The sequence below is a fragment of the Berghia stephanieae genome, chromosome 1 (assembly GCF_034508935.2).
Source record: "Berghia stephanieae isolate SIO BIC M18660-M18661 chromosome 1, UCSD_Bste_1.3, whole genome shotgun sequence".
Classification (NCBI taxonomy): domain Eukaryota; kingdom Metazoa; phylum Mollusca; class Gastropoda; order Nudibranchia; family Aeolidiidae; genus Berghia; species Berghia stephanieae.
Genome location: NC_088360.1, coordinates 127,337,323 through 127,392,322, shown reverse-complemented (window position 1 = coordinate 127,392,322; position 55,000 = coordinate 127,337,323). Strand labels below are relative to the sequence as shown.

General features: G+C 35.0%; 2 protein-coding genes across 4 annotated transcripts in view; both read left to right on the top strand.

Annotated features, from left to right (window-relative positions):
• Positions 1 to 14,522, top strand: part of LOC144963084 (uncharacterized) — a 68,372-nt gene extending 53,850 nt beyond the window's left edge. Inside the window, exons 37-46 of the mRNA XM_078896718.1 lie at positions 363 to 580; positions 1,262 to 1,636; positions 2,725 to 2,866; positions 3,745 to 3,906; positions 5,143 to 5,263; positions 6,582 to 6,669; positions 7,329 to 7,479; positions 11,029 to 11,204; positions 12,101 to 12,214; positions 13,214 to 14,522. Coding sequence (XP_078752844.1) covers positions 363 to 580; positions 1,262 to 1,636; positions 2,725 to 2,866; positions 3,745 to 3,906; positions 5,143 to 5,263; positions 6,582 to 6,669; positions 7,329 to 7,479; positions 11,029 to 11,204; positions 12,101 to 12,214; positions 13,214 to 13,318 — 1,652 coding nt within the window. The 3' untranslated portion in view covers positions 13,319 to 14,522. The remainder of the gene's footprint in view (positions 1 to 362; positions 581 to 1,261; positions 1,637 to 2,724; positions 2,867 to 3,744; positions 3,907 to 5,142; positions 5,264 to 6,581; positions 6,670 to 7,328; positions 7,480 to 11,028; positions 11,205 to 12,100; positions 12,215 to 13,213) is intronic.
• A 1,708-nt stretch (positions 14,523 to 16,230) lies between these two features.
• LOC144963087 (ras-related C3 botulinum toxin substrate 1-like) lies at positions 16,231 to 38,979 on the top strand. 3 transcript variants are annotated; one of them, XM_078896723.1, is made up of 5 exons: positions 16,231 to 16,433; positions 26,047 to 26,405; positions 32,913 to 32,998; positions 34,417 to 34,531; positions 37,173 to 38,979. In XM_078896723.1, the coding sequence occupies exons 2-5, from the start codon at positions 26,207 to 26,209 to the stop codon at positions 37,493 to 37,495; spliced, it is 723 nt and encodes a 240-aa protein (XP_078752849.1). In that variant the 5' UTR covers positions 16,231 to 16,433; positions 26,047 to 26,206; the 3' UTR covers positions 37,496 to 38,979. The 3 variants fall into 3 exon arrangements, with proteins under 3 accessions (XP_078752849.1, XP_078752850.1, XP_078752848.1); XM_078896724.1 differs by having other exon boundaries at positions 16,371 to 16,506; XM_078896722.1 differs by lacking the exon at positions 16,231 to 16,433 and adding an exon at positions 20,994 to 21,429.
• Positions 38,980 to 55,000: the final 16,021 nt, after the last annotated feature.

Below are 55,000 nucleotides of genomic sequence, written 5' to 3'. Positions count from 1 at the left end.
TCAGTATGTCAACATAAAAATGTGTCAAATTAATTGATGTAGTGGAATTCTTTTATTACGGTGATAAAGATAATATAAGCATTTTGGAACTCATCAATATTTAGATCTTATGTCAAAATGTCATTTAGGTAAAACGATAGAGGTTAACAGGAATAACTGATTACCGGCAAAATTTTACCCAACTTAGTTACAAGACAACATGATTTACTCTTATTCCTGGGACTCTTAATGGATTTTTTTTCTTCAGAAATCGTTTAGCATTACCGAAACGCGTCGAACGTGTTGTAAAAGGATTATGATATGCATTATGATATGCATGATCATTTGCTATATCTCATGTTACTTATTTCTCCCATCCCCAGCCACTGGTTATGTCATCGGTTCACAGACCATAATAACATTCGACAACACAAGATTGGACTTCTTAAGCAGTTGTAGCCATGTTTTGGTGAGAGATATGCTCAATGATGATTTCTCTGTTGTCCTCAACTATGACAGAAATCCTGTCCGTAATGGAATTAAATCACTTTGCTTCAGCTTTGGTAAATCTCTTGCCTTGGAAGTCAGCAAAGATTATCAGGTTAGTTGCCATTTCATTATTATTATTATTATCATCATATAAACATAATATTACCATTTCATACCAAGGTATTTAATAAAAATACTACAAATAAAATCGTTTGTAAAATCCCAGTATATTCCTAATCATCATCTTCCCTAGAAATAAATATATACGAGGTTTTTAAAAAAGTTTTCTTTTAAAGAGATAATTATGCAATATGGCTAACCCTTTTGCATTTCTTGTTAACGACAAATCAAATTCAATTTTGTGTGGGTTCTAGCTATATAGTCTGAATCTATTTTTTAAAATCGTAAAATACTTGACACCACTTTCTGAGCCTATTAGTTTCGTGAAAGTTTTAAAAAAAGATGACGGGCCTCAATAATGCATTAGAAATTAAAGCTTAATATTAAATGTTTTCAAAAGATTAATAAAGCATTAGCTACATATCCTTTTCCAATATAACGAGGTACGTATGAAACTATGTCAGACAAAGAATGATAAATACAAGAAAAGGACATCCTTCCAAAAAGTCCGTCTGCCAGTCCAATCGGGGCAGGCTTATTTTTGGGATGTTTATTTTTTGTATTTCTCTTTCTGTTTTGTCTGGCACTGTTTCATACACGCCTTTTTCATATTTCTACCATACATCCATGCTTAATCCCTAATTTGTCACTTTGGTTATCTTTTCCAATGAAGCTAACGGTGAACGGCATGGAGGCAGAGATGCCATTTGTAAATGATCTCGTCAGGGTTGTGAGAGACAGGGACACCATCAGCGTAGAGTACGTCAATGGTCTTCAAGTTGTCACCAACCCACGCATCGACCTTCACAAGGTAGTCTTGAGTGGCTGGTTCCATGGCCGCACAGCAGGTCTGCTCGGAATTTACGACAACGAGCGACACAACGAGGTAGCCATGATGGATCGTTTGGATGAGTTCGAAGTGAACCGTAGGTCTTGCAACAGCAAAAATGTGGCTGCTCGCCCACAGCCTAGCGATGACATCGATGGACTTTGCGCCGAACATTTCCAAGATACGACAAGCTCAGAGTATAAATCCTGCTTTAGACAGGTAAGTGAAAAATGCTTTTCTAGTTCTTAAAACTATGTCGAAGAGTTTATCTCTTTCAGTTTATTTGTCAAAAAAAACAACAACTCAATTTAAAATATGTAGGTATATTTGGTTTTCAATTTCAACAATGTGTTTCAAATTTAAAGTGTTTATAATCTCAAGCGTTGTTTAATGACATTTTTTTTCCTGAAGATTAAATCTTTATCCCTGATCATCAGGTTGATCCCCCATTATATCCATATGTTATCCATTTAGCGATCCATCATTATATTCATATTAATATATGTATATTAGATTGATTCATCACTACATCCTAATCCACAAGTCATAATTATATTCATATCTGTTCTCTTGATCCATCACTACATTATCGATATCCATTAGACTGATCCATCATTAATTCATATGAATTTGGTCAATCTATTACTGTATCCATATCCATAACCAATAGGTTGATCCATCACTATACCCATATCCATAAAGCTATCCATCACTATATCCATTAGGTTGATCCATCACTATTTCCATATCTATATCCATTAGGTTAATCCATCACTATTTCCATATCTATATTCATTAGGTCAATCATCACTATATCCATATCTATATCCAATAGGTCAATCCTTCCCTATATCCATATCTATATCCATTAGGTTGATCCATCACTATTTCCATATCTATATTCATTAGGTCAATCATCACTATTTCCATATCTATATCCATTAGGTCAATCATCACTATTTCCATATCTATATCCATTAGGTCAATCATCACTATTTCCATATCTATATCCATTAGGTCAATCATCACTATTTCCATATCTATATTCATTAGGTCAATCATCACTATATCCATATCTATATCCAATAGGTCAATCCTTCCCTATATCCATATCTATATCCATTAGGTTGATCCATCACTATTTCCATATCTATATTCATTAGGTCAATCATCACTATTTCCATATCTATATCCATTAGGTCAATCATCACTATTTCCATATCTATATCCATTAGGTCAACCATCACTATATCCATATCTATATCCAATAGGTCAATCATCACTATTTCCATATCTTTATCCATTAGGTTGATCCTTCACAGTTCATGAGAATGTGCCAGGTTTACATGGCAACAATGGATGAGGTCCAAGCCCTAAGGAAAGTAACAGAACAGTATCGCTTAGTCTGTGTCGATAAGGGGATTTTCCTGCCCTCCTTGGATCGATATGGTCAGTATAGAAATCAAGTGGTCACACACACACAAAAAAACCAAACAAACATATATATATAATATATCCGTAAATTCATCTTTGGTAGACACTCTTTACCTTAAATCTTTGGTTTTGCTTGTTCAAAAATAGATTATTGATATTGAGATTATTTAAACAGGGAGAATATTATACCATTCTTAAACCCATTGGGGTAAAATGATTTAATTGTTATCCACGGCTTTGGATATAAATGCAGTAAACAGTGTAGGCATCGTAAGATTCCTACGATTTTAAACACTTTTATGATCAAATATAAAAGAAATCTTTCAGAACCATGAGACCCATAGAGCCGGAGCTTATCCCGGTTTCTATAGCTTGAAACGGACAATTGCAATTGCTTGCTGTCCTTTGGATAGGACGCTTGTCTATCGCAAACTACTTTCCACCAGATCTAACAGAACCAGCTACCCAATCACTGATGGGTGGACAGGAGGGTCAGAAAAAATCTCAACTGCATCGGGATCTATATTGGTCCCTTTGCATGTAAAGCGAGAGCTCTAGAAACTTATGACAGATCAACTTGATTTGATGTCATGTCGAGATGAATCGAAAGCTTGGAATGTGATTTGATTTATTGATTAATTTTGATATTTTTCAATGAATGAATGTAGTTTGCAAAGCTTCAGAACATCTAGATTTTCTATGCCTAATCATTTTTTATTATTATCATGTCTTGTTTACATAAAACAAGAGTAGAAGTCTGAGGGTCAAATCACCATTATTTCTTATAGGTAATATCAAAATATTAACCTACTTATATTTTTAAAAGATAATCCCATGACATATTCACAAACATGAGAAAATGCACCTCATATTAAGTCATGATATATTTACAGAAAATCCGCTGAACTGTGACTCTCTTGAAATGCTGGATGAAGGCAAACTCAAGAAGTCTGCTGATGTTGTGTTTGTTGTACAAGATTCAAAATGTAATCAATGGGCTTCCTCCTCTCTGAGCAAAATGGTCACGGAAATGGACAAAACCCTAACCAAGGCTGGTAAGTTAGATGTATCTCTTCGTAGCCATCGTTATGTTATAGCCTGATACTGAAATCCAAAAGGACTGGCTATTTGACGTCATTATTTATTGGTTTTTGCACCGCCTAGTGAGTTGTCGTTAGTAGAGCTCATGGAAACAAGTTATTTAATTGGTTGAACTATTGAATACAACTCACGATTTGTTTTCTTTTGCGGCAAAAGGCTGGCATTTTGACGTCATTTTTTGGTCAGTATCAAGCCATAACTTTACGAAGGCCACGATCTCTTCCATTTCGCCCATCTTTCAGTTTTCGTTGAATTCAATTATTGCTATGAAAAGAAAAAAAAATTTCAAAACTTTTGTCCGGAAAAATTGTCCTTCAAATATTGATCGATTGTCAAAATCTCTCAAATATGGGATTTCTTTGAAGTCATTGGCTCAGTGTACGTTGTTGACTCAGTGGCACGTTATCTCGTGTTGTAAAGATATTAATCGATGCTAGGCAAGATCAGTGACTAGGTGGGTGACAATGACGCAAAAACTCCAAGCACGGTTTTGTGTCGTTGGTTAATGCATTTTATGCTCTCAACTCAGGTGAATGTGTAGCTGGCTATAGGCAGTACGAATATTTTTTAAATGCTAGTGCAAAAATACTGCTGACAGGTGACTATTACTATATGAAATGAAAATTTTATTTTTAATGGCTACTGGGAGGAGGGGGGGAGGGGGGTAGATGAAGCAATTTGAAGCCCATTGGGCATGGTGAATACGTGCGAATTTGCTATGTAAATCTTCATATTTAATTTTGATCTAGAGTGTTTCAAATGACCTTAACTTGTCAAAAAGTTTAAAAGCACGCTTTCTTGAAGTGAAAGAACCATTAACTTCAAATAGAAGAATGTCAGCTTAAATCAAATATGGACATCTTAGTAATAGATAAAGATTTAAAAAACAATCACGAGAGAAATTGAATCTTAGAGCTTTTGTTCTCGATACATTTACACCTGAGTGGTGAGAGTGTGTGAGTTAAATGCTTTCTCCAATGCCGACTCAGGGAGGAACTCGAACCTTGAACCTTCCCATCCGATGACTAGTGTCATGTATACCACAAGGCCACATAGCCGCTGGTACGGAGTTATCCCGGTCTTTTCTTGAGTTAAGTGATGTCTTTTCTTGAGTTAAGTGATGGAGAGAAATGTTTTCATTCAGGATAAATAAAAGGAAATAATCGATTTATCTTTATTTACTTTTCCAGGAATAACCAACAACCGATTTGGAATGGTTGGTTACAATGGTGATGACGTCACAGTCAGAACAATTCATGGAAAACACCTTGGACAAGCCAACTCATTCTTGAAAGCTGTTGAAACTTTGAAGTAAGGTGGTGTCGCTGTTGATAACTTTGAAGAAAGCTGGTGTTGATGTTGTAAATTTGAAGAAAGCTGGTATCGGTGTTGAAACTGAAGTAAGGTGGTGTCGGTGTTGAAACTTTGAAGAAAGCTAGTGTCTGTGTTGAAACTTTGAAGAAAGCTAGTGTCTGTGTTGAAACTTTGAAGACGTTTGGTGGTGTCGGTAGATAATACTTTTGCTTTCCAATATTGGCAAAATCTTGAGCTTTAAAAAATAAATTTGAGCTTTTAAATATCCCAATTTTCACTAAACGTGCCCAAAGCGCTTTACAAGGGGTCCCTAGCCAACACAGCAACACTTAACATCTGGGACGAGACATGATGCCTGTAAGGATATATTACATTTTATTCGGAGAGAGTCAACGCTATCAACGGTCAAGTGCTCATTTTTACAAATGAGTACGGTAATATAATGTGAGTAAAGAGCCTTTTCCAAGGTCTCAACTATGCGCCGCTGGGGACTGAAATCTAGGATGTTCCGATCCGAAGGCGAGTGTCATACCACTAGACACATAGTCGTCACATTTGTGACAATACAACTGAAATAATGTTCTTTTTCAGATATTATATTTGGGTTATCAATAAAATTAGAAAACATATATTTGTGTTTGATCTATTAGAACTGTAATAATAATTATATATTATATTTGTTGAGCGCTCTTCATATCACGAGGATGTGCTCAGAGCGCTTAACATTCAGGGGCTTAACAATTCAATTTCGAAAACAACAAAGTCTTAAGAGGCTTTTTAAAAACATCTTCCGATGAAGAATGTCGTATTTCTTTTGGAAGTTTGTTCCAGAGGGTTGCGATGTTTCTAGAAAAGGATCGTCCTCCACTGTACCCAATATTGTGGGCATTGCCTTTATGAACAAAATCAAACATGACATAATGTGCTTATTGCTTTAAATTTTAAGTTTTGAATTTTTTTGGGTCTTAGATGGATGTGAAATGTTGGAAAAAATCGTAAAATATGTTGATAAGGAGAGAGTTAAACACTATATATATATCTTATCTTGTCACAAATTTCAAGTATGTTAAGCGTGGCCAATTGTGAAAGGATTGCAGCTCTTTCAGACCTAACAGAAAGTACTTTTGAATAGGAACTGCCTCCTATCCGAAAGATAGCAGGTATTACCTATAGTTTGAGAATTGTTGATAAGTCTGGGGGGTCATCTTGATGATCGGTATTTAAAGTAATAGCTTTCTGTCTTCAGTGAGAAAATCTATATAAGGCAATGTATTGCAATAATTAATAATAATGTCTAAAATATTCTGTTTCCTAGATTGGAGAGTTCAGATGGATCAGGTGATTTGGTGACAGCAGTAAGAATGGCTCAGGATTATCCATTCCGTGGTGGAGTCCCAGTTAAGGTAAGATAATTTGTTATGAAATATTATGGTCTACACAAGTGGCTTGATCTCACTGCAGCGGCTTCTAATGATCTCATACTGTAATATTATGATGCTCAGGCTAGAACTCGTTACCGCATTCATGTACAGTTTCGAACCCGCCCAGTAGCCTGGTCATAAAACAAAGCTCAACCAGAGGCTTTGTGGTGTCCAGCTAATCATGAGGCTACAGCCTTTGGGGCATAGATGATAATGGGCATATCCCAAATGACACCCGCGTCTCATAGGTAGATTTTCTAAATAATGTAGAGCAAAAAAAAAGATAATAGTCGGTTTGAGTTATAAGTAGGTTGTTAGATAGAGAAGTAATAAGAGAATGAACATAAATTTTTAAAATTAGGGAGCTTTACAATTTGAATAAAATTTTGAAGAAGACACCCTTTTGTATTTACACTTTTATACTTTTCGCCACTCCAGCCGAGTATTCAAATGACATCTTTCGAGTAAAGTAACATAAAAAATTCTTTCCCAAGAGAATAATGATGAGACTCAAACATGATAGCTTTCTGACCAATCTGATCACTAACAACACTCAACATTGATTGACTTTGTTAGACGACGAGATACAGTATCTACTCAGTCATTTATGGTATTTTAATGTATAACTATACATCTTTCAGATCCTCGTTATCGCCCCTTGCAGATCGTGCCAGGTTAGCATTCTTGAGAGTAACCTTGACAACGAACTGAAGGACGCCGGGTTCAAGGTTCACATCCTGCAAGACCAAGGATTCTCTCTACTAGGACACGATAAGTCACCCAGAATTTATGGTGAGACTCTTCATTGGCGTTCAAATTATTTGAAAGCAATACATAAAGGAAAGAGATTTGAGGTGTTTTAGATATGAAATGACTCTTTGCCGGACAATGATGAATGCTAGTCAATGTAAAAAGAATTTTTTTTCACCTTTCATAGTTTAGAATGTATAATGAAAATATTTATTTCATTTTTTTTTTCACGAAAATTACTCATTGTGTTCTGCTTTTTTTCAACGACCATCTTTTCTAATTTATATTAGATTTTGCCTGGATAAATCATGATTATAGAGACAGTTTTAAAAATACTTTGTAATGAATTTGTTCTTTGTGAATAGTTGAAATTTGCCAAAGGAAACTTTGATTGTCTGGAAAAATATGTTCGCACCTTTCTGTATTTCATTTAGTTGATCCTTTTCTATCATGAGACCCCGTGTATGGAATTATATTCCCAGAACCATCGAGGAACAGCCAACTATTAATTATTTTAAATCGAAACTAAAGCATTTCCTTTTCACGTCTGCCTATTTTTAATCCGAGACCAAGGATTACTATACTGAAAGGATTAGCATGTGAAATCTTCAGCCCCCGCTAGTGGGGGCCATTGGTTGGATAACGATTTCAAGCAAAACTACTACTTTTCTGCCTTGGTACAATTTCCTTGAATGCGCAATAATTGATAAGTTTTAAATAATATTTCTTATATCTTGAATGATATGAAAATATATAAAAAGTAGTGAACTATCAACAATTTTACTGGAAAGTATGAACTATTTTTTATGACGCCCTCTTACAAATTGAGTGATTGGGTTTGTTTTCATTTTTTTAAATCGAAAGTACGAATCTGCTTTCAATTGCTTTTAATAACTAGATAGATCTATGGCTAATTTATCGAACCAGAATCTTTGAAAAGTGGTAAGTACCAATAATAATTGCGTAATAATTATTATTTAAGAAATGTTTAGAATTAGCATCTGGCTGTAGTTCCTGCAGACGATAGATAGACCCGTTGTCGTGCTTGCTCTGTCGAGTCGCACAGATTCAGATATGATATGGTGATCAGACTGACATCCTGATTCGGATTTGTTTCTTATTTTATTATGGCTTGTGGCTTTATATTCATATCTTTTTTTTCTATATGGTTAACTGATAAATATTGACTTAATTGTATTAGTCTAGTGTATAAGTCTAGAGGGCCCTTTGCTCGTCACGTCAACTTCACAACTTGAACTTGAACAGTCCTCACTAACAATACTAACAACAGTTGCTAGATAGATAGTAGTCATTGCTATTGCTAGATAGCTAGACTAGAATAGTTAGTGGGTCTGATATTACCATATATGATGGAACTTGGACTCTGAATATATAGTTATGCCCATTACATGGATCTGGTGTTGCTGATATGACTGTCAATCGTATGGGACTAGTACTCTGAATATATAGTTTTGCCTCATTGATCAAACTGATCTGAGTCTGAGATGTTACTGTTACAACAGTTACACTCACCCAACTCAATCACTCTAATTATCTCTGTGACTATGGGAGGGAATTATGGATCCATTGACTGAAAGGATTGTACTAGTAGTCTGAATATATAGTTTTGTCTCAATGATCTGAGAAGTAACTCTATTAATTAACTCTTGACTACATGGAAGGGAACTATGGATCTGATTCTGATGCTACTCATTGACTGTAAGGAATGAACTATATCTAGTATAGTAGTCAGATTTTTTATGAATGGCGCATGTTTTTCTAGTTTTTCTCAGATGTCCTTCTATCAAAAGTTGTAAAACTTTGCGTCAACCTCCGAATCAATTTCTATTAACTGAATAAAAATTTTGGCCCGTATTGTGATGCCATATCACAAAAAAGATTTCTTCTTCACGACCTATAAAAATCTACTTTAAAACCCCTGTCATAAAATTAGAGATTTTACTCTGCTAAAAATGTAAACATTTTCGCACCACAAAGTAAGATGAATTCATCGTTTTTCAAAATAATCTTGTGACACGGTAGTTCCGGCTAGTGGTTATAAGTTCATATCATACTATTTTCCGAATAAAAGCAACACACATTAACTGTTATAAAGTAACAACTAATGTAGTTTGCATCCCATTTTGACTTTGTAATTTATTGCTTTTTATTTACATCACGTCACAATTACCGAAGACTGATATGAATCTCTAGCTTTAACTCATTTGAACTAGTGATTAAATACTCAAAATTGTCAAATTAACAATGAACGTTTATATTTAACTTTGAAAAATTGTATCTATGCATGAACGTTTCACACAGCATTTTAAGTTTTCTTTTAAACCTATAAGCTCTTAAACAATACGATATGATACGGAATCTCTATCGGTTCCTCTCTCGTAAGGCTGCGAAAAGAAGTCCACTTTTATCTATCGATAAGTCATTAATTAAAGAGGACAGCTATGGAATTGGAATTTCACATTCAACCGTCAGTTTTGCATGTTATTGTTGTTGAACACAAGCACATATTTGTGGAAACATTGTATCATAAATTGATGAATTTCTACTTTTGACTGGTCTACATTACATTTATGTAATACTCTTTGGCATAAAGAACAAGCTATTTCTCAAAAATTTGAAATCAAAATAATGTTGGAAGCGCGTAATGTTCACTTCCATTTGTATTCATCAATAACGTATATTGCTTGTTATAAAATGTAAACATGTCTGTCGTTCCTTCATATTCGGATTCTGTACGAACATCATATAAGTTTCAATTAACCGAACATTCCATTTTAACAAATTCTTTCAAAATGGATAAGCGGAAAATCATATTTTTGACACTATAATCATATTTAGATTCCAATACTTACTAGTTATCGATTTTAATATAGCTGTAATAAGTGAAATTCTTTCCTATTGTTTTAAAATTCGTGAAAAAATATATTTTACTAGGACAAAATGATCCAGAGGTTCATACAAATTTTTGCAGCTGTACATTGTGAACAGCTGAGAAAAAGAAGACAAAGGTGCGCCCCTTATTAAAAAATCCGACTATTGTATCCCTTAGTAGATATTTTGGTATTCATCTTTTTCTTGGGATCATCCTCCGCAGATTACCTCCCTTTGTTGATATTTTACATCTCCTTTCCCCTTCATATAATTATTCACCTTCATCTTCATCATCATTTTACATGTACATTCATTAATCAAGCTTCTAAAGAAATCATCCTGAATCAATCACTATAAGGTCAGTTTTTAGAATATCTAACTACTCATCCTTTCCGTTTCTTGGCTACTCTTATTCACTGCTGATAATAATAATCATTAAATATTTTTTTGGACCCAGAATTCACAATCACTCTCTAAAAAGGTAGATCTTGCCATATAATAATGCCCCTGCTGTTATTTTGGTGTAAATTTTCTCTATTTTTTGTTGGCCCCCACAAGCGTTGCCTGAAGATTCCATATGATTGTCCTTTCAGTATAGTTGTCCTTGTCCGAGACATACTATATGGTCTTAACCCTATATGTGAATATTCGATTGTGTGAATTATCTTTAAAATATTTTTACTCTTTTTTCCAATCAAGGCATGAACAACAAGCGAGTGATCAGTAACCGCGCAACTAACAGTCTTGCTCCCTCTAGCTTGACCTTGACTTACGATGACTATTGCAGCACCATGGCCAGCACGACCGATGGTTCTGTATTTGACACAATTCACTTGAAACAAAAGAAGGGCAAAATACAGAGAGAATTCATTAACGTATGTAACCCTCACTCATAATATGTTTGTTTTTTTGTTGGTTTTTTGTGTGATAATGATTTTAACTAGATAACTGTCGTACTCTGGAAAGACACTTATTTTAAAATTTGATCAGATCACTCAAATATTGGTCGATTTAAATTACCTTCATCTTAGCAAACACTCTCAAACCCGGGACCTCACGAGGACAATATTTGATTGGTTAGTCTAAACGTATGCATGGAAACTCGTCATAGCCAATTATCTATTTAAAACTATTTATCTGTCTATGAAGACAATAAAGGTATAGTGTGGAAAATAAACAAACAAACAAGATGAATAGAAAAAATTGATGTTAGTTGTGGAGAAATAAAATATTCCTAAAGGGTGCTGTTACTGAATAATTCCAAGATAAATTATGTTGACCAAATCTCGATATTTGTGTCTATAATTACCACATTTCGATTTTCGTATCTGTGATTGTGTCTTTTTCCCAAATCTCGACTTTTTGCTCATTTGAGATTATACCTATTTACAAAATTTTGACTTTTATAGTTTCTGTAATTGTGTTTCATTAGCAAGCCCCGGCTTTTGTGAGTGCCAAAGCAAACGTTGGGTGGATCTGAGTATAAATATTTTCAGTTTATTTTTTGCCTGGTTGTAAAAGGGCACTTTACATTAATCATTTCATTTTTGTCAATGGTCATACTGTGACCTACGTTCACACATTTAAAGTTCTGAAAATCAGACTCAATTTTGGGATAATTTAACATTGTAATAATGGACCACGTTTTGCGTTGGTTTTAGATAATTCCTGTTACAAAAAAAAAGTCCATAACAGTTGGATCATCAGATTCAGGTGGTGGCAAATGTAGTAATACTGATCTGATTATAAAACCTCACTTTGATTATTTCAGGCATTCGCAATTTCGGTGAAGGACACGATTTCCATCCCTGACTGTCAATTATGCAATTGTAATCCTGACACTGAGAATCTGGAATGCAGAAGTTGTTCTCGCAATTTCTCATCGGTAAGATCGAAATGATAATATTATGTCTATTTATCCTAGGTAAAATAATACAACATCCACCAGCTGGATATAGCGTACCAATACACAAAACTATATGTAATGTTAAGCGTTGGGAGTCTGTTTGATAAAGTTTAGTGAGAGCTAATAAATTAAATAACTGTCTAAAAATGATAACAAGGAGCTTAATGGCATCAACTTTGTTCCATCATTTTTCAATTACCAAATTCCTCTACTTCTCTTACTGCCAGTGTGACTAAACTATTTTGGAAGTGACGTTAACACTTTAAAAATAATAACATCTTTCTCTCACCAACAACAGCGTTTCTCACCAATTCTTCTTCTTCTTCTTCTTCTTCTTCTTCTTCTTCTTCTTCTTCTTGTTCTTGTTCTTCTTCTTCTTCTTCTTCTTCTTCTTCTTCTTCTTCTTCTTCTTCTTCTTTTTCTTCTTCTTCTTCTTCTTCTTCTTCTTCTTCTTCTTCTTCTTCTTCTTCTTCTTCTTCTTCTTCTTCTTTCTTCTTCTTCTTCTTCTTCTTCTTCTTCTTCTTCTTCTTCTTTTCTTCTTCTTCTTCTTCTTCTTCTTCTTCTTCTTCTTCTTCTTCTTCTTCTTCTTCTTCTTCTTCTTCTTCTTCTTCTTCTTCTCTTCAACTCATTAGTATCTTATATTATCCGCTTTATTACATTTGTTATCAGCACGGTTACCATCACCATCATCACCATCATCATCATCATCATCATCATCATCATCATCATCATCATCATCATCATCATCATCATCATCATCATTTACCATTAATATCATTATTATTATTATTATTATTATTATTATTATTATTATTATTATTATTATTATTATTATTATTATTATTATTATTATTATTATTATTATTTTTAGTATTAGTATTATCGTCATCAGTATTATTATTAATATTACTATTAACATCAAAAACTTTCTACACTATTATTTAAACTAATAAAATATTAATCCATTTTCATCCACAGATGAGCAAGCAACCTGTACTAGGAACAAATTATTACAAAGCTCGCTACCTACAATCCCATCACCATCCCATAATATCATCAAACCTTTTAATGTTTTGGCCTTAAATTGGCTCAACACTTTCATTTGGACCATAACATTTTTAGTTCAAATATCGATCGATTAGGGCGCCTCCCAACTTAACAACAAATATGAAACATGAGACTTCAAATAATACTGAGTTGTCTTTATTTTATTACTTTTTTGTTTACAACGTTTTGGGTCATCTCAAAATTGATCGATGGTTGAAGTATGATTTCTCTGGCCATAATCATAAATACATAAAAGTATTTTGTCGGTATGCGGCAGAATTGAAAATTTAAGGGATGAAAATGTCATACATCTTTCAATAAGCGCATTCTAACATTCATCACATTTTATTTTTCACCACGCATTGAATAAGAGAAATAAACTTTTTTTAAAAAGAAGTCAATAATATTATTTTCGTTACAATGGCAATTTACTTGTAAATATATAGTCCATTTATGTTTGTAATCTGTAGTTTTTAAATGTAAAGTTAATTCATATTAGCTATGTCTATTTATGATGTAATTCAACGATTTGACTATTGTTAACAACTTCCATTATAAAGATCCATGATAGTTGGATTAATGATTGTTAACTGAGTAAACTTACCTTCCTTATCTTTATATATTTTATTTTTCATAGAAAATAGTTTTTTCCCCGTACAAAATGGCATTATAATTATGGTTTTATCTTGTTACACTGTTTTGTCAGCGTGTTATTTAAATTCTTTCTAAAGATTTGAAATGGAAAAAAAAAACACAAACCAACAGGTTACAAATAGTCTATATACTATTGTTTGTCAATCCCTTTATAAGACTACAATTGTAAACAAGTAAACTGAAGGGAACTGTTAAGACTAAAATATTTTACTCAAAGTTCTCTTCAACTTGAAAAAAATTGAGAGCATTGGAATTTGGCTGTGGCTATAATCTAATATTTTGTTTAAAGAATATGACCATCAGGTACTTAATACTTTTACATTCATTTTATTTTTGGTTGTTGTTGTACATTATTCAAATCATTATTTCTTTAAAGCTTATACATCTTCATAAGCTTTTTTTTTGCTTCGTCTATTTATGTAATTAGATGTGTAAAACGTTTCGTTGTGTGCGAACCTTTAAATCTATATTTACTTAAAATGATTGAATATGTATCTATATAAGTATGACAAATTAAGATAGAAATTAAGATGAAAATTATGAATATGTCACTTTAAATGAATAATAAAATTTCGTGTACTAAAAACTGAGTAAGATTCTCTCTCTCTCTCTCTCTTTCTCTCTCTCTCTCTCTCTCTCTCTCTCTCTCTCTCTCTCTCTGTGTATGTGTGTGTGTGTCTCACACTTTCTCCCTCTCTCCATCTATCTCCCCCCCCCCTCCTCTATATTAATCTATCTATATATCTATCGCCCCTCTAATTATTATTGTTATTATTGTTATTATTATTATTATTATTATTATTATTATTATTATTATTATTATTATTATTATTATTATTTGACCAGTGTTGTGGTCCAGTGCTATAACACTAGCCTTCGGACGTGTAGATCCCTGGTTCATTATATGGAGGACAGTTCTTTCAACATTGCATGTCCTTTCAAAGGCCAAGGGTTAGCAAACAATTGTTACTCTACGTTTAAAACTACAAAATCCAGGATAAACTAAAGCTCCACTGGCTTTATGGTTTTGATTGAAATTTATGAAATTAGAAATCGAAAAATGCGTCCCAAATGATAAGTAACAATAAGTAGCAAAATAACTACCATTACACATTCTAGGGGGGTTTAAAACCAGTACCATATGAATGATTATGGAATAATGGAGGAAACCAATACCCCAAAACACTACACGCGTTTGTAGCAAACTTTAACCAAAAAAAATAAATGGTGTCAACCGTGTAAAAACTGCTCTAAGTTCCTGACAAAAACCCCCCTTAATAACAATAAGAAAACATCAAGAACTGCATAAAATAAAAAGGTTTAAAACGATTCATGAAACGAATGATTTACCTATGAATTTCAAAGACACCACGATTCATGACGAGACAATTTTTTTCTACACTACGCTTGAAGGCATTGCAAGCTGTCTCCATGGAAACGGCGCCATCTTGAGGTGATATTGATATAGGGCTATAAAAACGATTGGAATAAATAAATGAATGCATTTGAAATGAAATTCTATAGGAAATTCTCCACATTCCCTGGACAGCAAAGAAAACTAATATAAATGTGGAAGAGTCCCTGGGCATTGGGGAGTCATATCTCATCAAGATGATACAGAAACTAAAACTTGCCTTTTTTGGACATATCAAGAGACATGACACGTTTGAAAACTTTTTTCTAGAAGGTATTGTGGAGGGTAAAAGAGAGAGAGAGAGAGAGAGAGAGAGAGAGAGAGAGAGAGAGAGAGAGAGAGAGAGAGAGAGAGAGAGAGAGAGAGAGAGACCAAGAAGAAGATAGTCACGACAAGACATCAGCGAATGAATGAATAATCCAGTGACTGAATATGGAAGTGTAGCGCAAGACTGAAGCGTGATTCGGTTGGCAGTTACGGAGGTCACGTCCATCAGGGATAAGCCATGATGATGATAGGGCTATAATCTAGGTGTTCAGTATATGTCGGCTATAATCATTCCCAAATCTGTTGCGTCAACAAATCAAAAACAAAATTATGAAAAATAACCAAAAATAATTTGAGAAAAAAAAATGCCAGTAGCGATTCTCATTTTTTGGGGGGCGCGAACAGTAACATTATTACGATGGAATAATGAAAACCCTTACTTACGCTTTGAAAGTCAATTTGAGCTCCCTCCTAATTCATGCTATACGACCTTTCTTGTCGTATCGCTATGATTGTTTGTGTTGACTTAAAACCCATATAACAACATAGCGTATGTAGAAGGAACTACTCACATTTTGCGAGGTTTTTTCCTAGCCATGCAACGATTCAAGGTACTTAGGATTTGCCTGAACGCAATGCAGTAACAGTGGGATTAGGCTACTTAGTGTTTTGCTGTGTATGTTTTCATTTTGACACACCGAGAGCTTGTTTCTCACCATTCTCACTAACGCTTTCAAACTGCAAGATCAGCTTGAAATCTTAATATTAAACAACAAGAACAAGGATATTACAGATGACGGATGTAGAGAGGATTTAGTTAGTATTTAAATATATTATGATATTTTGTGAAATTCTTTACGATTTGTATTACTGTGGTTAGGAAGTTATGGTAAGCCTCATTTAATTTGAAAAATATTAATAAATTATACATAAAAGGACTTACCATTACAGTGGTGGTGGTGGTAGTAGTAGTAGTAGTAGTAGTAGTAGTAGTAGTAGTAGTAGTAGTAGTAGTAGTAGTAGATAGTAGAGAAGTAGTAGTATGAGAAGAAGAAGAAGAAGAGAGAGAGAGAGAAGTAGTGGTGGTGGTGTTAGAAGCAGCAGTAGTAGTAGTTGTAGTAGTAGTAGTAGTAGTGGTAGTAGTAGTAGTAGTAGTAGTAGTAGTAGTAGTAGTAGCAGTAGTAGTAGTAGTAACAGCAATAGTAGTAGTAGTAGTAGTAGTAGTAGTAGTAGTAGTAGTAGTAGTAGTAGTAGTAGTAGTAGTAGTAGTAGTAGTAGTAGTAGTAGTAGTAGTAGTAGTGGTGGTGGTGGACCCAGGACCTACCGATCCGAAAGCGAGAGCGATATCACAAGACCACATAGCCGCACAGTAGTGGTGGTAGTAGTAGTAGTAGTAGTAGTAGTAGTAGTAGTAGTAGTAATAGTAGTAGAAGAAGAAGAAGAAGTAGTAGTAGTAGTAGAAGTAATAGTAGTAGTAGTAGTAGTAGTAGTAGTAGTAGTAGTAGTAGTAGTAGTAGTAGTAGTAGTAGTAGTAGTAAGTATATAATAATATAATAATAATAATAATAATAATAGTAGTAGTAGTAGTAGTAGTTAGTAGTAGTAGTAGTAGTATAGTAGTAGTAGTAGTAGTAATAGTAGTAGTAGTAGTAGTAGTAGTAGTAGTAGTAGTAGTAGTAGTAGTAGCAGTGTTGTTGTTGTCGTTGTTTTTGTTGTTGTTGCAGTAGTCGTAGTCCCCTCCCTATACATTACCATTAATTTCAACACACGTACCATTTAAAGCATACGTTTACCCATCACTATTATTTATAACTAGTTGAGTTATCTTATAATAAACCTCTTCAGTGGGAGATATCAGATCCGTGACACAACTCGCCACTCTTGTGCATGAGTGCTCTTCTCAACTCACTTCTAAACTGTTGCGCAGACCAAACTCAGAGACTTAGTATATTATATATGGATTATGTCGTGTCCAAACTTCATTGTCTCTTATTGCCACTCCTTTTGCACAGCTTTAGTGTGTTGAGTGGAAAATTACTTGTTTAACATAATTACACATTAGATTAGGTTGGCTCCACCAATTGAAGTATTAAGCTGAGTAGATGATGTATAATTTTTTCTGTAAAAATGCCTCATATCATATTTGCGGTAACTCATTCACATAATGATGCTATGCGTTTAGGTAAACTGCTCACAACATCCGCCAACCAGATTAAATATACCATCACACAAAACTGCGTAACCTTAAACGTTTGTAGTCTGATTGGTAGATTTTAGTGAGAACTAATCATTAAAACGGCTGTCTAAAATCAATACGAAAGAGCTGAAGGACGTCATTATCATTCCATCAATACAATTTGTTGTAATTTACTAAGAAAGGGGGAGGCATAGAGAGTTTGGAATATGAGGACCTAGGCCTTTAAAACTGGATAGAAATCTACAGGTCGAGAGTTTAAATCACGGTGATAATTTAGGATTTCAGCCAACGTGCTCCCGAATCTTTTAAAGTTGATTTTGCGAGGGGGTTCTGATAGCTCAATTGATAGACCACTTGTCTTTTGAGGAAAGGGACTAGTTTTGGCCAGAAAACTCACAATATCACACAATTCGATCTGGTTATTTTAGTGATGTATATTTAGGTTTTCATTGTATTTTGTTGCTGGCTGAAGAAGGGCTTTGAGCCCGAAATGTTCCGTGTTTGGTATTTTGTTTGAAGCTGTTATATTCATTTTTGCTATTACTTTTCATTAAAACAACAAGCCACAACACTGAAATACCTGTCTCGCGTGGAAAGGCCTTTATAATGATTCTGTGTCCACCAATCAAGGGAGTGAATTTGGTAGATAATGCATTCTAATAATAATAATTCTAGATATATATATATATATATATATATCGATCAATTGGCAAAATGAAAAAAGAGTGTTTTGTCATATCACATACAGAATGGGCATGTTGGAAAATAGGCTATCACATCCAATTATGTATTTGGTAAACGATGAGGCATGCACTTGACTCATAGTCAACTCATTAATATTGTTGATTTGTCTGAGACGAAGTATATGTATTTGCAGGTCTCATAAACAAATGTGTTAAGGGCTCATTGTTGTTTTGGAAATACCCTCAAACCAACACAAATAATAATCCATTATAACAATGTTAAATCAAGCCCACAATTGCATTCGGTTATCAGACCTGCGAGTATGTACACGTCGGTCTGAGTCAACAAACGTCATTTTTTTTAACGCATGAATAGATAATTAAGACTCCAGATGCTTTGCTTATTTGTTTGATCGATTTTAGATTATTTTCTTAAACAAATTTAATGAATAAATTATATTATATAAACATAGGTAAAACATGAAAATAAAATCCTGATAATCAACCTTTATACAGGTCTTATTTTAAAGGATGGGGATATTATGATTTGGTGTTAAAAGTTAATTTGCTCAAGCATAAAGATAAGATAGTGAAATCATCTTTATGCAGATCTTATTTTAACAAGGAGGGAGATACCATGATTGGCTGTTAGTCGTTGATTTGCTCAAGCATAAAAATAAGATCGTGATAATCAACCTTAATGCAGATCTTATTTTAACAAGAGGGAGATACCATGATTGGCTGTTAATCAAATAAAGACCTTTTCAATGTTAGTTTTAGTTTTAGGCTTGTGTTTGCAAAGTTTTGGTGGGTAATAGGTGATGAGTTAGGTCGAATGGTTGTTCAGTCATAAGGCCCTTGAAGCCTCAGTTTTTATCCCTATTTCTTTAGTGTTAAATTGACAATGATTACTTGATACTATATTGATAGGACGCTTGCCAATCACAAAGTACTTTCCACCAGATCTAAAAGACCCAGTTATTAGTGGTAAGGGAGGTCAGAAAACAATCTTATCTTCACAGGGATCAATAACTGTTCTTTTGCTTGTGAGGTCGCTTTTCTTTAACCAAGCTATCGGAGCTCCTGAATGAGCAAGTCTAGAATTCAACTGTTTAACCAGTCTACTACCGTGCCGTGGAAAATCTCGTATTTATAAATTTGGCCAGAAAACTCTTCCTTCAAATCGAATTAAATGACCATCATCTTGGCAAAAACTCTCACACTTGGGATTTCGCGAAGCCCCATGTTTGAGTGTTTTTGCCAAGATGAGGGTTATTTAAATTGATCGATATTTGAAGGAAGAGTTTTCTGGCCAACTTTAATTTTTTTTTTTTTTTATTGTAAGCCGGTTACCTGGTTAAATAGGAAATTGTTTTCATGGGATGGGGAGCAGTATATAGCATAGCGGTTACTTCATACCCAAAAAGTACGGAGTACGCTCGGTCGACCATTGCGCCGTTTGGCCTTGAGAGAGTCACCTCACCATAACCCATTTTGCAGGGCTCACTGCGGCTGTCGCCTAGCTTATTATAGTCACCCCTTAGGACAGATCCTATTAAAAATTCGTTTGGGGATGAATGCAGAGAATATTATTCAGGTAATTATAATTATTTTAGCTGTTATTGTTTTTATATGATCGTTATTTCAAAGCATAAATCTATTATTAAAAGGAAAAGGTGGCTATGATTCTAAGTTAGTTCTTGTTTGTTTTAATAGATTGAAAGCTAATTTTCACAGCTTCCTTGCTCATAATCTCAAATTCAAATTTCCTGTGTCAGCGCCAGGGTGATTTTAAGGATTTCTTTTTTTTTTTTTGGTTTTTTTTTTTTTTTTTTTTTTTTTTGGGGGGGGGGGGGGTATTATTCTTTCTTGCTTGTCTGGTACTGTGTCATACCGACTTTTTTAGATCTTTATCCTACTCCAGTGCCTGCTAGCTAATTTGTCACTGTGTCAGTGCATACAATGGTATCATATTATATACAACTCGATGGCGCATGTTAATACTCTCAAAATAGTAGGAAATAATGTAAGAGGTGGCTCTATTTTTAGACTTTCTCGTTGCAACAACGACCTTTAAATTTTACATATTATCGGAGTCTACACTGTAGTCTAGCGTTAATTTGTCACATATTTTAACCAGTTAATGGCCGTACTCGGGAAAAACGTGTATTTAAAAATTTGGCCAGAGCACGCGTCCTTCAAATATCAATCGATTTAGATGATCTTCATCATGGCAAAAGCTCTCAAACCTGGGACCTCGTATTTTCAAGTCAAATTTTTAAATACATGTCTTTCTAGAATACAGCAGTTAACTGGTTAACCGGGTTGCTTTCGTTACGAATTACTAAAAGTGTGATTGTTCTATTCTCATTTTTCGCTTTTATTTGATCTTTACGCGGAGAGGCTGCATTTTCCTCCCTTGATTACAAAGCTCACACGTAATGTAGGCCAAGTACTTCATAATAATATGGTGACATGAAAATCTCGTAACTCTCCATAAGTACACACAAATGTAGGTCACTCATCTCAATCTAGCTAATTAGCATTCTATGCTTTTCAAACGTGACATCAACATCACAACAAGCTATATTAATTTTGACAATCCAATTGGGAGTTGAGGTTTGGACATACGACTTTCTAAACGTAAAACAAGTGGTTGGGCGTAACTTACTTTCTTCTGTATAACACTTAAAACGTATAGATAGAATCACACAACACAAAAAATTAAGTATAAATACATCACACGTCAGACACTCGCAGTGTGTTAATCATCTGCTGCTTCTTTTTCCCACACATTAAAACCTGACACGGGCGGATTTACTTACATCACAATAATTCATTCCAAGAGATTTGTGGTGGGAAAATTTATAATTAATGTTTGTGTTTTCAGAGTTGATTTTGGAGTATAATATTATCATCGTGGATTGTAAAAGTGAGTACAAAGATTGTGATAAGCGACAAATAATTTCATTAATTAAAAAGGCATGATTGTTCTATATCTCAAACTTTCTTCTCCTTTTTTATGAATTTGATTTTCTTTGCTTTGATGGGTCTTTTTTCTTTCTATTGTGTTAATTTCTTTAACTTGATTGAATTTGAAGGGACCTTGTTTGAATGTACACATTTTATTGTCCTCATTTAAACAGAAAACTGAATTTAGAGCGTTTAAATCATCCGACATAACACTTTCTATTGGCAAAGGATTCCTGTAACATACTACATATTATCGTTGATCACAAGGCAGTTTCTATGTAGGCCTATGCATAAGGCTGAGGATTAATATTTGTGACTCTCCCAATTAGAAGACATTAGTTATATTTATTTTAACTAGTTGTGCGGATATGAGGTCTTGCGGTATAGCTTTCGCCTTTCGGACCGAAAGGCTCAAGGCTCGGGTTCCGCTCTGAGCGGCGCATAGCTGAGTCTTTCATAAGAGGACATAAATTATCTCATTCTACTCAAGTGTAAAATGATTACTTGGCCGTTAACAGCGTCGTCTCCCTTTGTTTGTAGATTGAGACCACATAAATGTCTCATCCAGACAAAATCACAGGATCCCACTCAAATTTTTACAAATCATAATCGATTCAAACCAACAAATATAACAGCACATGGCAGAAAGATGATTTACAATGAAAAACATATAATCTAAACAGATATAGGGGGATAAAAGACACAGCAAGTGACTTCCTACTCACCATGACAGGTTAAAAAAAAAAACACCTCTTGACCGTGGAATATGGAATCTGTGATCGTGTCCTCCGATTTTTCCTCTTACTGTTGCATGTTCAAGGTTGTTGGGAGCTTCAATCAACTAATGTATTAAACGGCATAGCGTAGTTGAAGATTGGTAATCATAGTTTCAATGCTGTTCCAGCGTGGCTCAGCGGTACCTTGTTTGCACCGTACCCATAGGTACTGAGTTCGATCACCCGACGCTGCGCTGTGTGGCCTTGATCACATCACCTCGCCCTAGTTCCATTTGCCAGTCTTCCCGTGGAATAGACCCTGGAGACAAATTTCCCATATTATGGGATGAATGAAGGGATTTTTAAAAAACCACCAACAACGAAACGGGCAGCTCTTCTTTGCACCATCTCAACGCTTTTCTTGTTTTTATTAGTTAAAGGGTCCAACATAGTGCTGGCACGTCAGGTCTTACCAGAGTTGTGTAGCATTTGGTCTTCATTTTCTTGGACAACTTTTTATATTTCTTTGAGGAAGCGCGGTGATATCATTTTGCCTTCTTTGTAATTTTGTCGTTATGATCGTGCCAGGATAAAGTATTGCTTTTGTTCAGGCCGAGATGTTTGGCGGACTTGACAGTTGAAAGAGTTGATCTATGAATAACAATGTTTGCCAAACATGGGTTAGATTTGTTGGTAAATCTCAACACTTCGCATTTCTCGGCATTGAAACTCATTAGCCATATGTTTTCCCACTCTTGTAGACTGTCAAGGTCCCGCTGCAATTTTAGGCAATCTTCTTGTTAGCAAAGTTTGCCTTATAGCAAGCAGTCATCGGCAAACAGTCTAACTCTTGATGGTACTACTTCTGGTAAGTCATGGATATGTAGTAGGAAGAGCAATGATCCCATAACTGTACTCCAAATGTGACTTCCTATGTGCTTGATGTTTTGCTGCCAATCAACACTTCCTGTGTGCAATTCACTTCGTAAGTTTGCCTGCAGCATCTCGAAACACACTCTTGTGGTACTACCTAATCAATATGCTTAGAGCAATGATCCATAACGTCTCAAGTGACTTCTATTGTGTGTTTGCCATCACCTCGTGTGCGTCCGCTAAAACTTCAATTTCGAGATTGTTACCTCTGTGTAAAATTAATTCCTAGAACTTTCGTGGGTACCTTATCAAATGCCTTTGAAAAATCGTGCTCTACACAGTCAATCTGTTCTCCAGTATTCAGCCCGCTGGCAAGTTCTTGAATTGTGTTTATTAAATGACTTTCACACGTTGTTGCATTCCTGCATTTATGATAAAATATTATAATTTGAGTGAGATATCTTTCAGCTCTCGTGTAAAAAAAAAATTAATTAAAAATTTAAAAATCACTTAACTCCATCGCTTAAACTTGACAGTTTTGTCAACTTTTAAATCTTGGAAGCGATGAGTTGTCACAGAGAGAATAAATAGTGGGGCACAGAAACACAAACATTCAATGATGGAAAAGTGTTTTAAAGAGCAAAGGAAATACTTGCACACTTATCAAAACAACCATGGTTACCTTGGGGCAACATGCATTTTAGCACTGGCAATGCAGCAAAGGAATGCCATGTATGGTTCAAAGTATGAAAGGCATTAAGTGGATAATTTGTTAATCTGAGATATGTCAGTGTTTAGTTTACTATGGTCTCTAATCACATCCTTTCAAATAATCGATGTGAATTCATAGTGGAAAAGTGTGTCCTTAAAATACGACGAAGTACGCGACAAAGAGATTAATATTGTCCGTAGGTAGTAACTGCATTTTATCAAATGAAAAGCGTACACAAACACACACACACACACATGGGCATATGACACGCACTTGAGATTCTAACAATAACAACTACATCAACCAACAACAGCACATGTAGTTGTAGAAATATTGTTGGTATTATTATTATTATTATTATTATTATTATTATCATTAATATTATTATTATTATTATTAATTAGTTGTAGTAGTAGTAGTAGTAGTAGTAGTAGTAGTAGTAGTATTAGTAGTAGTAGTAGTTGTTGTAGTAGTAGTAGTAGTAGTAGTAGTATAGTAGTAGTAGTAGTAGTAGTAGTAGTAGTAGTAGAGTAGTAGTAGTAGTAGTAGTAGTAGTAGTAGTAGTAGTAGTAGTAGTAGTAGTAGTAGTAGTAGTAAGTAGCAGTAGTAGCAGCAGCAGTAGTAGTAGTAGTAGTAGTAGTAGTAGTAGTAGTAGTAGTAGTAGTAGTAGTAGTAGTAGTACAGTAGTAGTAGTAGTAGTTGTTGTGGTGGTGGTAGTAGTAGTAGTAGTAGCAGTAGTAGTAGTAGTAGTAGTAGTAGTAGTAGTAGTAGTAGTAGTAGTAGTAGTAGTCGAAACTAACATGAACAAAACAAACATTCGTGAGGACATCCTAACTGTAATGTGTAATCAAATTACAAGTGGACGTGTGTTTCAACCTCCGCATTCTTTGCGATAAGTGCTTTATGTCTACATTATATTTATTCATACACCAACATATTGGTGAAGTGGTGCTGTTGTACAGTAAATAACTTTTACAAATAACATCGAATTGACTGTATAAAGGAATTTCGACAGAACGCACATCGGTTACGGAGAAGAAATTGGCAATTTGATCAAGAAAGTTCGAAATAAATTATGTGATCTTTTGATTAAGTTCCATCATGGCTAATAAAAACCAGCCTTAAATGAGTCCCTACAACCAATAGTATTCTTTTTTTGCATGTGATTGGGCGGTATTGTGAACTACAGTGGAATTCGCATAAAGTCAACACTCTTAAAAGTCAACTTAAAGTCTACACCTCTTGTTGGTCCCAAATTTTCTGTTCTTTTCTGCTCTTTTTTTTGTATGGTCCAACGTTAATGGATAAAGTCAAGCCCTGTATAAAATCAAATCTTTAACCAATCTTTCTTTGTCCAGCTGTGTTGGCTTTATCGGTTTCTTTTTTCGGTGAAATTTTGATTATAGATCATTATACATGACTAATTGTCTCAAAACGTAATTAAGTCGGGCGATTCTGATATTGACAATGAATTTTATTCTAAAGTTATGAAATAATAGTTAATATAAATGCCTGCATTGAGGAGAGATCTGTTTCCTAAACTTTAAAAAAACAACTTTTAATTGTTATTATTTCGATTTTGAATACAATTTTCTACATATCGTTCACAGAGACACCTCATGCAATGATAGATAGTATACTGGACTTCTGTATTTCTGTGTTTTGCAGCTTTCCCATGTCATCTTTTAAACAACTTTAGAACATTCAGAATACGTCAGCCAGATTTGTTTAAAAAACAAAGCCTAGAAACAGGATCACCCTAATTTTAAAATAGTTATTGTTCCTGCCGAACCCAGAAAGGAAAATCATAGGCTCCAGCAGTGTGGAATTTTCTATATGAAGGAATGAGAAAAATCTCTTTGGTCATTTCAAAACAATATTGAAAATTGAGCTATTTAGTATGCAAAACCTTTGACAAATAGCTAGATCTTTCCAATGTCCCTGTATTATTGTGTAAACTCGGTGTGCAATTTGATACATGCAACAACTAGACGGTCTATTTATTTATGTTACATAATTTTTCTTTTATTTTATAAAGCTTGAGCACTGTCATAAATGGATAACGACCTTATAGAAAAGACTAATTTACTCATGAACTTGCTATTTTGTTTATATATCATGACACTTTTATTAACAACATAAAAAAAAAACTCTACTCATTATCATTATCACCACCATCACCACCATCATCTTCATCGTGTCATGGTTATAATCATCACCATCATCATCATCGCCATTGTATTAAAACCATTGTTATTAACACAATCTTTTACAGGGGTCTTCTGTGTAGGATTCTCTACACCTAATCACCTATTTTTTGGGTTGCAAACATACTGAGTTCAACCCCATCAAAGAACCATCTCAGAGAACACAGATCACACATATTATACTGATCACTTCAAGGTAGCCTAAATAATACAAAACAAATATCCAAGATGTCCGTCGAGCGAAGACACAGCTCATCCCGCGTGTCCATGAGACGTGGATCGAAACCCCAAGCCCTGCCGTCCTCCGTCAACATCAATTGTGTTGCGCTGGGGGACGGTGATGTGGGTAAATCTACTATGCTTTTGACATTCTTGTGTGGACATTGCCCATCGGATGTGTCGCCGGGGCCAATGGACGGACACTCGGGTAAGTGGCTTTGTTTTTGTCTATAAAAATAGAATATATTGCAGTGCCACCCCCAATACTCGTGTACGTTACCGTAGTATGTTTTATGAGTCCGACCAATTAAATACAGAAAAAAATATGATAGAAATGAGCAAGAATTCGAATTGGCTCGATGATATGATTATTGCTTGAGCTGGAGGAAAGAAATTATGGCAATGCGATATGAAGAGTTGTATATATTCCAGTCACGAAAAAGTGTTCTGGTTGGAAAATAGACAATTTTTCAACTTGTGATGTTTTTCGAAACGTGATCTTGACCGCAGTACGACCCCTGAGAGTGCTGCGCTTCAGGACCAAGCACACGAAGAATAACACATGTTTAAAAATTATTTTATTACACCTCCCGATTAAAAAAGATTTGTTTGGAAAAAAAATATCATATAAATTATTTATTAACCTCATCAAATCTTCAAACAAGAAAATAAATGGGGCACATATAAACACAAGCCAAAACATTAGGATGTAATAATATACTAGAATTCAATGGAGTCGGTCATGTCCATGTCAACATGTCATGTCACATTCCAAACACGTTGAAGGGGTCATACTTCCCTTGCTTTGTCGTCTGATTCAAAAGTAGTTCTGGCTTGGAGCTGGACGCCTTTATGAAAGCTATAAATAAAAGTCTGAGTCGTTCTCTAAAAAAGTCTCGTTCTATATATGTTCAGTGTTGCTGCACTCTAAGTTTGGAATTTTTGAAAAGCGGTTTTTGCATTGTATTTGGTTGATAGTTTGCTCACTTTTAAACCGATTTATTGTGCCAGGATTAGTCATTTATGTCTTCATTACTGCTAAGAAAATGTGACACAAGATTTAAGATACACTCGTGCACGGTCCCCTCGAACATACATTATCCTCGAACTCATTCAAATGTCTCGAAATTTTTCCTTTGCTGTTCTTTGAATTTGAACACGGTTTCCTCGAACTTTTTAACATGTCCCGAGTAGTTCGAGGAAGCCGTGCTCCAGTGTACATGTTTTGACAAGTATGTGTTTCATTTTTATCTACTGTCGCTTTATGACATAAAAGCATTGAACTCTTCTTTTCCCCTAGATACTCTTTAGTAAGGACAGAGCTTTAATTATTTTTTTTAAAAAACCCAACACAATCATTATGCCGCCACCCAACTGTTATTAGCTGCTCGAGTGTGTGTGTGTGTGTGTGTGTGAGTGTGTGTGAGTTGTGTGCGTGTGTGTGTGTGTGTGTGTTTGTGGGAGGGGGAGGGAATGAGAGGGGCGAGAAAGTTTTTAAAATTTTTAATCTGTTTTGTTTTTTTCTTTTTGAAAATTATTTTTTACTTTTGCACTTTTACAAATTTACATATCGTGGCTAATCTAGCCACTCCCACGCCTCGTTCTGAAAAAAGTCCGCGAAATTAAAGGGGAGGCAAGAGAAAATCAGCTGATCGTTAAAATAGTAACAGAAAAGTGGAGGTGCTCGGCAATGAATGCAAGAAAGACATTTAAAACGCCGTAAAAATGTTTAAAAATCACTTAATGTTATAATTACCATCCATAACAACCTGTCAAATTCACATATGTAAGATGTCAAGCCAAAATTAATAATAAAATAATAAAGAACACGATTGACCGGTGGTCCGTTGACTACACATGCATACGAGTACCAGAAATATTTTGTAAACAATGTAACACAATATAATGTGTAAGTTTCAAAGCAAATGCAACCACAAATAACATCAAAGAACAATGTGGGACTACTGTTTTAATTTCATAAAACCAAACGTATATTTTCTGCCCCCGATATTGAACGTGTAGTTAGTATGTATCGTACAAACAACATTCGTTTAGACAGGTAGTCGGGATTCTAGCGCCAGTTTTATTTGGGCAACCATGATTGGGATTTCACTCAATGCACTTATTATTAATTATTATCATTATATAACAATAATAACAATAATAATAATAATAATAATAATAATAATAATAATAATAATAATAATAATAATAATAATAATAATAATATAATAATAATAATAATAATAATAAGCAGTTGAAAGGATATAGTCTTTGGTGTATAAGTGCATATGTACAATATTTCTTATAATAAATGCTTCAAAACAAAACAAAACTAAAAAAAAATAAATAAAGAATAAATGAATAAAAATATCTATTTGGGCATTTACTTACATTAATAGTCTTGAAAATCACAATAACAATCCATGAAAATTAAATATCCCAAAATCCGAAGAAGACATGAATTTAATCCAAAATCCAACACAGGAATGTATTTTAATAGGAGACAGATATCCTATTAAAACCATAGCATTACTTGCAAAAAACAATACCCCACTCTGCGTTTAACGGGCTTGTGGCCGTCACATTGTAAATTGTGGCCGCATTAGGGTAATCGGTGTCCTAAAGACTGACACACTGACATACAATCAATGAGAACTATAAAGAATCCATTCTAGAATTCAACTACAAACTGAAAAGTATGATAAATATCACTCTCTCAAATAATTTCCTTTGCTCAGGTTCACTCACACTCTCCTTTATTGCAAAACATTGATAAGTGAGATAAAGTTTGTATTTCAATTATAAACTTAATCACATAACCTAAATGATGGAGAATAAAAACAGCTAATTATAAAAAAAATTCACAGATCAAGTTATCTAATTGAACTCCGCATATTTAGCTTAATTAGTCATTGACCATATATTTTTTTTAATGGCATTGTTTCATTTAAACAAGACCATGACGCTTATGCCTGGACCGGGTATTCACAAATTCTGCTTTTGTGTTCCACTTTTCGAATCGAATTAATCTCTATCTTATCCGTATATTTGCAAATTTCTGCACTTTAGAAATAAGACCATAACGCTTATGTCTGGACCGGTTGTTCGCAAATTCTGCCTTTGTGTTCCACTGTTCGATTAGAATTAATCTCTATTTTTTCCGTTTAGTTTGCAAAGTTTCTGCACTTTATAAATAAGACCATAGCGCTTATGGCTGGACCAGGCATTCGCAAATTCTGCTTTTGTGTTCCACTTTTCGAATCGAATTAATATCTAGTCTATCCGTTTATTTGCAAAGTTTCTGCATTTTATTAATAAGACCATAACGCTTATGTCTGGACCGGGCATTCGCAAATTCTGCTTTTGTGTTCCACTTTTCGAATCGAAATAACATCTAGTCTATCCGTTTATTTGCAAAGTTTCTGCACTTTATAAATAAGACCATAACGCTTATGTCTGGACCGGGCATTCGCAGATTCTGCTTTTGTGTTCCACTTTTCGAATCGAATGAATCTCTATCTTATCCGTTTATTTGCAAAGTTTCTGCACTTTATAAATAAGACCATAACGCTTATGTCTGGACCGGGCATTCGCAGATTCTGCTTTTGTGTTCCAGTTTTCGAATCGAATGAATCTCTATCTTATCCGTTTATTTGCAAAGTTTCTGCACTTTATAAATAAGACCATAACGCTTATGTCTGGACCGGGCATTCGCAAATTCTGCTTTTGTGTTCCACTTTTCGAATCGAATGAATCTCTATCTTATCCGTTTATTTGCAAAGTTTCTGCACTTTATAAATAAGACCATAACGCTTATGTCTGGACCGGGCATTCGCAAATTCTGCTTTTGTGTTCCACTTTTCGAATCGAATGAATCTCTATCTTATCCGTTTATTTGCAAAGTTTCTGCACTTTATAAATAAGACCATAACGCTTATGTCTGGACCGGGCATTCGCAAATTCTGCTTTTGTGTTCCACTTTTCGAATCGAATGAATCTCTATCTTATCCGTTTATTTGCAAAGTTTCTGCACTTTATAAATAAGACCATAACGCTTATGTCTGGACCGGGCATTCGCAAATTCTGCTTTTGTGTTCCACTTTTCGAATCGAATGAATCTCTATTTTATCCGTTTATTTGCAAAGATTCTGCACTTTATAAATAAGACCATGACGCTTATGTCTGGACCGGGTATTCGCAAATTCTCCTTTTGTGTTCCACTTTTCGAATCGAATTAATATCTAGTCTATCGGTTTATTTGCAAAGTTTCTGCATTTTATAAATAATAATAATTGTTCAAAATTTTACCTTACACCCGATATTACAAGTACAAGTGAGCCAGGTGAAGAAGATTGTCAAACAGTGTGACAGATGAAATAGGAAGAGAGAGAGAGAGAGGGAGAGAGAGAGAGAGAGAGAGAGAGAGAGAGAGAGAGAGAGAGAGAGAGAGGGTAAGAGAGAGAGAGATATTCGTTTTTTGTTCAAAATCTCCTCTCTCTCTCTATCTCTCATTGCACAAGGTTGTGCTATTTACTACTATTTATCAAGAACAGCCAAGCTGGCAACCCAGTCTCTGTATAAACTAAGCAAGATGGCAACAGGGACCTCGCTCCTTATCCAATGCCGAAGCTTTAGTTTGAGTCAAACAGTTTTGTTTAAAAAAAAACACCCAAAATAAGTTCGTGTGTAAGTGATGGAAGTTGAAGTCGGCTTATTATAAAATCGTTTTTATGGTCTGTTTGGATTACCCTTTTTAAATAGAAAAAGTGAATATATCATAAACTTGAAGAATAGGCAAGCTAATGAAATTTAAATTGACTGATTAAATGAGTACGCGAGGCTGAGTTGCGAACGACTACTGGGTTCCGACATTCCGATCCCAGTGTCATTCATGTTCACCGTACCGTGTTACTGTCTACACACTACACTGCATTGTTAGTGACTGGTCATGTCTTTTTTGTTTGTATGTTTTACGCAAGCTTAATAAAAATTAAATGAATACGTGAGGCAGAGTTGCGAACGACTCATGGGTTCCGACATTCCGATCCCAGTGTCAGTCATGTTCACCGTACTGTGTTACTGTCTACACACTACACGGCATTGTTAGTGACTGGTCATGCCTGTTTTGTTTGTATGTTTCTTTTAATATGGGTCAATTTACAAAGAATAATAATAGAAATGTTCAAAACAAAAACTAGATTCACTATTACGTGCCTGTAATGAAGTGCTTTCCACAAACCGTGAGCGAGAATGATGGTGGAGGTAATGGCAACCATGTGGGTTTGTTATTGTTTCCTACCTCCGTCAACCCGCGCATCCGGTTGCGCACCCACGCTGATTCTGACCAATAGCCGCGACATTAACTTAGACAATTGACTTCAAACGTGTCCAGTGACTTGATGGGTGACAATACTGGCACATTCAAATCCTTGTTGTGTACTTGGGTAAGGCAATTTACATTATTATAATTATACCACTCGACTCATGAGCACCTGGCATTAGTTTAGACGGTGACGAAAATAACGTACTGATTTGGAAAAAAAGTGGAGTCTAACAAGCAGCTTGAGATGAAATGAAAATAATAATAGGTCTGTCAAGGGAGAAAATGAAACGAAGTGTTTCTCGCGTGTTTATAAACTCACTCAAGACTAACCAACTATATTGGGCATTTGCCTGTGGTTACCTTTATCCCATCATTATTTACATTTTTCGAGGGAAAGTTACATAGATATTATTATAGTTACTACAGCGGTACCTCTGTACAACAGTGATGGTGGGACCAACCAAAAATCTATGTTATAACAGAGTCCTGTTATAGCTGAATTTCAAGGGAAACAACTCATATAGACTAAATCACCATTTATTTTTATCATTTATTATCGTGTCTCTCTGTCTCTCTCACTTTCAAACTGATCGTTGTGTGTGCCTGTGTGTGTGTATGTGTGTTGTGTGTGTGTGTGTGTGTGTGTGTGTGTGTGTGTTTGCGTGCGACTCACTGCCTCCAGCAAGGTCCGTGTCATTCTATTAATTATGTAACATAGTCACACACATAAAACAATGTACAAACACAGTTTCTTTTAGATTGTTTCTTTTTGTTTGTTTTTAAAGGGTTTTACGGCGCTTGCGTCACATTTAGGTCATTTCAGCGCCAGTAAAAAGGAAGAAAATTGGAGTAAACAATGTATAGATTTACAATTTAAAACACACAAGTAAAAGTAAGACAAATAGGAATGGTTCAAAAAGAGAAAAGATGTAGAATCCAAGAGGACACTTTCAGTGCACTTATTTTGAGATCAACTAAAAGTCTCATCCAGACATAAGAACTGGATCCCACTTAGAGGAACACACTCAAATATTTACAAACCATTAATATATTCAATCAAAAAGCATAACCATACATAATTGAGAGATGATTTACAAAGGAAAAAGTATCATTTCCCAATATAATATTACCCATTTGACTATGTCCCTCCAAACCAAGGACTCCGGCAAATGGTCAGCACAAAACCACGCGATCCTATTCATTAAAAAAGACAGAAAGCAACTCAGAAAACAGATAAAGGGGGATAGAAGACACAGCAAGTGACCTCCTGCCCACCATGGGAGGTCAAAAGACCCAACCTAGGTGTATTTCTATTTTTTGTTTCATGTTTGAAAGCACAGAGGTAGGGGTTGAGTGAGTTTATCTTATTTTACAAAATTGCATCTCCAGAGTTCGATCACCTGACTAGGGTACCGTACACAATGATGGTCGACACAACTCAAGTCAACATGAATCTCATTGATACATATGGACAGGTAATTAATCAATAATTTAATTGACACACGCACACACACACACACACACACACACACACACATGCAAATAATGAGCACAACATTCTGACGCCCTCTGACATTACACATGTTTTATGGGCACAAACTTTCAGAGCAAATAAAATACACATCACTCAATAACGATGACGACCAACTAGTCACAAAGTCTCCAATTCAAAGAAGTTTAACCAGTTTACCTCCCTACTCTTGGAAAACAGGTATTCAAAAATTGGCCAGAAAACTCGTCTTTCAAATATCGATCGATTTAAATAACCCTCATCTTGACAAAAACTCTCAAACCTGGGACTTTCAGAGGTCCCAGGTGTGAGAACTTTTGCCAAGATGGGATCATTTAAATCGATCGATTTTTGAAGGACGAGTTTTCTGGACAAATTTTTATAATACAAGTTTTTCCCGAGTACGGCAGTTAACTGGTTAAGAGACTTGTGAGGTTTGAGACTTCTGAACAAATTGTGGTCGAGCCTCTTTTGCTTTACACGAATCTGGACTTAAATTTAGGATAATTGGGTCCTTTGTTGTCAATTAAAGCGTATTCGCTTTATCATGATCATCACCATCATCATCATACCACCACCACCACAATCATCATCACCATCATCCTCTCAGGCAGTCACTAATTTTTTTGAGGAGGTTGTCATAAGTTTGGATGTCACAATTTACAAGATCAGGCAGTCACGTGATTTCTTTTACACTCCAGGTTTATCATTAGTTAGAAGGCCATAATTTACTATACTTTTGTTTTTAAGGGTTTTACGGCACTTGCAACACATTAGGGTCATTTCAGCACCAGTAAAAAGGAAGAAAACGGGATAGTCAAAAAAGAATTAGATATGCAATTGAAAGCACACGAGAAAATGTAAAGTAAATGGGAAGAGTTCAAATAGGGAACTGATGTAGATTCCAAGATCACACTATCAATGTATTTAGTTTGAGATCACCTACAAGTCTAATCCAGACATAAACACAGGTCCCCACTAAGAGGAATACACTCAAATGTTTACAAACCAATATATATTTATAACAAAATAAAAAGTACATAACAGAGAGATGATATACAAGGAATAAAATATCATATCTCCCAAAACATTTGACTGTTGCCCTTCCGGTCACGGACTTCGGCCAGGGCTAGGATAAAACTAAACAATCCCATTCCAAGACAAAGACAGAAAATAACTCGAAAAACAGATATAAGGGGAGAGAGGTTACAGCGTGACCTCCTGTCCACCACATGAGGTCAAAGACAATTAATTTACGAGATAAGACAGTCAAGCATTTCCTTGTACAGTTGAGGGTTATCATAAGTTGAGAGGTCACAATATACACTTCAAAAGATAGAGGGGACTTCTCATTAAATCAAATTCTTTTTTTGTTTTAAACAGGATGAGTATGAGAAACTTAGAGAACGCATGTGTGCTTCAGCAGATGTCTACATTCTATGTTTCGACATCAGCAAACCAGCTTCGTTTGAAAGACTTCAACACCAATGGCTCCCAGGTATGAATTATCAGAGTCTAAATTATTACTTTATGTATATATAAAACGCCGAGTGATGCAGTGTCTTGAGTTAGAACAAAATTAATCATTGTTGAAACTGGTAAGCGTCAAGTTGGGTGACATTATATTATTATGGTTGCAAAACTATCTCCCAGGTGCTGTGTCTTTGAGTAAAGAACTGTACTCACATTACCTCACTTGACTCGGGTGTTTGATTAATCATGATTTACGAGTCTTATGGTATCTGTAGTGATGCTTATACATAAGATCAGTTCAGAGGACATAAAGTCAACATGGTCGTCATGAAATTTTAGATATCTGCGCTTTCATGAGCCCAAGAATGAAGTTGAAAAAGGGAACGAAAGGACAGTAAAACCTGGTGATACTGACTTGTTTGAGATATTGGCATAATAAACGGTGTAACTCGTCGAGATATAACAAATTGGACTTGTGTTATGAGCGAAGGCAATTGTTGGACTAAAAGAGCAATGAAGTAGCTGCTCAAGGTTTGGAAAATCGAAAAATGAAATTGTTAAATTTAAAATTGAGGAAACATTGAAAGTCCAAAACTAATATGCTTTAACACATGGGGGGGGGGGGGGGGGGGGGGGGGACATTTCTGATATTAACCCTTCATTAGCACAATGGATAAATAGATTTAAAAAAATCTAAATTCAATGTTCTGACAATTTTGGTGGCACAAAAAAAATGATGAGACCAATTGGAATGTAAACTTGTTGTTTTTCCATGTGCTCAACATTAGCCATACCTCAAAATATTCTTAATGTAACCGATATACAGTGAAATCTGAATAAAGTCAACACTCTTAAAGTCAACTTCTGCTTAAAATCAACACCTTTTGTTGATCCCACATTTTCAGTTCTTTATCTAATTGTGTTCCATTGATAATGAATAAAATCAACCTTGCTTAAGATTAGTAAATAGAAGTGCCTAAATGAGTCGATAAAATGGAGATAAAGATAAAGGGAGTAAATCTGACTCATAAATGAACAACACAAAACAAACGACGTTTTGGCCTGTGGCCTTTTTCAAATAAACACAAAATACATATAAATTTATATTAGATTGTCATAATAATATAGGTGAAAATTTGTAAATGTGTGTGTGTGTGCGTGCGTGTGTGTATGTGTGTGTGTGTGAAGTGGAAGAGAAAAATGCTTACGGCCGAAACGTCGTTTGTTTTGTGTTGTTCACTCTTGCTTAAGATGCCCAGTCAACCAATCTCTCTGGTAGGGCGATGTTGCCTTTATCAGGATTCCACTGTAATCAAACGTGTTGACAAAATATTCAAAATTTCTATAAATAGAATGAATGAAGTTGACGACACTAAACCATTTGCTATTGATTTTAGAATACCAGAGCGGTAATTAATTCACACTAAAGGTTTCTATCAAAGACTATCTACCCCCTTTTTAAAGGTCACACATAATTCTGTGGCCGGGCAGCACTGGCGAGCATTCTACTTAAACGCATATCAATAAAATTGACCAGTTTGATTAATTTAACCCGTAACATTGTTTACAACTTTTATAAACATTATAGCTTATTTACATTTTAAAAGAACGATTTGAACATCAACAAAAATCCAATGAATGAACGTGATGTCACTCAGCTCTCACTGCCAGTTGGGTGAATAGTCCTCAATAAAATCTCTCTCACAGATTATAAACGTTTACTGTTACACACAGTTCTGTGTGATGGCTGTTGATCTGGCGGGCATAATTAGGCATAAAATCGTGTAGGAGAATTGAACATAATCTATTTTTAAAGGACTGACGTATAATCATTTGGGTGTTCTGAAGAGAGTTTGAAATTTAGGCATCACATTCAACTTTGGACAGTCTGATGTGCGTCCTTGGTGTTTCCTGAATGGGCGTGATGACACAGTCATATTAATAAACTCAATTTTTCATTTGTTTTGCATTCACTGGTATTTATCTATTTAATTTGGTCATGTATTTATCAGAATGATTATATAATTGATTCAAATATTTTTTCAATAATTACGTTATTCATTAACTTCAAATTAACCAAAACAAACATTTGACCATTCTTTTTTCTGCATTCATATGGTCTTAGCTCATCGGCTATGTGTCATAGTTATAAACATGAATAATCTGAGATATGTTTAATGTCCTTTCAACAAAATGATTAAATAACGAAATGAAGGAAAACATACAAACACGTAAATATCATCGCGTGTATTATAATTTAACTAAGTATATCTGTAGAAATATGTTCATTATTATTATTATTATTATTGTTATTATTATTATTATTATTATTATTATTATTATTATTATTATTATTATTATTATTATTATTATTATTATATTATTATTTATTTATTTATTTTTTATAATAATAATAATAATAATAATAATAATAATAATAATAATAATAATAATAATAATAATATGATGATGATGATGATGATGATGATGATGATCATGATGATGATGATGATAATAATAATAATAATAATAATAATATATAATAATAATATAATAATAATAATTATTATTATTATTATTATTATTATTATTATTATTATAATATATTATTATTATTATTATTATTATTATTATTATCATTATCCATATCTTCTCCCATTGTTTAGAAATTCGTCGTTACAGTGCTCCAGACACCCCATTCATTGTGGCAGGACTCAAATCTGATATAAGGACAGCAGCAGCAGTCGCAGCCGCAAATACAAATCAAGACAACACCTCGGCTTCCAGCGATTCGGATACACCCATATGCGTGTCCTACAGTCAAGCCATAAAACAAGCCCAAGCCATGGGGGCTGCTCATTACATCGAGTGTTCATCAAAGACAAACCCTTCAACTGTAAAGAGAGTGCTGGAAAAAGCAGCACAAGCAGCTGCAATGGCCGCCATCAACAACTCGGATTTGAAAAGAAGCAGTTGTTCCATTTCTTAATTATAGCCATTTCTTTTCTTAGTTTATTTTGAAAATAACTAATGCTGTAAGCTGTAGGACTCCTATTCAATAAATCAAATGAGGCCTATTCAATAAATCAAATGAGGCCTATTCAATAAATCAAATGAGGCCTATTCAATAAATCAAATGAGGCCTCTGATTCAAATAGAAACAAAGCAGCCAACTGTCCTGATGAAATCGGGACTGTCCCGATTTGGCAATCTGCGAAAAATATTTAGAAAAACATATGTCTTTTTATGTATGAAAATGACCCTTGCATGTCCCGGGATTATTCTTTTTGACAAGCAAGTTAAAACAAGGAACTGGAAAAGTACTAAATCAAGATTATATAATATGTATAATAGTCTACTGTTTTGGGTTATGATGGTATTGTGTGTTACGGTGTCCCATTTTAGCTCTTTGAAAAGTAGGCCACTATGTGGAAAATAAAAATCCTCATTTTTGTTGTTGTTATCAATGACATTCTTAATGTACTTTTCACTCAACGGGAAGTCTAATTTAGAGTTCTAAGGCCCGTGGAGTTTATCCCAGTTTTTGTAGCATCATTAAATATTCAGTCACGAAATTGCTTGTTAATGTTAGCTTTGGATATGATAGTCAATTGCAAAGCACTTTCTGATAGGTCTCAGAGAACTAGTCTCCCAATAATTGCTGGGTGTCCACCCATAAAAAAAAAAATCTGGATCAATCTGGGATCTAAACCTTAAGCGTGTGGGTATCTACTCTACCAATTCAACTACGAAGTATCCTTGAAATAAAAAAGACGCAAGTGTTGTTTCAAAGGTCAACTTTACTATGCTGTAAAAATCAGTACAGAAAAAAAAAGTCTAAATCGCAAAGGCAAATTATAAATCATAGCATGTATTTCACAAAAGGATTATACTTTTTGATTTTTTTCCCAAGGTTATTTTCAAAGCATTCTTAACATAGTCCATAGTAAGTAGTGCACAGTGGAACACGGTCTCTGTGCTACCGATCCCCCTTGTTATTTGACTAAAATAATGACCTTATGGTAGGAGGAACTATTTTTATGTTGTTTTTATAACTGTGGTCTAATGTACAATTTTCATGTTTCCAATATACAATCTATTAACTGACTATATCACTCTGACCATTATCAACATCATTATTAATCTCACAATAATAAACATTAACTTTATTAAAACCTGCTTGGGAATGTAAGCATAGTGCGTACTCAAGATTTCTTACTGCTCAGTTTCCACGGCAAAATAAGAGAAACTTGGCAAGAGGGAACTAGTAGCTTTCTGGATGAATATTATTTCCTTCTGAAATTTATATAGATCCTTATCGATGACAAACCTACTAGTCATTTTGATATAAGAGTAATTGAATGTGTACAATTTGCCAAAGTAAAGTAATTTTATAGAGGATTGCTTTATAATACTCATATAATATTTTGTGTATATGTAAAACCAGCATTAAATTTGGGTTTTTATAAAAAACTATCCTTGCTATTGAATTCTATAGATTTGAGTTCAGTTTTTAAAGTTGTTTTTTGGTGATGGAGAATTTTTCTTTTTAAAAAAGGATTGCATTTATATAACTCTTATCGATGGTTAACACAATGCCCTATTTTTTAAAAAACCTCCTAATTATGGAATTGCAAGTATTTAACAATTCGGATTAGGGAATGAGATTAGCGGAAGAGTAGCGTCCCTTGATTGGACATCACCGGCGGAGAAGTTATTTGTAAACAAACCAACTACAAGCCAAGCGCTCCAAATACAAAATTTATTATTCATATTTCTGTACAAAAATGCATATCATAATCAACGTAGATCTTTTCTTTAGTTTTCTCCATTATGAAATGTTAACAAAATATGATGTAGACTACAAATTAAAAATAAAAGATGTTGATAAATAATACAATACGATGAGACAACCCTTCCTAAACTTACTGAACTTCCCGCTAATGATTGGTACTAATAATGGCGATAGCTGCTATCGGTTGTCAAGGCACGACTTCCAACAAAGGGGCGCTACTCTTAAATCTGTTTTGAAATCTCATTCCCTATTGGCAACGCGCTTGGTGATAGTGCCATGCCCAGGCAAAGGCTATGCTCCTTAACATTATTAAAACATACATATCCAATATCAATCACTGAGAGGATGAGGAAAATGTGTACTAAATACCTCCATAAGGGAATATCAGTGAACTCTACCAAATTGAATCACTGGACCTTAGTCTTTGTTGTGAGTTCAAATTCGTAACCAAAACAATATTATAAAATTGAATTATATCAGTGGCTGATATAAAAGAAAAAGGATGACTTATTTGAGTTACATATAGTCTTAATAGTGTAATAATCATCACCCACACCCTTGACCTTATCCAGGCACCAGCAACTCAGTCTGATTTCCACATTTAAAACTTGTCATATTTATTGGGAGTTCCAACCGGTTAAGATTCAATTTGATCGTTTGTTTTTGTTTGCTTTGAATGGTATTGCAGTGCTTGCAACACATTAAGCATATCCGCGCCAGTAAAAAGGAAGAACATGGTATTCAAAAAATTATAGAAGTACAATTAGAGCACCCAAGAGAAATTAAGACAAAGGGGAATTGGTTCAAAAAGGGACAAATGCTTAGTTGAGTCCTTGGAAAAAAAACAACTCTTTACTCACATTATTTCATCATACTCAGGTGTAAAATGATTACCTGGCCGTGAACAGCTTTGTCTCTGTCGGGACAAAATACAATATTACCTAACAGGCATCATGTCTCGTATCTCACGTCAAGTGTTGCTGTTGGCTTGGATCCCTTGTAAAGCGTTTTGAGTACGTTCAGTGGATATTGCGCTATATGTTTTAGTTCTTTTTACTACTGCCGCACTTGATAAACTTTTTCGTTTCGCAGTTTGGCATTCAGATCCAGATTCGGATGAGCAGTACGTTACACTCATTGATTTCCATCAGTTCCTGCACTGATCAATTACTTATGGGGTACCGTTCATTAATCACGAACACCAAATACCAGCAAGTTATTAACACCATCTTTGGCAGACCGAGGACAAAATGTATGTAGGTCACTGAAGTCTCCCTTAACACTTTATGGTGAGGTAATTTCAAGACAGAGCATCTTCTCTTAATCTGATCTTCGCAAGAGATTGACTTCAAAGATTCTGGTAATCGTTGTTTTTGAGATAAAACAGTCTATTAGAACCTTTTCTCGGGTCGATCTTGTTTCGGACTCCTCTGCCCATTGTAGAATCTAAAAGAGATGTTCGGTCGATGACGATGCGCAACACAATTGTATTGCAGGAGTCGGTGTGGAATCCAGAGTCGATTATTAATTTTCTGAACTCTTTGGTTACACAACTGTGATTGGGTAGTTTGGCATTATATGGAGGACAGTTCTTTCAACATTGCATGTCCTTTCAAAGGCCAAGGGTTAGCAAACAATTGCTACTCTACGTTTAAAACTCCAAAATCCAGGATAAACTGAAGCTCCGCTGGCTTTATGGTTTTGATTGAAATTTATGAAATTAGAAATCGAAAAATGCGTCCCAAATGATAAGTAACAATAGGCCAAAATAACTACCATTGCACATTCTAAGGGGGGGGGGGGGGGGGTAAAACCAGTACCATATGAATGATTATGGAATAATGGAGTTATTTCAGTAAACCAATACCCTAAAACACTGCGTGTATTTGTAGCAAACTTTAACCCAAAAAAAGGAGTCAGCTGTGTAAAAACTGCTCTAAGTACCTGACTAAAACCCCCTAAATAACAATAAGAAAACCCCAAGAACTACATAAAATAAAACGGTTTAAAACAATTCATGAAACGAAGGATTTACCTGTGAATTTCACAGACACCACGATTCATGACGGGACAATTTTTTTCTACACTACGCTTGAAGGCATTGCAAGCTGTCTGCATGGAAACGGCGCCATCTTGAGATTTAAAGATACTATAGGGCTATAAAAAATATGGGAATAAATAAATGAATGCATTTGAAATGAAATGAAATGCTACAGGAAAATTATCCGCATTCCCTGGACAGCAAAGGAAACTAACAAAATGTGAAAGAGTTCCTGGGAATCGGGGAATCATATCTCATCAAGATAATACAGAAACTAAAACTTGCCTTTTTTGGGCATATCAAGAGACATGACAGAAGGTATCGTGGAGTGTAAAAGAGGGAGAGGGAGAGTTAGGCGACGACCACCAGAAATGAGATTATGTATTGCTTCCTGGCTTGAGCAGTACTATTGATGTCTCTCTTTTCGTGGCTGGCGCCCGAAATTGTGATTCATTTTTTTTTTTGGAAGTCGATCAAAGGGTAAGCCTTCATTAACTTATTGATGGAACGAAATAGACGCCACTCAGCTCTTTGTTATTGTTTTTAGCCAGCCACTTTTATGATTACTACTCACTAAATTCTATCAATCAGACTATAAAGTTTAAGGTTACACATGGTTTTTTTATGGTTTTGTGTGTTGGTACGCACAGCATCAATATAGTCTGACACTAGGACTGCGATTACGTTTAGCGATGAATGATAAAGTGGCAAAGATGAAATATATGAAGACGTGGAAACGTCATCGCATTAATTCAATCAATCCTAATATGAATATGAAGTGCCCACACTCTTATAGTCCGTGTTATGATTTAAGAAGCCGTACTTTAAAACTGTGTTCACAAACGAAAAGAACCAATGTCTTAGTATAATTCAAAATCTCTATCTTTCACGGGTTCGTAAGCCTGGCATGGCAGTCTTTTGCAACGCCTGCAGCTGCATTGCGGCCGCAAAATATCACTGATTTGCATTTTGCAATTTTTTGTAAATTTTTGCAACTTTTTACAAATTTTCGAGATTTTGCAAAGACAATAAAAAGATTTGATCGCTCGTGTACGTGAAAGATAATTAATCAAGAGTAGTTTCTTTTTTACTATCCCATTTTCTTCCTTTTTACTGGCGCTAATATGATGACCTTACATTTGTTGCAAGCGCCGTGAAATCCTTAAAAACAAATACCTTTCTCTTTCATGAACTGATTATGGATTTTTAGGAAAATTAATCGCAAATTATTGCAATTTTGTTTTGCAAATTTTGCTATTTTTAGCTTGCAAAATTTGGGATTAAAAAATATTTTTTTTGCAAAAAGTCGTCATGTCAGGTAAGCATACCAGCTCAGAAAAAAAGTAAATCATAATTGAAATAAAGTAAATTGATAAAGTATAAAATAGTTGATTAATTAATTGCACTTTATTTTCATAAATATAACGAAAACCTTGATGCCTACATTGAAAAGAGAGACAAGATGTGTTAAAGCATCCGTTCTACTCACGCAACTTCATATTAAAAAGTGCCAATGATATTGGAATGTATTTGTCAATAAAAAAATAGACCCGTTAACAGGCTGTCATCTTATACTTATAAACTGTAAACACTATAATATGTCAAATTCGTTTGTCAACATTCATTAATGTATAATGTCACGAGACATTTCCTGTTATTTGATGCTCTTATGAATAAACGTTACTTAGATTCAACAGAAACTATTTTGTCAGTTTTTGTCTATTTCTACATCTGTTTATTCGCTGTAATCTAAATATAGAGGTCGCCCCCCCCCCCCGCCCCTCCTTCCCCTAGGTCTTGGATTGGAACAATCGCTGAGAGTGGGTTTTTAGGAATGTATATGAAGTATTTATACGAATGCGCTTATTCTAGGTGTGTTCTGATGCGTTCATGCGTCTTCTTAGTGAGACTGTGGAGGGTGGTAAGCTGCTGGGTTCTTCTTTTTCCTTGTAATTTGGCCTGAGAGGCTCAGTGATTCTTTATATTGTCTTGTAATAAAGTCAAGAGATACTTAGGGTGGTAGTGACTGCATGGAAGACAATGATTATAATATTATCGTTCTGATAATATCGTCTCCTTGGGCAAGCCACTAACTGCACCCCACTCCACTTGGCTAACGTGTGAAATAAGTGTACCTGACTTCTATAGTGGTTGTTATTGTTAGAGTGCTAATGCAAAAAGAATGATCAACAGGCAACTTGAAATACATGAAATTGAGATTTTTTCCATGTGGCATGTTAGGGAATAAATGAAATACGAAGCGCATTGAGCAAGTGAATTCTTGAAATTACACTATGCAAATGTTCATATATTTACTTATATATCAGGTGGTCACAAAAATTGCGCCTTTATTTATTTATTTCCCATGTAAAAAGTTATGAAGATTTCTTTTTCAAATTATTTTTACTATTAGAAACATTCTTTATTAATATAATTACAAAATATCAAAAGAATTAGATTAACGGTTTTTGAATAATTTAAAATATTGCAACAGTAACACCGCCTAAAAATTTCGATTTCGAAAAGATGGCGCAGCTTATTGTGGCATTTGGCGTGTTGTAATTTTAAAAAGAAGACACTTGTGGAAACGGATAACTGGTGATAATTAAATAAACCTATTGGAATAAAATCTTTTGTCAGACTGTGAACACCTTTATCCAGAAAGAAATTTCATTCTTCAACAAGATGGTGCTACATCCCATACGAGCAAAAGAAGACAAGCTTTTCTTCGAAGTAAGAATATTTATTTCATAGAGAAAGACAACTGGCCGCCTCCATCATCTGTCCTGAATCAAAAGATTGCGCAATTTGGAATTCTTTGACTGAGAAGGTTTATAGTGGACAAAGATCTGCATTCACAGAAAAAAACATCGAGAGAAAGAATTATTTTATGCTGTTAGGAGATAAACATTCAGAAAATTCGGAAGTGCATTTCAAGTTGGAAAAAGAGACTACGTTAAAGAGGACAGCCTCCCATAGTGGGCAGGGGGTACATACTGTATCTTCTATCCCCTTATATATGTTTTCCAACATGCTTTCTATCTTTGTCTTGGAATGAGATTACTTAGTTTTGTCTTGGCCCTGGCCGGAGTCCTGGCTGGGAGGCAAACAGTCAAATGCATAGTTATTGTTTTGGGAGATGATATTTTTTTCCTTGTAATCCATCTCTCTGTTATGTATTATTATATTTGTTATTTTTAATGTATAATGTAAGCATTTGAGTGTGTTCCTCTTTCTTGGATTTTGTTCTTGTGTCCGGATGAGACTTATAGGTGATCTCAAACTAAGTACATTGGTGGTGTGCTCTTGGAATCTACATCTGATCCCTATTTGTTCCCAGTTCCCCTTTCTCTTACTTTCTCTTGGGTGCTTCAATTGTAATTCTAGAACTTTTTACTATCCCATTTTCTTCCTTTTTACTGGCGCTGATATAACTTAAATGTGTTGCAAGCGCCGTAAAACCCTTAAAAACAAATGTTTGCTAAAAATAGCAACAAATGTTAAGATCGTCGCCATTTTACTCTCTTGTTGCGTCATTTTTCTATTTCTAAACACGATTGTGAAAAATCACTGTATCTTTTTTGTTTCTCAAATCATATTCATAAAATTTTGACAGTCTACGTATGTTGTTTTATTTGTATTTTGAATTTGAAAGAAATCTGATGAAGAGTCTCCGGGATACACGCCGACAAAAAAGCTGCGTGTTTTTTTGTTGTTTTTTTTTTTTTTTGTTTTTTTTTTGTGACCACCTGATATCGATATATTGCCCGTCTTTGAACGGTTTCTTCTGTTCCTGTAGTACTCTCTTCATGTCATGAATGCTGAAAAAATCAGACAGTTAAATTTGCAGTCATAATTGCTTGCTACCCCAAAACAAGACGTTTGTTTGTTGCCGAATAATTCCTGACACAAATGATTTAGGTATAGGTAGTATCAGACTTAACAGTCTGCTTAAGTTTACTCTTAGGTTTAACCTCTTGAGTTCTTGGTCGTGTCCTACGTGGACCCTGAAGATCAGTAAACTGCCTGTAACCCGAGTCTGAGACGGGTTATCATTGACAAAAAAGAATGCAGTTGCTTCCCTTGGTATAAGCAAACATTCGCGTTAAGGTGACACTAATTCTAAGTGCGTTCTGACATTTCTCTTATATGAATAATTGTTTGCAATGAGTTTTGATTAAGATAAGACTTTGTTTGAGATGAATATTTATGAAGAGGATCTCTACTTCATTCCCATGCTCAGTGCTCGCACCTTAACAATATCAAGTTTTCCTTAACCAATTACTCATTCACACCCTTGTGTAAAATTCCTTACCCAAGGACACAATGCCAATGCCAGTTTTTGCCCTCACTTTTTCGGCCGTTGACCTAGCTCAACATTGCTTGACTTTTCTTTCAAGACGAAACAGGGCATCACCGAGCCACTGACTGATAAAGTTGTTATATCCACACGGGGGTTAGTAAACGCCTTATACCAGGTGAGCGGACAATATGGCTAGAAAATAATTCCGAGCAAAATCTTGTCCTTTTGAGTTTAGTTCTGATTTTATACCGATTGCGCTACATATTTGCTTTGACAAGATAAAAATATACAGTATCATTATTTATAGAGAAGAAATATTCTCCACTAATTTTTATTTAAGTAATATATATATATATATATATATATATATATATATATATATATATATATATATATATATATATATATGCATGATATGTATTTCTAATCATGCGCGCCGATAGTAAAACTCGCGTTTGAAGTCTGTCAATGATTTGCAAAAAGAAATAAGTAATGAGGCTCTCTCTTTTTCCTTTTCTATGCTAAAACTATAGATGGAACGAATTTGACGTAACTCAGCTCTTTGTTATTATTTTAAAAGGCCTATAAGTGATAAGTTCTTGTAAATCATATAAGTCTATAACCTTTAAAGGTAACACACAGTTTAGTGTGTTGATATATTAAATTTGGCTGGCTGATGTTATGGTTATTTATATAGAGCAATATCCACTAAACGTGCTCAAAGCGCTTTGCAAGGGGTCCCTAACCAATAGCAACACTTAACATGTAGAACGAGACATGACACCTGTTAGGCGATATTACAACGCTGTTAACGGCTAGGTACTCATTTTAAACTTGAGTACGGTGAGAAACTGTGATTAAAGAGTCTTTTCCAAGGACTCAACTATGCGCCGAGCGAGGCCCGAACCCAGGACCTTCCGATCCGAATGCGAGTGTCATACCACTAGACCACATAGCCGCACGGCTGCCTAAACGCATATCACAACGAGTAAGCCTGGAATTATTTTATTGGAAAAAAACCAAAACAAATACAACTAACTGGAAATAATAGTCAATGCAAATGTCATGTTGGACTTTGAAAATATTTCTGTGGCACGACCCTTGAACATGGCGAAGATTTCATCGCCTTTTCAGGTTGCGACGTGCTGAAAAATCGTGTGCAAAAATGGCATGGTTACCTGGAGCACACCTGTCCTAATCTGGCATTTTGCAGGTGTTGATAATTAAAATGTTTATATCCTACTTTTGTTGAGAGACAAAGAAATATGATGATAATAATAAAATAAAAAAAGTAAAAAGAATATTAATGCAATAGTTGGAATTATTACTTGGCAATTAAACTTTTTCTTCGTCTGTTTGTGCAATGAGCAAATACAGCGATTAGATCAAATAAACAAACACACACACATACACACACATCAACATGCGCGCACCCGCATACTTAAACATAAGTAACTACATCCGCACGCTTACACTTACAAAGAATCACACACACAAGCACACACTCACAAACAAACAATTAATCCCTTTAATATCACCCACGCCAAAAAAAAAAGATACCTGAATCTATGCTCTTCTCTCACATCTTGTCTATGTATGTATGTATGTATGTATGTATGTATGTATGTATGTATGTATGTATGTATGTATGTATGTATGTATGTATGTATGTATGTATGTATTGTATGTATGTATGCATGAATGTTTGGCGGGGTTTTGTGTTTGAAGTGGGTTCGAGTCCAAATGATAAGCTCAATGGTCTGGGTTCAAGCCTAGTATGCGCGCTATGGCTATCGTTACCAGCTACGCCACTCAACCTACACCACAAACGGCTCAGGTTTAATTTAGAAGTGATTAAGAATAACCTTAAGGTAGCTTGTAACTAATTGTAATAGTAGCAAGCGAGTCATGACAATAGTAACACTCAATACGACAATAACAATTCTATACAAAAGTTTAATTATATTGTTACAGGAAGAGGTAGAGAGAATAAGTGGAATGTAGAATACAGATATATAGTGGGTGATGTATATTTTACAATTTGAACTTTTACTCTTGTATTTATTTAATCACAGGAAGAATGACTCTAATTGAGTGGATCTAAATTATTTATTAAATTAATTTTAATCATATGTGTCACTGGGTTGTCAATTTGAGAATGGTATAAATATATATAAGCCCATTTGCCTTATCTTTAATCCATCCGGCTATCGATCTCAAGTTGCGGTTCTTGAAGACTTCCAAACTAGGCTTGGTTGATTCTTGTTGGAAGTCTTTTTGAGTCAGGGAATGATGCCTTGTGCAGTGGTATGGCCTGGGCTATTTCTGTACAGGGAATATTCTGGTGTTCCACAGATTGTTCTGGGGTTCCAGGGACTGTTCTGGGCTGCCAAGGACCTTCAGTTAGAGTTTAAACAAAAAGGTCTTAGAGCCAATTCTAGTTTATCTTTCGTCACCGTTTCGTCCTTGAACGAAACACCACAGTGGCTTTTATTTGCTGACCAAAAAGCAAGGAGAAGCAATAATTCCATATAATAGTAATAATTTTATAATTATTAAATTTTTATATCAAACATCAACTGACAGTTGAACTATCTTACACTATGAGAATTTAATAGGGTTTGTCCCTTATACTTTATAATTTAGGAGTTATATTAGTTATAATTATGATTATGATGTGGGGCAGGAGATGCAGCAGCCTCTTATGGTTCACACTATTGTGTTATGACGATCGACCCAATCAGCAAAGTCCGGTCCGCATTCGTGCACCGTCGCAAACCCGCCTGGTAGCATCGTCACAACACACCTTTCGACCTGATGCTCTGCCGTCTCGGGTTCTTGCCCACAGCGTGGACATATTGGACAGGAAGTTAGACCCCACCGATGTAACGCACTTGCCGTTAGGCAGCTCCTCGACCGAAGCCGATTCGCAGCTACCCAGTGTCTCCTCTTACTGGTATCAAAGCCTGGCAACTTCTCACCAAGCTTAGAGGAGTGTAGGTCCCAGCCCCCAAGAGGGATTGAATTCGTCCAAACCGACTTCCATCTCGTATGTGCAGCTCTGTCCGTAGTCAGGGATTCTGCGTACAAGGGTTGCCGGGACTTTTTTCGGATCGAAACGGGGGCACCGTCCATTATGCGCATGAGAGGGGTATCCCCATTCCCTCTCTCTTTGATCTAACTCAGCCAGTTTCCCGTAATGGTCTCCCTCCGGACATCGGGGGGCTGGATCGCTGCCATTATCGGGCCCCATTCTCTAGGGGTTGTTGCTAAGGGAGCGAATTAATATTTCAATATTTACCACAATGTTGGAGTCAGTCTACATCGATGTTTCAGGCCTAATCAGCCATCGTCAGGACTGTGTGTTACATGAGTTTGGTTTGTTGTCTGTTGTTGTTTGAACAACAACAGACAACAAACAAAGCTCATGTAACACACAGTCCTGACGATGGCTGATTAGGCCTGAAATATCGATGTAGACTGACTCCAACATTGTGGTAAATATTGAAATTATATATATATATATATATATTTTATATATATATATATATATATATATATATATATATATATATATATATATATATAAATTGTCGCTATAGATTCTCAACTTTGTGTTTACACATTTTCATGCATGCCACGTCTGTAAACGAATTTCCATTTTTGGGATGAAAAAAGTATATCTTATCTTATCTTATATATAGCATAACTGACTCTATTCTGTTTGTGGAACAACATATCTTATACCAAGAGAGATCAAATAAAGGTTGAATTACATATTTATATAATATAAATCTAATTTATAATCGTAAAGCTTCTGTAAATAAATATTAATCATTTTATTGGCTGTATTGACACAACCATAAACATCATGATCTGAATTGGTAACAGATAATGGAATGAAATTAAGGGAACAATAATTTGAATAATATTGGAGTATAGGATTTCTTAAACTAATATGTAATACTTCACATTCTGATATGTATTTATTGAATTCAGTTGTCACGTATTGGCAATTAGACGGTTCAAAAATCAAGTACAAATTATAATTATGTTAAGTAAGCCATTCTTTAATATTAACAGGGGAATATATTTTATCACTTACTTTCGCTTCGGATGGAGCATTGGCCATCGACCTTGTCCGACTGTGTGCCATCTTCTCAGCTTCTCTCCATGTTAAGCCTTCAGTTTTTAGGTCCTCCATCAATGCCCTTCTCCGGCTATTTCTAGGCCACCCTCTCTTCCTCCTTCCCTGCGGGTTCCATGTCAGAGAATGGTAATGTTTGTCACAGGCCATCTCAGGGTGTGACCAAGCCATTTCCATCTTCTTCTCTTAATTTCTACATCTATTCCTTCTTAGTCAGTCACTTCCCGGAGATCTGCATTTCTAATTTTGTCATACCAATTAATTTGCAGTATTTATCTCATACAGTTGTTGATCAAGGACTGTATATTATGACTTGTGCTCTTATTCAAGCGCCATGTTTCTGAGCCATACAGCAACCCAGATTTCACATTGTGTTGAAAATGTTAAACTTTGTTTCCTTTCTTAATTCTTTAGAAGACCATTTTAAAAATGATAAAGGCCACTTTTGTTTTATCTATTCTAGCTGTAACATCTCTCTCTCTCTCTCTCTCTCTCTCTCTCTCTCTCTCTCTGTGTGTGTGTGTGTGTGTTTGTGTGTGTGTCTATCTTTCTCTCTCTCTGCCCCTCTCTTTTTGTCTTCTATGCTACCAAAATGTGTAAAAGCGTCGAATTAATCAATGGACCAATCACTCATTTCTCAATATTAGTAGTATTTATTTTCAATAGTTTAGTTTTCTTGATAATGATATTCAGTCCTTTACTGCAGGAGAAATCTTAGAGTCTATTGGTTTTTTTTTTGTTTTTTTTTTTTTGCATTTGTTTGAAATAGGCTTCAACAGTCGTGACGTCACTTCCCTCGTAATGACGCATAGTAACTTAGTAACTGGCTCTAAACTATCGGGAAAATGGCGGACGCCCTTATGAAATACTTCTCTGACGAGCATCCAGAGGAGAAAAACATTATAAATCTGATCATGTTTTGACTTTTATACATTCTGATCACATGACATGTGGAAAAGTTCTAGCCAGAATAAAAAGTACCGACTTTCTTTGTTTAGAACCAAGCTGCTCGTTGCTTCAGACTATTGAATCTTATTGTGAGATAGAAGAGCAAGATCATCAGCAAAGTCAAAATCATCCAGCTGCGCCAAGAAACTCCATTGGATTCGATTGTCTTTTTTGTTTTGTTGGGGTTTTTTTGCTTCTGTGGTGGATTTCATGATCCAGTCTATTGCTAATTAGAAAAGCATGGGTGACAGAAGGCATCCATATCTAAACCTCGTCTTGACTTCAAAACTTTCAGATAGCTGTCCTCCAAGAAGTGTCCTACATTTCATGCCTTTATGCGTTTTTGATTTTGTGGGGTTTTTTGTCGGGTTGCCGTAGTGTTTATGAGCTTTCATAGAGTTTCTCTGTCCAGAACATCGGACGCTTTTTCGAGTCAATAAAATTTATGTATAGTGAGTGGTTAATTCCATTCGATTGATTGTTCATCATGATTCTAAGGGTGGCAATTTGGTCCACACATAATATATTCCGACGACAACCTGCCTGTTGGTCTCTTAATAAGGGGTGTAATCTTTATTCTCTCCAGTAATATTATATTTAATATTTTTTCCTGGGACTGAAAATAGCATGATGCCTCTGAAATTGTTACAATTGGTGAAATCACCTTTTTGGGGGTATTTTAACAATGGTCCTTTCTTTCCAATCCTTTGGAATGTCATCTTCTTCCCATATATTTAATTGCAATCAGCAAATCTATTGAATTGCATGAAACAAGACAGTGTGTTTGGATCTTGAAGTGCCATGGTCTGAATATTAGAACTGTACAAAACAGACCTTGTCATTATTCAGGGTAACATGTCAGACAGCAATATTGTGATAAGATTCTTCGGCTCACGTTATGTCCTTTTTTCAATAACACAGGGATGTGGTCCACTTCCAGCTTGACAATGCAAGATCTCATATTGCACACACCCGTCATCGATTACTTGACCAACATCGATTCAGCCTTCTTTATTGGCTTGATATAGTTCAGACCTCAACCCAACTGACCATGGATATGCTCGAGAGGACAATTCTACAGACAGATTTCAATACTGATAAAGATCTTCGCGTCGCTCTAATCGAATTTGGAGAGATAACCAAGATGATCATAAAGATCGATGAAAACATGGTGCCAGGCTGTGCTCGATATTGAAGGCGGACACTAGTTACTGATCTGTGCCTAATTGTAATGCTTGTTTTAATGTAAAAAAAATAAATTTATACTCTCTGTGCGGATATAAAAGTTGAATGGACTGGGTTTTTTTTTTTTTGTTTTTTTTTTTTTTGTTTTTTTTTTGTTTTAAATCAAATGTTAAAACTTCCAAATAATTTGTGAATGAATTCATTTTTAAAGTTTGATTACACGCAATCTAACTTTTTTCGTTCCAAGACATTTTTTATTTGATGCCAGCATTACTTTTAAACTGTGCTCTTTGGAAAACCAAAGGTTTGAATTTTATACTGGGCTTTTAAGTTTTAAATAATGTTGAACTGTTTAAAATGTCACACATATATCCCTTATGTTGCATTACAATTTTCTCTCTCAGTGTATGTGAATGTATATGTCTTTAATTCACAATTTAAGAAAGTTTTTTCAAAATTTGAAAGTCACAACTCGTCATGTCTACCGGATACATTAACAACTGTCTCGAATACACTGAGTGTAACAAACACGAAGAGACACAAGGAATGGGATTTTCTTGTTGGCGTTGAAATGACATCATGTCAAGTTCATGCTAAGGAAGTAATCGCATCAGGTGAGGTTGCATAAGTTTCCTCAATGTAGCGCCATGCAATCAAACTGTTACTGAATATCGTGTAAGCTGTGTACAGAAATTCTGTGTTTGCTGATAGCTTCAAGCCGCCGTGCACATATCTGGGAGTCTCGATAACCGAACTCAATTATGGGCCTGATTTAATATTGTTGTAATGTACAATATATTAGTTGGTTAGAGTATATAATATCCATGACATCAAAGTGTCAATAACAATTTGGGTTATCAGACCTGCAAATGAGTCCACGCAGCTTCAAACGCATATCGCTAAATTGGCTATTGCAATAAGATAAAAAAACAACTTTAGTTTGCCTTATAGAATTCTTTTATTATTTCGTCATTTCTTTCTAAAAGAAACCGATATTTGTCTGGATAAATTGATATGATTCCTTCGACTTTAACTTAATTGGAGGTGTTGCTATGTGCCAAAAGGTCTGTAGAAGTGTGTATGAAACAGTGCCAGACAAAGCAAGAAAGAAAATTACAAGAAATATAAAACATCCCAAAAATCAGTCTTCCTCGACAGTTATAATACGTCCCGTCATGTCTTGACTGGCTGTGCCGTTGAAAATTGGAGATTGTAAAATTGTTTGCAACGATGCTAAAGGTTTTTAATCTTCGACGAATGATGTCCCGCTCTCTCTCTCTCTCTCTCTCTCTCTCTCTCTCTCTCTCTCTCTCTCTCTCTCTCTTCTCTTCTCTCTCTCTCTCTCTCTCTCTCTCTCTCTCTCGCTATATTTCACAATGTTTCACTGCAAGAATAACCGTAAAATTATGTTTAAACATGAATTAATTGAATTTTGTTCTTCAGTGGTCACAATCAATAGGAATTCACGATTTTTGCAAATGCGTATAAGCACATTAGACGCACATAACAACAGAACGTTTGTAAACATCTTTTTGTTTTAAGTGATAGAACTCGCCATTCTGCTGAACCATAATAACCAAAGGATTAGTTTTATATCATAGAATTATGGCATGTGAGACAAATTATTAGTGACATTTATTTGCTCAATACATATAAAATTTGTTTCTTGATAGGCAACTCATACTCGATTACAAATTACATTTGTGTAAACAAAAATAAAGGTTTATAAAATTAATCCAAAAAACGAAATAACAAACAAAAACAAAAACAAAAGCACACACCACACAAAAAAACAACCCCCCCACCCCCCCAACCCCCCCAACGAAAAAAAAATAATTTTAAAAATCAAAAAATCAACAAAACAACAACAACAACAACAACAACAGGAACTTGAAACGCGACCATTTTAAAAGAAAGGCGACCATAACTGTAAAAAAAAAAATCAGAATCCAAGTATTTGTTTATAGACACTAAAATCTACGGCTGTGACCTGCCTTTGCTAATGAAATGATAATATGTGTCAGTGATTTCACTCCTAATGTGGCAGGTGTTTGGTGTTGTATGGCCAAGTTCTTACAGTAATCTATTCTCCGGGAGTCGAAACTGTTTGATAATAATGTTGGAAAGATTATTTTGAGGATTTGAAATGGATTTGGATTTCCGACGGAATGCATTTTACTAGGAACGCATTCCCAAATCTTGAAAAACTAGCTCTAAGAAAGAAAGTGGGGAAAAGCTATTGTCAATGACCTCCTGGTGTTTTTAACCAGTTAACTGTCTTAATCTGGTAAAACTCGTATTTAAAAATGTGGCCAGACAACTCGTCCTTCAAAAATCAACCTCGCGAGGTCCCAGGTTTGAAAGTTTTTCCCAAGATGAAGGTCAGTTATATCGATCGATATTTGACGGATGACGACGACGACGATGATGATGATGATGATGATGATGAGGAGGAGGAGGAGGAGGAGAAAGAGGAGGAGGAGGATGAGGATGACGATGATAATGATGATGATGATGATGGTGGTGTGGTGATGATTATGATGATGATGATGACGACAGAAACGATGATGAAGGTTTTGATGATGATGATGCTCCCTGTAATAATTATAATTATTAATGTTATCATAATCCTAGTAATTATAAATAAGCTCAAAGTAAAAAAGTGTTATATTTGAATGTTAAATGCTTTTTCCTTTCCATTTCACTTTGGACTTTAGACTTTTCTTTGAAAAGTAAGATGATCGAATATGTGTCATGCATCTGAGATAATATTTTTTTTTCTTATTTTTTTTTCGAAATCGGGTTGTTTGAGTGCGTTCATCACCCCTCTCCACGGTCCAAAGTACAATCGTAGGACAAACTTACACGCTGTATACGGTTTCTTCAGGGATTAAGAAAAAAAAAACCTAGATATGAAAACTGGCAAATAGAGAAGATTTAAAATGGATACAAGACATTACACGTTTACTCAAACTTTTATATTCCCAATGTGATTAAGATGATATAATGTCTGACACATAATTTGTTAATGGAGACAATCTATAGCTATCATTTTATAAATTGTGCTGGAGTCAT

Excerpts from the sequence above, each read along its gene's own strand:
- LOC144963087 (XM_078896723.1), top strand. The coding sequence starts at position 26,207 with ATGTCCGTCGAGCGAAGACACAGCTCATCCCGCGTGTCCATGAGACGT. Across the intron at positions 32,999-34,416 it reads TCATTGATACATATGGACAG|GATGAGTATGAGAAACTTAG; the intron begins GTAATTAATCAA and ends TGTTTTAAACAG. Across the intron at positions 34,532-37,172 it reads TCAACACCAATGGCTCCCAG|AAATTCGTCGTTACAGTGCT; the intron begins GTATGAATTATC and ends CCCATTGTTTAG.